The sequence below is a fragment of the Dama dama genome, chromosome 32 (assembly GCF_033118175.1).
Source record: "Dama dama isolate Ldn47 chromosome 32, ASM3311817v1, whole genome shotgun sequence".
NCBI classification, from domain to species: domain Eukaryota; kingdom Metazoa; phylum Chordata; class Mammalia; order Artiodactyla; family Cervidae; genus Dama; species Dama dama.
Genome location: NC_083712.1, coordinates 35671584 through 35743672, shown reverse-complemented (window position 1 = coordinate 35743672; position 72089 = coordinate 35671584).

Below are 72089 nucleotides of genomic sequence, written 5' to 3'. Positions count from 1 at the left end.
GAAAGAGCTGAGAATAGAATGGAGAATGCTTCTGACTGATCCCAAAAGATGCTGAAGGATTTGAACAGGTAGAAGCGTTGGGAGTTAGGAGCAGATCAGTGAAGATAAACACATGCCAAGGGAGCAAAATCATTTGTATTATGGTATAGGGTACTGAAACCTGGATTTCTATGGACATCCAAGAATCTCGGTACCATGGATTAATTCTGGAAATCAGAAAAAAAAGATTGAAGATTTAAAGCAGCTGCTTCAGGGAAGGTCAACTCAGCAAAACATGCAACAGCTAGAGACTGAGAATTCAGCTTTCCCTTGAGTAAAGGAGCTGATCACCAATGCGCAGAGGTGATTGTGCTCAGTAGGATACAATTTCATTTGAGAAATACACAAAAGATATGAATGTTTTAACTAACTTGTTTAGTTGCTAAGTCATATCTGATTCTTTTGTGACCCCCATGGACTGTACCCCACCAGGCTCCTCTGTCCATGGGATTTTTCAGCAAGAATACTGGGGTAGTTTGCCATTTCCTTCTCCAGGGACTCTTCCCAACTCATGGGTTGAACCCACATCTCCTCCATTGGCAGGTAGGCGTTGGCAGGTGGATTCTTTACCACTGGGCTACCAGGGAAGCTTTAACTAACTACCATATCAATGAAAGCTAAAAACATGACTTTACTAAAGAGGAAAATACACTCTTTGCGTCAGTAAAAATTTACTGTCCAGAAAATTTCTAATACCCACTAGTAGTAGAATATATCTACCTGACTAATTCTGGGTCCATCCTTAAAGAGTAACGTTGGTGAGTGAAAGTCTATCTGTAGATCCCTAAGTTCTGGTGGAAAGTAGGAAGTGGTCATAAACATGATGAACGATAAAAAAATTGTCAAGGTATTGAACAAGCCATGTATCAATAAAAAGAAATGACAACTTCAGCAGATATGGGTATCTAGGACATAAGAGGACCCTTTAAGAGAGTAAGGGACAGATTGCTTGTGAAATTTAACCTCTCCTTTGAAAATTATCATTCTAAAATGCAATCTATGGGCCTGCCTGATGTTTCAGAATAGTTTAGGGAAGTTATTAAAACTGTATATTTCCAAGTCTCATGTGAGATCTGTTTAATCAAAATCTCTGAGAATGGGTCCAGAGATTTGTACATTTTAGTGTGTTATATATTATAATTTTTCCCATGATTTAATCACAGGAAGTTTCAATAAAATCATGAATGCCCTAGAAGGAGGGTGCTTGACAGGTGGTTAGGTTTGGTACACTATGCTATATTGCATAAAAGTGAGACTTACCCTGACTCACTGATAGATCCAGTGCCCAAACAGTGCCTATCACAGAGTGAGTACTCAGTAATTATTTTGTGAATTAATGACTGAAGGAATGAATGGTCTTTCCAATCCAGATTTAAGTCTTCTATCCTCTCAGCTCCAAATTAGGATATTATTATGGTTAAACACTTCTGTTTCTCAGTTTCTACCCACAGACTTCCCAGCCAGAATGACCCATTCTAGAAAGGAATATCTCTATGCCTGAGCTCTTACCCACTCAATCTTTCCTCAATCTACTTTAATCTTTGATTTCTGACCTTCTTATTCTAAGCTAATTGACTAAGAAAGGGTCAGACCTGTTATTGGATTGTCCCAACTTGACGCTAATACATGCCTCTCCAAATCTCCAGTCTGGATTTTAGCCATTCAGTCATAAATTGGTCAGGACAGTAATACCTGGCCTGAGAAACCTCGGGCTTCAATCAAATCTACCATGGTTAAACATGGCCAGGTCATGGCCACTTCCAGCAAAGTATAAACAAAATTTGCCAAAGCTTAATGTGGTCATTCATTTCAAATAGCTGAAGAACCAATCCATGAGGAAGAAAATATAGTTATTTTGAGTGTTTCTAAGGACATATTTAAGACTAGTGGGAATAACACTAGTTAGAAAAAGCATTTTAATTCAAAATAAAGGAGAACAATATAAAAATAACCAGGATTTAACTGTCTCAAAGTATTCAGCTCCTTTTAACTTGGGCTTCCCTGGTAGCTTAGATGGTAAAGAATCTGCCTGCTAAGAGAATTCTAAGAGAAGCAAAATAATAATTTATCTAGAACAGAATGAAAAAGCTTGAAGGAACTTTCAAGATAACTTTAATATACTATTCCAACCTCATCCTTTTATAAGTATGGAATCGAAGGTCTAGAAAAACAGATTTGTCTGAATCTTCATAGCCTAGTATAGTAAGTAGTAGAAACATAACCTAACCTTAAGGTTTTATCCATGTATCTCTTTGATTTATATGATTCCAAATGTCTTATCTAAATTCTAACAGCCCCCTATTTTGAACTCATTTTTCTCTTTTTTGTTTATATCCAAAATTTTATAGTTAATTAATTTTACATGGAAATGAAGTGAAACATTCATTCAATTTGCATATTTGCAAATTGAAAAAAAGATCTGCCTGAAAACAGCTCATGACAACCTGTTATTTACTGACAAAGAAGTAGCTCTCTCTTTTTGGCAGGTGAAACAAATTCAATGGCACCCACCTTCTTGTTGTGTAGAACAGGATCCTCCCCTGGGGCCTGAGAATAGGATTTTGCCAACAATAGAGAAAATAAATAACATTTATAGAACATGTGCTTGTAGGTGCTTTATATGTGTAATCACATCTAATTTCATTTAATCTACACTCTTATCTCTGTGAAATGGATATTACAGCTATTTTACAGATGAGGAAATGGTATCTCAAAATGGCTTAGTGTTATGTTCAAAGCCCTATAGCTGATGTGGTAGAAGGAAATTTGAAATTAGGTCTCAGTCGTCATTATTGTTGCTCAGTCGCTCAGTCGCTCAGTCATGTCCGATTCTGCGACTCCGTGGCCTACAGCATGCCAGGCTTCCTTTAGTTAGGGGGACCAACTGTTCCAATCTGCTCAGGACTGGGGCTTCCCTGCTAGGTCAGCTGGTAAAGAATCCACCTGAAATGCAGGAGAGTTCAGTTCCTGGGTCAGGAAGATCCGCTGGAGAAGGGATAGGCTCCCCACTCCAGTATTCTTGGGCTTCCCTGGTGGCTCAGGTGGTAAAAATCCGCCTGCAATGCAGGAGATCTGGGCTTGATCCCTGGGTTGGGAAGATCCCCTGGAGAAGAGATTGGCTACCCACACCAGTATTCTGGTCTGGAGAATTCCATGGACTGTATAGTCCCTGGGGTCACAAAGAGTTGGACACAACTGAGCGACTTTCATTTTTCAGGGAGTTTCCCAGAATATGGGACTTATCATGTTAAATCTGGACAAGTCCCAGGCAAACAGACCATTATTCACCCTAAATCCAGGGAAAAGAGAAGTAAGTTCTCTCCTAAGCTCATCAAATGCCAATCATTCAACTAATGGTGGTGGTAAGGATGGGAGTTGTGATACAGCATGTTAAGATACACAGATTTCTAGATCTAATCTCCGTGATTTTAATTGAATGTGTTTGGAAACCTAAATTATTCTGATACACATGATCCATAGATTACATTTTTGGAAACATCATTTTAGAAAGAAAGATCAGACTTCCCAAGAAAGCAGCCATTCATACTCTTAAAGTGTCCCACTATGCACAGAGGAGCCTAGACACCTATATTTTCTGGCATCATTGCTGTCATTTCATTTAAAGACCATCATCATCCTGAAAACCTCTGTTGTAGCTGTGTTTGACAGTAAGTGGATAAATACAGTCTTTTCCTTAGAAGAAAATCAAAAGTCACCCTATGGGTCTTTGCAGCCAAAGGCCAAGGTTGAGGGACACCAGATATTCACAAAAGTCATTCATGAGCCTTTAGGCCAGTGGTTCTCAAACATCATGTGTACAAAAAGCACATGTGTATGTGCTCAATTGTATCTGACTCTTTGGGACCCCATGAACTGTAGCCCACCAGGCTCCTCTGTCCATGGGATTCTCCAGGCAAGAATACTGGAGTTGGTTGCCATTTCCTCCTCCAGGGGATCTTCCCACCTCAGGGATCAAAACTGCCTCCTGTGTCTCCTTGCATTGTCTGGCAGATTCTTTACCACTGAGCCACCTGAGAAGCCCCTTAGGGATCAACTATATCATGCACATTCTCACATTCTGTGTTCTAAGAGTCTGATTTGGCTTGTCTGAGATAAGACCCAGTGTGATGGTTAATTTTATATGTCAGCTTGGCTGGGTCCCAGGGTTCCCAGAAATAAACATTCTTTCTGGTGTGTCCGTGGGACTATTTCTGGATGTGATTAGTATTTGAATCAGTAGCCTGAGTAGAACAGATTGTCCTCCCTGCTTGCGGGTGGGCATCATCCAGTCCACCGAGGACCTGAATAGAAGGAAAGGCAATGAAGGAGCATTCATTCTCCCTGCCTGAACGCAAGAGCTGAGAGATTGGTCTTCCGCCCCTGGACTAGGGTTTACACTGGCTCCCGGCTTTCAGACCTTGAGACTCAGATTGGACTTTAATCCATGGGCTTTCTTGGGTCTCCGTCCTGCATACAGTAAATCAGAGGGTGTCTCAGCCTCCAAAATAACATGAGCCAATTCCTTATAATAAATATCATTATGTATGGATTTCATATAACATATTATATATAATATATATACACAATATATATTCTTATTGATTCTATTCTTCTGGAGAACCTTGATTAGTACATTTAATACATCCCAGAACATTTGTTTTACATGCCTCTTTGTTTCCCATCTAGTTGATTCTGACGCTTTTTTTGATTTTGTGATCGAAACCATAACCCTCATTTTTTTGCTTATCCTGTACCTAACATAATACTAGACACTGGCTGAGGGAGGGGAATTTGGATAATATCAAATTTCATAATAGTAGACTGCAAACAAGTTAAAGACATTTTTAACCTGGATAACAATAGATTCAATCATCTGCCTGGTTTGTTGTTGATTTTCTTTTCTTTCATTTATTTTAATTATTTTTTTTTATTCTTTTGGTGGCAAAATCCAGTTTGAAACTGTCCCCAGAGAAAAACATCTGGAGGGGGAAAAATTAGATTTGGTGTTTTACTTATTTCTCCTCCTTGTCATTCATATTTCAGTGCTAATTTTCTCAAACCTTTTACACAAAACAGTTTTAAATTCCATAGAAGGCAAATTGGGCAAATTCTATTTCAGAATTGCAGTTGTGTTGACACACGGTAATCTTATTAGCAATAAAAGGATATTACCTATAATTGAATAGCTCTGCAATTAGCAAATTTCAGAGCCAGAGAACACCGTCATTCTTCAGTTTTACATTTGTTTTTATGCACAGCAGGAAATGTTTGAATTAGCAGGGAAACTATTAGCATGTTCTTACTCTACTAAATGAAAAAAATAGCAATAAAAAAACTGCTTCACCCAGAATAAATATTAACTACAGTTCATGCAGATAAGCTTAACTTGAGCAATTAGGACTGTTACACTCGTATTTTAATATATAACGTGTGAGTTTATTTCAAGCAACATAATATCTGTGTCACCCCAAAATCGGATTGGGTAAAATTCTGTGTTGATCAAAACAACAGGCTTCCATTTATTTAAACAAATATATCTGTGGGAAAAATAATTAAAGCATTCATCTGGGGAAGTTATATTTGGTGTCTTCATGACAGCTGTATAATTGGGTCATTCTAATATTATAACACAGACACACACAGAGACACACACAACTATTTCTTTTAAAATGGATTTAGTTATGTTCCAGGGGTTCAACATCACCCATGGAACAAATTACATTACAATTACAATTAACTTCCGCTCAACTGTCAGCAGAAATCGATGTTGCTGTGTACACACTGCCTTTTCCTCACTTTTATTAAGCCCCTTTCAATTATGAGGGAACATAAATTGGAAGGATGTCGCTATGTCATCTACAGTATTAAAATGTACAAGGAACATTGACCCTGGCCTCTAGAGATTATGTGAAAAGCCATTTATATGCACAGCTGTACAAATTGCCTGAATTTAATGCTAAATTCCGTGGAAAATCATCTTTGCTGCTGTGCATCCGAGGAAGGACAAGGTTTAAATATTTAATGTGTTCTCTCACCAGACAAGCCCAGTCAGCAGTGAATTAGCGAACCGACCAGTACAAGGAGCTCCTCTGGGGAGTGACAGGTTTTGCCTCTAAATGCAAGGAGTGACCCGAGTTCACACTTTGCTGGAAAGAGCAGCGCAGGGAAGAGCCAGCAGCGTTAGTCACCTTGCCCTCACAGATGTCGTCTTCCATAACCTACCCCCAGATTGATTCCTCAGATCTGGTTGCCAATCCGTTCTTTTTTTTTTTAAATGCTGTTGTTGTTCAGTCGCTCATTATGTCTGACTCTTTATGACCTCATGGACTGCAGCATGCCAGGCTTCCCTGTCCTTCACCATCTCCTGGAGTTTGCTCAGACTCATGTCCATTGAGTCGATGATGCCATCCAACCATCTCATCCTCTGTCGTCCCCTTCCCGCCTTCAATCTTTCCCAGCATCAGGGTCTTTTCCAATGGGTCAGTTCTTCGCATCAGGTGGCCAAAGGATTGGAGCTTCAGGCTCAGCCACAGTCCTTCCAATGAGTAGTCAGGGTTGATTTCCTTTAGGATGGACTGGTTTGACCTCCTTGCTGTTTTGCTTATTTGCTAATTTTGGGCTGTGCTGGGTCTTCCTTGCTGCGTGGAGTATTCTCCAGCTGTGGCAAGCAGTTGGGGTACTCTCTAGTTGGGGTGTTCTCATTGTGGTGGCTCCTCTTGTTGCAGAGCACAGACTGTAGGGTGCGGGCTTCAGTAATTGCGGAGGGTGAGCTCTAGAGCACAGGCTCGCTAGTTGTGGTACTGGGGCTTAGTTGCTTCACAGCATGTGGGATCTTCCCCCATCAGGGATTGACCCTGTGTCTCCTACATTTGCAGGCAAGTTATTTATTTATTTATTTTTTTTTAACCACTGAGCCACCAGGGAAGCCCACCAATCCATTTCTTGAATATTGGCTCTGGCTGCATCCCTTCATCCCCTTCAACCCTTTCTTCATAGACATGATCCATCTTGAAAATCTATTTTCCCTGTGTTACTCATATACACTATTTCATATTAAAAATGCTTGGATGGTATCACCAATAGACACGAGTTTGAGCAAACTCCGGAAGATAGTAGAGGATAGAGGATAGGGAAGCCCGGTGTGCTGCCGCCTATGGGGCCACAGGGAGTCAGACACAACTTAGCAGCTGAAGAAGAAGCAAAAAGAAAACTAAAAACAAATGAAACTGGCTATAGATGGAAGTCTTAAGTCAAAATGAAGCATGGGCGTGATAGCTACAGCTCAAATTCCACTTGACAATTGACTGGCTGACTCTGTCAACTTACTTATCTTGCATATATCTCAGCTTTCTTATCAAAATTTGTAAAATAGCCTTTTTCTTCAACAAGAAGAGATGATTAGAACATCTCTTGTTTTGGGGTAGAAGACTTAGTAAAAGAAAGGTAGTCAGTATTCAAAAAAAAAGTTAGTTAATTTCAAGAGACATTATAACTCATTAGGATTTGTTTTTAAATGACTACATCCTTGTGTTGAGCTGAAATATGTCTCCTTGTCATCTTTACATCTGACCTTCTTGAAGACTCTCCAAAGACAAAAAGAGATGCTAAGGAGTTAGTGAGTTTCCTGTCACAGAGGTGTTCAGGCAGAAGCAAGTATGAATGCTACAGAGCATATCTAATCCTTGAAGGCACATTTGCATCAGATCAGCTCCTAGCTGGAAGGCCAAAAGGATATAAAGGAAACAGATAGGGGCTTGGGGTTGTGAAAATATAAGATGGGTGTCAGAATTACTAGGGAACACTTTCGAAATGTACATTGAGGCATCACCTTAGGGCATAAGGAGAGAGATGGAGGAGTTAAAAGATAAACTAGCCCTCTTTTCAACCCTGTTTTGAAAATTACTAGACCAACGGGAATTTTGAATTACTCAGGCTGAGTGACATCTTGAGTCAGGACTGGAGACATTTATCCAGATTGGTGAGTCTCAACCCCGTACACTTTAAAGTCACCTGGGGAGCTTTTTAAAAGTACTAATGATCAGGTCTCACCCCAGATCAGTTCAATCAAAATCTCTGGGAGATGGGCCAAGGCATCGAAGCTTTTAAAAAGCTCCCTGGGTAATTTTAATGTGCAGCCAAAGTTGAGAATCAATGTTCTATAGAAACTTACCTAGATAACCTTAAATGTTCTTTTTCAATCTGCAAACCTACGACTTTGTAGCATTTCAAAACTAAACAAATGCCAATCTTCAAAATAATAACTACTACATAGATCAGCAAATGTATCAGGATACATCATCATCGTCACCACAAATATCAGTTTTCATTTGAACAGTGAATAAGTTCACTTAACATGAAACAGCACAGTACCTGTAGTTTAGGAAGTTTTATCGACTTGAGCAAGATTTCATACAATGACTAGAGGCCAAGCTGGGACTCATGACCAGTTCTTCACATTCTTGAAACAGTACTGCTTCCCATTCTGTCACCATCAGCTAATCTCCCAAATCTTTGACTGCCTAATTATGTTTGCATTAACACATCGTTCTCCTCCACAGAAGTTGAGCTATCAGTTATGACTCTAAGCCCACCTCTAACTTCCAGCAGATGCCTTCAGACCAAACACATTTCACATTTGCTTTTGTTGACAAACTGTGGTCCCCGAGGACTGGCAGCTAGTTAGAGTTCAGTGAATCAAGACTTTGATTATCCTTACAGTAGTTTCACATGCAATAATTCTTAATGCAATAAAACAATCAACTTACCTGTTTATTTTTTAAAAGCAAGAGGCAATGCTGCCTCTTACTTCAACACACACAAATCAGATATTTTTATTTTTTTATTTTTTCATTTATTTTTTATTAGTTTGAGGCTAATTACTTTACAATATTGCAGTGAGAGAAACAAGAATTTTAATAGCCAAGCCATGTTGCTGAAATTGAGTTTAATATTTCTTAGCTACTGGTATCAGCAATTTAAGTGATTACAGCCCTTGAAAACACATCTGACTCCTACTTTCAGGAAGATGGAGTTCAGTTCAGTTCAGTTCAGCCGCTCAGTCATGTCCAACTCTTTGCGACCCCATGGACTGCAGCACACCAAGCCTCCCTGTCCATTACAAACTCCTGGAGTTTACCCAAATTCATGTCCATTTAGTCAGTGATGCCATCTAACCATCTCATCCTCTGTCATCCCCTTCTCCTCCTGCCCCCAATCCCTCCCAGCATCAGGGTCTTTTCTAATGAGTCAGCTCTTCACATGAGGTGGCCAAAGTACTGGCATTTCAGCTTCAACATCAGTCCTTCCAATAAATATTTAGAACTGATCTCCTTTAGGATGGACTGGTTGGATCTTCTTGCAGTCCAAGGGACTCCCAAGAGTCTTCTCCAACACCACAGTTCAAAAGCACCAACTCTTTGGCGCTCAGCCTTCTCTACAGCCCAACTCTCACATCTATACATGACCACTGGAAAAACCATAGCCTTGACTAGATGCACCTTGGTTGGCAAGTAATTTCTCTGTTTTTTAATATGCTGTCTAGGTTGGTCATAACTTTCCTTCCAAGGAGTAGGTGTCTTATTAATTTCACGGCTACAGTCATCCTTTCAGAAAGACGGAGTAGAATTACACTAAAATTCTTGATTACATGTACAACAAACAGAAGATTCTGAAAGGTGAAAAGAAGAAATAAGATTGGGTAGGGGACTTGGGACCTAAAGAATAAGTAAAATAATGGTGAAAGTCAGGGTTTTCTCTTTGTCTCATATATTCCAGCTTGAAGATAAAGAAATCAATGGCTAGAAACATCTGGAGATACAGACCAAAAAAAAACAAACAAAGACTAATCTCCCTATCCAGATGACCAAGATATGCTGTTGAGCAGGACAAGAAATGTGTCAAAGAGAATACCTCGAGGGAAATTTTAAAATATGTTGAACTAAATGCAAATAAAAATAGAAGGTACAATAATCCCTCATTATCTTTGGAGTATTGGTTCCAGGGTCCTTGTGGATACCAAATCCTTCAAAGATTCTTACATTCCTTATATAACATGGCATAGTATTTGCATATAATTTATTACTAGGTACATCCTCCTGTATACTTTAAATCATTCCTACTTATAATACCAACAATGTAAATACTATATAAATAGTCATAAATACATGCAAATTGTTGCTGGAGTGCTTTTGGGGATTTTCTGGATTTTAAAAAAAAATTTTTTTTTTTTATTTTTTTATTTTTTAGTATTTTCTATCCATTCAGTTCAGTTCAGTCGCTCAGTCGTGTCCAGCTCTTTGTGACCCCATGCACTGCAGCACTCCAGGCCTCCCTGTCCATAACCAACGCCCAGAGCTTATTCAAGCTCATGTCCATTGAGCCAGTGATGCCATCCAACCATCTCATCCTCTGTCATCCCCTTCTCCTCCTGCCCTCAATCTTTCCCAGCATCAGGGTCTTTTCCAGTGAGTCAGCTCTTCGCATCAGGTGGCCAAAGTATTGGAGTTTCAGCTTCAGCATCAGTCCTTCCAATGAACACCCAGGTCTGATCTCCTTTAGGATGGACTGGTTGGATCTCCTTGCAGTCCAAGGGACTCTCAAGAGTCTTCTCCAACACCACAGTTCAAAAGAGCACTCAACTTTCTTTGTAGTCCAACTCTCACAACCATACATGACTACGGGAAAAACCATAGCTTTGACTAGATGGACCTTTGTTGGCAAAGTAATGTCTCTGCTTTTTAATGTGCTGTCTAGCTTGGTCATAGCTTTATATCTGTGGTGGGTTGAATTCATAGTTGGTTGAATCTGTGGATGTGGTAGCTATGAATGTGGAGGGCCAACTGCTTCAAAAATTGGTGGAACACAGTCAAAGCAGTACTGAAAGGGAAATTTATAGCACTTAATGTGCACATTAAGATAGAGAAAGACTCAAAATACCTAAATTCTTACCTCAAATCTTGGAAAAAATAAAACCAAAATAAACCAAAACAATTAAGGAAATTTAATTTATAAATTCAAAAATGTAACCTCCAGACCAAGATGATTCCACTGAGAAGTTTGTCAAATTTTTAAGGAAGAATTACATCAGTTCTAAACAATCTCTTCCAGGAACTAGGAAGGAACACTTTGTAATTCATTTTACTGTTAATAACACCATGATATAAAAACAAAGACAGCACACAAAAAATAAAAATAAAAACTCTGCTGATCAATATCTTTCATGACTATAAACAAAAGTTCTTGACAAAATGTTAGGAAATAGAATTCAACCAAACTAAGAGAATTGTATGTCATAAACATATAATATTTATTTCAGGGATGCAAGCAAAAACCAATTGGTATACGCCACCATATTAACAGACGAAAGATCACCTGATCATATCAACTGATGCAGAAAAATCACTATACAAAATTTAATACCCATCAGTGATTAAAATTCTCAGAAAAATGGGCTTGGAGGGAAGGTCCATAACTTGACAAAAAAGCATCTACAAAAAAAAGAAAAAAAAAAACAAAGCGCAAGAAATTCTAGCAGGATAGCCAGAGAAAGGAATAAAAGTCATGCAGATTAAAAAACCAAAAATAGAATCGTACCTATTTACAGATAAGATGTAGAAATCCCAAAGAATTTACCATAACACAAGCAACAGCAATACAACAAGCAAAAACAAACAAACGAACTGGAGTCAATGACAAGATTGAACGTACAAGATAAACTTGCAACATTAAATTGTACTTTTTTATACTAGCAGCGTACTTGGACACTGAAATTAAAAATATGACATCTATTACTCAAAAAATAGGTATAAAATATAGCAAAACATGTATCACTTGAATGCTAGATCTGGAAACGATGATGAAAGAAATCAAATAATATTTGAATAAATGGAGGGATGTATTTGTGAGTATAAAGATTTAACTTGTCAATTTTCCCCATTTGATATACAACTTAACAAAATTCCATCCAAATCCCAGAAAGATACCTTGTAAATATAGAGAAGACTATTCTAAAATTCATATGAAAAGGTGAAGGAAATAGAAGAGCTAAAACAACCTTGAAAAAGAATAAAGTTAAGGAATGACTATCCAATTTCAAGGCTTATTATGTACCTACAGTAATTAAGATTATGTGTTATGTGTTACTGGTCAAGACATAAACATATAGATTAATGAAACAGAATAGAAAACATAGAAATAGACCTTCACAAATATTTCCCACTGATTTTCAACAAGGATACAGGAAATTTAATGGACAAAAGATAACCTGTTCAAAAAACAGTGTTGGAGCAATTTGACATCCATAGGCAAAATTATTAACCGTGACCTAAGCCTCATATCTTATACTCAAGGTTAACTCAAAATTGGTCATGAACCCAAATGCAAAATGCTATATAAATCTTTCAGGAAAAAAAAAGAGAACATCGGAAGAAATACTTGGAATCTGTGACAAGGTAAAGAATTCTTAGACTTGAAACCAAAATCATGATTCATAAAAGGAAAAAGTTTGACTTTTTACAAATTAAAAACTTTTGCTCTGCAGAAGACCTTGTTAAAAGAATGAAAAGACAAGGTACCATCTGTAGGAAAATATTTGCAAGTTATATATCCAACATAGACCAGCTTCTAAAATATGTAAAGAGCTGTCAAAACTCAGCAGTAACAAATAAACAACCCCCCCCAAAAAAAACATTTAGACTATAATGGAAAGATAAACACTTCACTAAAGAGGATATACAGATATTCATGTCAAATAAATACATGAAAAGATGCTCATTATTAGCCATCAGGGAAATGCAAGTTAAAATGATAGCAAGACATCCATGACACACATATCAAAATAGCTAAAATTAAAAATGGTAATAATTTGGAGGTAGGATCATGCATACATTGCTAATGGGAATATAACATGGTAGAGTCAGTGTGGAAAATGTTTCAGAGGTCTCTCAAAAAATGAAATAAGCAACTATAATATGATCCAGCAATGGCCCTCCAGGGTATTATCCCAGATAAACAATAATGTTCACACAAAGGCCTGTATATGAATGTTCGTAGTAGCTCTAATCCCCCCAAATTGGAAACAACCCAGATATCCTTTAAAGGAGGAACAGTTAAACCGACTGTATCACGCTTATGTCATAGAATACTACTCAGCAATAAAATGAACAAATTATTGATACACACAACCCGGATGGAACTCCAGAGACGTATGCCAAGTGAACAACAACACAGTCTCAAAGGTTCACACCCTGTGCTGTATTGGCTTAGTCACTCAGTCATGTCAGAACTCCCTGTGACCCCATGGACTATAGCCCACCAGACCCCTCTGTTCATGGAGATTCTCCAGGCAAGAATACTGGAGTGGGTTGCCATGCCCTCCTCCAGGGGATCTTCCCAACTCAGGGATCAATCCCAGGTCTCCCAAATTGCAGGTGAATTCTTTCCTGTCTGAGCTACCAGAGAAACCCATACTGTCTGACTCCTTTATATGACATTCCCCAAAGTACATAATCATAGAAAGAGAGGACATAGGTGGAAATGGTTGCCATGGATTAAGAAGATGGTTGTGGAGGTGTGGGGTGAGGGGGTGGGAGTGTGTCTGGCTTTCCAAAACAGCAGGCGGGATACCTGTGGTGATGGAAATATTCTGAATCTTGACTGTATCAATATCAATATCCTGGTTACGTTAACATACCATAGCTTTGTAAGATGTTAACAATGGAGAAACTTTTTTTCTTTTTTTAATGTGTGTGTGTGTGTTTCCTTCTGGAGAGCTATCTACTTTTTAAAAAATTTACTGATTTATTTATGGCTGCGCTGGGTGCATGTGGGCTTTCTCCAGTTGTGGCAAGTGGGCACTACTCTTCATCACGGGGTGCAGGCTTCTCGTTGCCATGACTTGTTGCAGAGCACATGCTCTAGATCCCAGGCTCAGCAGCCCTGGTGCACAGGCTTAGCTGTCCCACAGCACATGGAATCTTCCCAGACCAGGGATTGAACCCCACACTTGCAAGCAGATTCTTAACCACTAGACCACCAGCGAATTCCAGGGAAGCTTCTCAAAGATTTCATGATGACTCTCTGTATTACTTCTTAGAGCTGCATATGAATGTATGGCAATCTAAAAATAGCTCAATCGAATAATATATCCCTCTCCTCAATTTGAGCTTTGTATTGAATTAACCAACTTTGGTTTTATAATTCATTTGTATAATGGGTTGCAAAGAGTCGGACACGACTGAGCGACTGAACTGAACTGAACTGAACTGATAATGTAGCAGAACTGATAAAAAATATGAAAACTTATATAGTGTTTACTGTATCCATCTCCGTATTTGCAATCTGGGATGAAAAGTTTTCATGTTCAGTGGGTCTTGGGGATTATAAGAAATACTTAATGCTACTCAAACTAAAAGAATAAAACCCCAAATTTTAAAAAACTACTCATGGCACAGCAATTTTTTTAGTAGCAATTCTCACTCTTTTCCTTCAAGTACTGAGTCTTATAATCATACCAATAGGTTGCAAAAGGCACAAATATTTACACTGATATTTACTGAGTTCATATTATAATTAAGAGACTGAACTTGGTTCTGTGGCCTTGGAAAGAAGGCTCACATAAGGATCCATTCAGAACCTGCAGGGAATCAATGAAAGTTTCTATGCTTAGCATGTTGTTCAGAATTCTATTTTCATACTTTCTCTTTTTGTAAAAATATAAGGATATTGAGTTAATTTTTATTGAGTTATTTCTGTATGTCAAGTATTCCTTTAATTGCTTTACAAGTATTCATCATTCAACCCCACAGCAAGTCTGAAGATGATACTATTTTTACAAATATTTTATGGTTAATGAAAGTGAGACATAGAAGCATTATTAACTTGCCTAAAATCATATAGCTAATAAGTTTAAAAGGTTAATTATCATTCAAGGCTGTCTGGCCCCAAAGACTACACTATTAAGCATTAGTAATATATAATATTTATCAAAGCACACCATAATTTAGGCTTTTTTTCTATATCTGTAGGAATCAAAATACAACCTTAAAAGATCATTATAAGCTGTTGTAATGATATTAATCAGTCTGTTTTATACATGTTAACTATCTTAAATCTCAGTCTAGTGAGGGATACAAAAGCCTTAGAACAAAATAGGTAAAATGAACCTAGTTTTTTCACTGGTAATAGGAGTTAATGTGGATTCCCAAGCGGCACTAATGGTAAAGAACCTGCCTACTAATGCAGGAGATGCAAGAGACACAGGTCCATCCCCAGGTCAGGAAGACCCCCTGGAGGAGGGCATGGCAACCCACTCCAGCATTCTTGCCTGGAGAATCTCATGGACAGAGGAGCCTGGTGGGCTACAGTCCATGGGGTCGCACAGAGTTGGACACGCCTGAGCACTGAGTCACACAACTGAGTCGGACACACTCACACACGTGAGTTAATGGAAATGTATAATCCAAGCTCCAAGTGACTATTGGCTAGGGAAACTGGTGGCCAATCTAGAACTCAGCATGGGTCTTTTCTGTTCCTGATCTGTTTCTGATAAGCCAATATTCTTCCCTTAGCAAAGGAAATGTGGTCCCATGAAATCACTGCACTTAAGCCTGATCTCGAGTTGCCTCAGCCCACAGTAGCTTGAAGTACGGCTTTGGTTCCTGGCCAAAGTTTGAGGTCAGCTCGCAGCGGTGAGGGCAAGGAAACCTAACCACTGAACCAGTGGTCAGTGACAAAGCCTTTTGTTGTGCAGAAAAAGAATTCCATAAAGATGGAAACTAGTGAAACAAATACAGTATTTATTAGGAGGAAAAAAGTGTACAGTACATGTGGATAAGACACCTGGGAGGCCTCAGAGAGAGAGTTGAACCCTGAGGCAGCTCAAATCACTTAAATGGGCATTTCTTCTGGTTTTCCTTTGACTGATCATTTTGATTTATCTGTTTCAGAGTCCGTACTTGGCCTATCTCAGGATTCCCCCATGCGTGCATATGCATCTCTTAGCCAAGATGCATTCTACTGCAAAGGTCTATGGGCAGCGCTTCCCTTAGCATTACTCCCCTTTTGACCTCCAAGGAGCCTTCCTTCCCAACAGAAGTAGTTGGGAAGGTCTCATTACTTTGAGGATGAGAAATATGTGGTATTTTATCTTCTGTCTGGGTAGGGCATAGTCTCCACTCTCAATTGTCCTGCTCTTGGTATTCTGGAGTCTCGGTCCAGGGGGAATGAATCTCTAATCTACCCTGGAGGGGGTGGGGGTACGTCTACCTCCTGCCTCAGGACAGCTGCCACTGGCACACAGCTTGTCCCTTAAAACCAAAAACTATCAAACCTGGTGGAGAAGGCAATGGCACCCACTCCAGTACTCTTGCCTGGAAAATCCCACGGATGGAGGAGGCTGGTGGGCTGCAGTCCATGGGATTGCTAAGAGTCGGACACGACTGAGCAACTTCCCTTTCACTTTTCACTTTCATGCATTGGAGAAGGAAATGGCAACCCACTCCAGTGTTCTTGCCTGAAGAATCCCAGGGACGGAGGAGCCTGATGGGCTTCTGTCTGTGGGATTCATGGTTACCTTGGGGAAGAGGAGTGTTCCTTTTTATGATACTAGGTTAGAAGTTCTCAAACGGTATGCTTTTGCCCTAACGTAATACAAAAATTAAGAAAAGATAATTTATTCCTCTTTTAAACTGTCAGTCCTTATTTCATGACACATCTAGGGGACAAGGCAAGCATTGAATGGCTTCTTCCATCCCCACAGATGAGCTTGTCCAAAAGGCTTATAGAGCTTCATCAAATGAATTTCTGCCATTTTCCCCCCTCCTTTAATGTACCTGACATGCCAAGATTTTGCTGATTATCAGACTCAGGCTGCAGAACTATTGCCACATTGCAAGCCTGTAAGAAAGACATGAACACTGCTCCATGCAGAGGCTGTTTGTCTATATGTTTTGCTGTATATCTACAAAACTAGTAGTTCTAACATTTTGACTTCCAGCCTTCTGAATTATGATGAATTAAAAAAAAATCTACAGAAAAAACACAAAGCCAGAACTATTATATTCAATTAAATGTATATGGATATAAAACTATATGACATAGATTTCATTTTCTCTCAAACACATTTCATTGATTGTCTAAAATATTAATATGTTGAACTTAATATTTTTTTGTCAAAAAAAGCAACAAAAAAAGGGCAAGAACTCAGTGATCCAAGCAGAACTCATAATGAGATTTTTACATAATGAAATCTCTGACTCTAGGAGACAATGATTTGCAAAGAATGGGATGTAGTACATCTTATTCTGTGGGTGTTTTTCTTTCATATAGTGGGCTGTGTACAGGCAGATACAAATTCATTGTTTTGCATATCAGATATAAGCTTCTTGAAGAATGCATTCTGATTAAAAATGAAGTGTTGAACTGACAATCATTGAGCTGTCCAAATAATCTTCTCCAGCTTCTCCTAGAACATGGAGGTTCTGTTTAGTCAGGGCTGAAACTTATTGACCTCATAATTGAGCTTCATTTCAACTTTTCAAAACCTTTCCGAAAAGGAGTCCTACTCACCGCATTTATCTCTGTAATGACATGTTGCTCAGGGCTCCTAGAGAACCAGGGAAGAGTGGATCCTGGTTAAGATCCGTCTTGGATCAGCATGACTCTGCTGGTCATTATCAAGCCTTAATGATAGGTGCAAAAATCAGATTGGCCATGCAACATGCCTGCCAGTTACTAGTCAAACATAAGCAAAGTACCACAGCTCAATCTGAACCATAAAACTGTTAAAATGGTGCCACGTTTGACTCTTGCTTACTGCAAAGGTTGGAAGAGTGTGAAACCTTATGACCATCAAATTTTGAGCCTCCAATGTCCAGGGCAAGTTTAGACTGTTTCAACATGAGCGTTACTAGGCAGTTTCCCTTGACCCTGAGAATGAATGCCTTATTTCAAAATTCTAGTTATTTAATTAAAGGCAATTATAACCAAGAACCAGGGAACCCATGGAGGGAAACACTTCTCAAAGTTATACTGTCAGCATATACCCCCTTCAGTGGTGATTTAATCACCTTCTGAAACATTTCTTTTTAATCTGTATGCCTAGAGATACGATATATGAAACAAATAACTCGAGGCTGAGTACAATATTCCAAGACCGAATGTAATTTATACAGAAAGCTGGGTATTTATTACTGATGCTAGAGGTTATTAAGTTATCTGAAAGGTAGAGACTTTATTTCTGTTTTCAAGAAATAGAGATTTATATTGCTTATTTATTCCCAGCTGTTGAATATCTGAATTGTGCTCAGAAAAGAGATTAAAAATATTTGATGATACCAGTGGCCGACACAGCAGCAACATGGGGAACTTCACCCAATTTTTATCCAGAATGCGTTTCTGAGTAAATGTGTGTATGCATGTGTCTGTACTTATAAGTCTGATTGTGAGTGTCAGACCCAATAAAAGACACAGATTTTGACAGCCAATCATGATATATTCCATTGTTTCATTTTCTTTTTGAAATGTGGAAAACTGTTTTTCAAGGTATTTTCCTGACTTTAGGTTTTCCCCTCCCCTGGAATGGTACAAATCCTCACTGGAGCCTTGACCACTGGAATAAGTCCCTGAGCCTAGATTTCATTCCTAGCCTTGCTACAAACTATTGGTGTGGTCTCAAGTAAGCCAATGACCCTTTTGGTATGTATATTTTTTCATTTGTGGAGAAGAGAAGTAGGCCTTTTAGAAACTCATTCTATGATTATTGATTTGGGAATCATTCCTGGGTAGCTTTCCTTTTAGATATGGAGAAGGTAAATCTGAATTGTTGGTACTCACTTACTTACTAACCAAGTTTCTTACTAATACATACAATTACTTACTCTGCAGAATTTTGAACACAAGAACTACTGAGGGCACTTGTCAATATGCACATGCATTCTCAGGAATCACAGGCTTGACAATGACTAAAACCAAGAGACAGTCTTGCAATATGTATTTATTCTTGAAATGGAAAGAGCTTCAGGTATACATCAATCTTTTCAATCTCTTGGGTAGTAACAATGCCAGCACAGGATTCCGGAAAATGATGATATATACCATGAGGATAGATCACTGTCTGTGGATTGAGACATGCATCTATATTTCTGTCCAAAACTTGACTAGAGCATGCTTAAAGAGGTTTGGAAACACCTGAGAGTCTGAGCATATGTTCAGAAATCTTGGCAGAGATTGAATCTTGCCTCTTAGTTTTAGGGCTGTGACTGTAGGTAGGTTATGTCCTCACTGAAAGTGCCAATAACCAGAAAAATAAGAGTCCTGGAGGATGGAAATAATCGAGAGCCAAAGACCAGAGGCCTTGAGTTCTTGTCCCAGATCCAATACTCACAAGTTCAAGTTCAGTGTTGAAGAACAAATCATTATATAATTCGTTGGCCATAGAATTAGGTGAAAATGCGGTATGTGTGCTTATTCAGTCATGTCTGATTCTTTGTGACCACATGGACTGTAGCCTGCCAGGTTCCTCTGTCCATGGATTTCCCAGGCAAGAACACTGGGGTGGGTCACCATTTCTTTCTCCAGGGGAATCTTTCCATCCCAGAGATTGAACCCAGGTCTCCTGCATTACAGAAAGTTTCTTTACCATCTGAACCAGCAGGGAAGCCCCCAAAATGCAGTATATTAATCTTCAAGTGAAAATTAGATTATCTCCCAGACTCTCTGATATATCCTCTTTTGTACAACCATTACCTCTTTTTTTATTTCTTTTTAAAACTTTTTTATTTTTATATAATTTTTCCATCTATAGATAACATTTATTATTGGCAACAGATGTTTTAAAACTTTCCATATTTCCATTTTGTCATTAAGTTCATTTGCATCATTTCTTTTTAGATTCCTCATATAAGGAATGTCATATGATATGATATTTTTCCCTCTCTGACCTACCTCCCTCAGTTTGACAATCTCTGCTGCAAATGACATTATTTCATTATTTTTATGGCTGAGTAATATTCCATTGTATATTTGTACCACATCTTCTTTATCCATTCCTCTGTTGATGGATATTTAGGTTGCTTCCATGGCTCGGCTACTGTAAACAGAGATGCAGTGAACACTGGGGTGCATGTATCCTTCTGGACCATGGACCATGTTTTTTATACAATTTTTAGAAGTTACTTTCCACTTACAGTTACTTAAAAATATGCTGTATATTCTCCATGTTGGTACAATGCACCCTTGAGTCTACCTCACACCCAGGAGTTTTTACCTCCCCACCCCGATGTAAGATGTTGCAAAGATTAATTGGTTGAGTTCTGTAAAAGTCTTCTATAAAGTGGCGTCTAAGCCAAAGTGCAGAGAACAACTGTTTCTTCTAGATCCTCCCCTTCTCCTTTCAGGGCCCCATTGTATTTGATGCTTTTCTTTACTTCTCAGGCTGCTTCACTCTTCTAACCCTGCTCAGCCCAGTGGCCCACCATGCTCCAGAACTACCCCACCCCTTCTTCTAAAAAAGTTAACTTTCTACTTTCCATAACCTCGGCTCAATATTAAATGACCAAAGCCAGCTACATAAACTGATTCTTCGTATACCGTATTTTGGGCAGGACCCTCTGAAGCCAGTATCTTTAACAAAGGGAGAGAGTCCAATAAATACTCCAGGTGATATTAAGAATTAGCAAAGGAGAAATTTCAATTTAGATCTGCCCATTTTTTTTTATTGGATTGAGCTATTTGTATATTTTGTGGATTAATCCCTTGTCAGTTGCTTTGTTTGCAAATACTTTCTCTCATTCTGAGAGTTGTCTTTTTGTTTTATTTATGATTTCCTTTGCTGGGCAAAAGCTTTTAAATTTTGTTAGGTCCCATATATTTTTTCCATTTTTATTTTCATTACTCTAGAGGGTGGGTCCAAAAAAAAAAATCACTCCTTGAAAAGTGGAGTCTTTGAAGAGCTTTGTCTCTGAAAAGAAATATCAAGCACAGTGAAGACATTTTTTTGAAATAACTAAAGTTGCCACTCATTTAGCAATAACAGACATTAAAATAGCATGTGCCTTAAAAAGAAAAACTAGCAAAAAATTATGTTGATGCTTTTTGATGTCCCTTAAATCATACCACGTAAGCACCCAATTTAACTGCAACTTTGCTTGTCACCAAGAAGTTGCTGGGAACATTCAGGTCATAGTTATACAAAAATTTTTTGAAAACCTCACTCCATTCATTCTTAAGAGTTAATTGAACTTAAAAGGTAAAGTTAAGTGATCATATCCCTGCATTAAACTAACATTTTGGAGGACTAGTATAAATCACATGAAAATCTGAAATTTAAACAAAGCTGGGGTGAATTGTGCCCAAAAGTAGAAAGCTTCTTACTCTCTCTTCTTCTTTCTCTGTGCCTTAACCAGCAATCTGTGATTCTTCCTCAAAAATGCTGAGTATCATTGAATGTCTCTATGCTTACATATTGGTCTTTCTCTGTTCCTTGAAAAGTTTTTTTTTTTATATGTATACATACATATCAGCTCAGTTCAGTTGCTCAGTTGTGTCCGACTCTTTGAGACCCCATGAATCACAGCACGCCAGGCCTCCCTGACCATCACCAAATCCCGGAGTTTGCCCAAACTCATGTCCATCGAGTCGGTGATGCCATCCAGCCATCTCATCCTCTGTTGTCCCCTTCTCCTTCTGCCCCCAATCCCTCTCAGCATCAGGGTCTTTTCCAATGAGTAAACTCTTCGCATGAGGTGGCCAAAGTACTGGAGTTTCAGCTTCAGCATCAGTCCTTCCAATGAACACCCAGGACTGATCTCCTTTAGGATGGACTGGGTGGATCTCCTTGCAGTCCAAGGGACTCTCAAGAGTCTTCTCCAACACCACAGTTCAAAGGCATCAATTCTTCGGTGCTCAGCTTTCTCACAGTCCAACTCTCACATCCATACATGACCACTGGAAAAACCATAGCCTTGACCAGACGGACCTTTGTTGGCAAAGTAATGTCTCTGCTTTTTTAAATTAGGATATGGTTGCTTTATGATCTGTGTTAGTTTCTGTTGTGAGTGAATCAGCTATATGGATATATATATCCCCTCCTTCTTGGCCCTCCCTCTGACCCCACCCACCCCATCCTCCCCATCTAGGTCACCACGGATCTCCAATCTGAGCCCCTTGTTCATAACACTAGCTATCTATTTTACATGTGGTAGTGTGTATATGTCAATATGACATAGAATAAACTGCATTATTTCCAATAGTCACTCACTCAAAATATATTTAGTATTCCAGATTCCCCACTCTTTGTATTATTAAATCTCTATAATCTCACATATTTGCAGGGCATTGGGAAGAAAGACATGCATTTAGGGTAATATGTTGGAAAATGGTAATTCTGGAATATTTTGAAACTGACAAAATTAGTAGAATGACTAAATAAATGTCAAATAAGTGACTGTCAGCTCAAGTTATTAGGTAATAACAGATATTGTACTTCCTATTTCATCTTAAGATACTGTAAAGCTGGACAAAATATATGAAACCATTCTTTTCATACAATATAGGAATGTAATCCTGGAGATAAGGGAATGTAAGCTCCAAATTCATCAGATTTTCTGCCTGTAGCCAAGTTCAAACTATAGCACAAGGAAGTGTGATACAATGAAGAGCAGTAGGTAAACTCTGCCCAGGACAAGCTGAGGTTGACAACCAGACTCTCAAAAATAAAACATTCTCAACATACAGCCGTAAGTAAATATTAGACATACATGAAGAAACAAGAAAATATGACTCTTAATTGGAGGGGAAAAAACCGTCAGTACAGACAATTACACAGAAATTACACAAATGATGAAATTTAGTTTCTAACCATCTCTTTGGAGGCATTGTAAGAGGGTAGTGAGAAGTTTGTGCTCTACGAAAAAAAGCAACTGGGTTTCAAGTCTCTTTTCTGATACTGACAAATTCCACAATCATGGACATGTTACATGTTATCTTTGTATCCCAATATTTTTACCTGTAAGATACAGACAGTAACTTCTATTTACCTTAACACAGGTGTTTTGCACCTCTAAACAGTTTGTTTATTAGGAAATGTTTACCATCTTACAAAGAATACACAAAACATCAAGTTTTGATATACCTGTGGCACAAATATTATCATGATGACAGTAACACCCCATGACTGGGTCACTTGCCATTTGACAAATACCAGATTTTCAACTCTGCTTACTATTTAGAATGCATCTAAACCTGCTCCAATTAGCCAGCATATCTGCTGTGATGGGGCATTTCATGCTATATATTGCCCTGAAACATGCAGCTATGGGAGGGATTCTTTTCCCCCTAAATTTCCTTTTTTCCTTTCTTCCAAATTGTTTCTCACTCACACTAAGACCTAATTTCCTTTTCAGTGCTGCTGACTTAAGTATGTATATTGATTTGGACTCTCCTCTGGTATCTACTGAGATACAAGTCAAACAGATCAAGAGAAATGCAAAAATGATTCCTCAAAGTGAAATCAGCCAGACAGTCACAGCAGTAAAAAGAAAGCTGGTGGGAGAGAGAAAGGGAAAACAAACAAGAGTTGAGCCTGGGAAACAACAAATTGTCCCCTTCAGTCCTGCCTTCATAAATTCTGTTCAATGGGATGGATAAATGCATAGAAATATCAATATGTAGATAGAAGGTGCTCAATAAAAACACATTAAACTCCTATACAAATAAACTTGAAACCTACATTATGCAAAATGGCTGTTTTTATAGCTAATATTCTGAGCCTGGGATTTGGAGGAGTAAAGGAGTTCTTTTTTTCAGCATGAGTTCAAACATAAAGACATTATGTTTGCTCTGAGGTTTGAAGAAAGTCTATTTGTGTGATTATGCATACTGTGGTTGGTTTCTACCATACTATTGTTTATGATTATTTTATTTTAGTTATCTATTCAGCTTCCCAGATACTTTGCAAAGTTTTCATAAATAAGTGAATATATTTTTCATCTGAGCCTTTGATACTGTCCCTGGAACAGTGACAGATTTGATTCACAAGGTCACCTAACAGTCTCCTACCATTCTTTGTATTTTAAGATATCCCAGAAGTTTAATGTCTTTTATTCCATCTCATCCAAGGTATAAATGATATTTTTCCTGAGTCACAGAGATGACGTTCCTATTATATTCTTTCATCAGATCACTGACACCATAAACCACGATGGCTTCTTCAGAACTATTAATGTATCTGGCTTCAGCCTATACTGGGTAAGTCCTTAACCCTGTAAATGGTTGTTAATAGCTTACGCTTACATAGAGCATTTCATCCCAATTTTAAAGTGATATATATCACTTTAAAGTACGAATCCATCCACCGCTACAATGACAGCCATTTCTAAAATGGAATGCAATAGCTGGATAGCTACTGCCCCATCTAAAGAATGGAGATGAACATGATGTTTAATATGAGCTGAATTAGGCATCTGAACTGGAGAAGGAAACGGCAACCCACTCCAGTATTCTTGCCTAGAGAATCCTGTGGACAGGGGAGCCTGGTGGGCTGCCGTCTATGGGGTCACACACAGTCAGACACGACTGAAACAACTTAGCAGCAGCAGCAGGCGTCTGAAATCTGCTCTCACTTTTAAATGAGGATTAAAACAGGTCACCGTGACCAATATTTCTATACTTGTATAAAGCAGGAGCTACTGAGTTTGGTATTTCCCATTTTTCTGGTGCTTTTCTTGGATCTGGAGGGACACTTGGAAAAAATGCTAAATCGGACAGCAAGAACTTTTACCCAGAGCATTTAGAAGCAATAGAGTGAAAGTTGAGAAGCAGTCAGTATTCTAAACTATGGAACAGTACCAACCAGAAGATAGACAGAGCAGACAAGAGTAACTCCAGGAGAAGAAACAGTTCCGAAAGTCTTAATTTGCAGTAGGTCAAGGTGACGAGTTTAGGATGCCAGTCGTGCACTAGAGAACAAGACAAAGGCCTTTATGGGTTGCTTGTACCATGGCGCTTGAATACAACAGTGCTCATTCTGTAACCCGCAGTCATAAATAATGGAGGCATTCAGCTGAAAGGATGAATCAGGTGGGTCACTGATTATTTTTCTAATTTTAGCATGGAATCTCTTCTGTTTGATGTGATGAAAATACATTGATTTCAACATATCCTAGTAATTAATTCAAATGAACCATGAAGAGTTAAAAGTTGCCCTTTTAAATTAGTATGTGGTGGTTATTCTAAACTCCTCTATGAGTAAAGAGAAAAGTCAGACCTCTGGTTAATGTTGAACATAAATATACCTTGAGTTTTCTAAACGTACATTATGACTAACCCAGAACTATGCTTTACTACAAAGAATGTGGACTTGAAAAGTAGACAGGTCTTGCCCAGAGTAGGTACTCCAGAAACGCATGATGTAAGAATGTACAAAACTAGTTCAGTTCTCTCACTAAGGAGACAAAGAAGCAGATTCAGACAAATAGAATCTTGCCACACAGATAGCTGGTGGCAAAGATGGAAACTGGAGAGTGGTCATTTTGTATCATTTTGTAAATGGAAACACCCCATCATACTTCAGTTCAGTTCAGTTCAGTCGCTCAGTCCTGTCCTACTCTTTGCGGTGGACTTCAAATAAGTGAAAACAAACAAACAAAAAACCCTTTTATTTTCAAACCAGAAGATTTGTAAATTACTGGCCAACATTCTGCTTCTATATTTTTAAAAGAATCTTTTCTTTAATACAAAATGTAAAACACAGTCACTAAAAAATATGAAATCATCCAAAGATCAGAAAGAAGGGAAGAAAATCAGCTCTCAATTTAGGGTCTCAAAGAAATTCATTGTCAAACCTTGCTGTATAAAATCCAGTCTTTATTATGTCTTTTCTTTATAAAAATACTTCTTAAAACCACAATATTGTTTTTAAATGAATAAATAATGTGATTTTTGTATTAAAGAAAAAAGCCAAAGACTGGATTTTGAGTCTCAGCAATGTAATTTGTCCAATTGCTACGTAACTTGAACTGATTTTATGCTGGAATATTCTCATATAAAAAGTGAAGACAGTGATACGTAACTCAGCTTATTAAACCAACAATCAAATAGATTAATGTGCAATAATGATCTTTGGAAAAATTAAGACCCCATAGAAATATTAGAGATTACCAATGGCTTGACTAGGGACACACTGCTTTACCTAACGTCAGATCACTAAAGTTCATGACCTTAAACACTAAAAATAACCTGGAATAAAATTTCTAATATACCTAAATGAATTGTTTCTGAATTGCCATAAGAAAAAAATATTTTCTTGAATATACTTTTTAATGGCTGGATTTCATATTTATACCTCCATTCTTAAAGGATGAAATTACTGATATATACCACATAACATTTTAGAGTTGAAATACAGGTGAGACCTCTTGAACTTTAAAGGATTTACATGAACGCTAATGAGAATATTTCAAATATATAATGGCCTATTATAAAACTAGTTGGTCTTTCTTCATGTCTGATTCATTTAAGCACATGTTAATTGAAAAGGGTCAAGCACAAAGGATATATTCTGACTAACAACAAAAAAAAACACTTAAAGATTTATTATTTTAAAAGTTCTAGGACAAAATTGTATAAACAATGGAAATTTCCAATATTGAGAACTCTTATAATATAGTAAGCTTCCATCCACCTACTTAATTGCATTTCTTTTCATAATCCTTTTATGTGGAAGACTCTCCCTCCATCTAACATAACTTAATGGGGTTATATCCTGAGAAGCAAGTGCAGCTGAAGCCCTAACTTCATTATTTGCTTGACTCTACCTGTCAAGAATTCTGGCTCCAAACCAATTCAAGATAAATTTATACTGGAAAATAAGCTTGCAAATAGGGTTACAAATAAACGTATTTGGAGAAGAGACTGGTATCTAAAACTCTTTTCTATGAAAACATGGTAATACGTGATTGTTTTGAGGACTTAAGGACTCATAACATTCTTAATCAACTATATGCCCAAACTAGATTGGATATTGCTTTGGGAGATAGGATAAACAAACTTCCTTTTTTCTTATAAAAAATACAAAGGTAAGCAGACATAAAGAGCTACTTACCCACCCCACAGCATAATACCCCTCTGTCAACATTCATCTAGTTAATCAAATATGCTATAATATCCGGTTTGGAAACTCCACAAGAGCCAGTTTCAATGCTTTCTATATTTTTGTTGCAAAGAACCACACCTGTGTTGCACATTTAAATTTTATCTTGATAGAAAATTGACTGGAACAGAAACTCTATCTTTGTAGCCTGGTTCCATTCTCCATGGTCTTCCTTCCTGGCTCAGATGGTAGGGAATCTGTCTGCAATGCAGGAGACCCAGATTCAAACCTTGGGTTGGGAAGATGCCCTGGATAAGGGAATGGCAACCCACTCCAGCATTCTTGCCTGGAGAATCCCATGGACAGAGGTGCCTGGTGGACTATTGTCCCTGGATTCGCAAAAAGTCGGGCTAAATTGTGATCATTAAACCTTAAAATGAAAAAAACGGGATGTTCCGTATGTAGCAATCCTTTGTGTTATTCTGTCATGAATTCATGGAAAAGATAAACTTATATAAGGAAACTATCTGATCACCAAAAAACAAGCTCTTGACAGCTCCATATTTCTAGAAATACCCTGCCTATCATATCTGAATTTAGAATTTCAATTAGAATTCAAAATAATGTCTAGTTGAAATGTGAAATGTTATGTCCTAATTCCCTTGCTAAGAATTTTTTTTTTTAAAGAATTCTTTGCTAATGGCCATCTATGGATTTTCCTTAAAACAATTTCATTCTAATTATTTACTAAATTGCTGTCTGGTAATGTGTAAACACACCCTCCCTGAGGGCAGGGACTATCTTTCCTATGTCTTCTAATTATAAACATGGATACTAAAACTAAATCCTGAAACTAAACTTAAGTCTCTGCTGTCACAGAGCACTGTAATTCCAAAATTACAGTGTAATTCCAAAATTACAATATGGAGTGTCCCAGGCCAACCAGAATCCGAGAATGCTCCAAAAACCCAAAACAATGCCTTCAGGTCCATGTAAGGGAAGAGACAAAGGTCTAATTTATTCCAGAAAAGTTGACTGCACTGCAAGTTGAGCAAAGCACAAAACACAATCCTGAATTCCACAGATGGAATGTCTGTGAGTTTGGATCAACTGAGATTCTAAAGATGGGTTGTTCTCTTAGATTCTTAAAGAACAAGAGAGCTAAGCCAAGTGGCAAGTCTTTCTCTTGGGGGAGAATCTGAGATCTGTGTGCTTATTCCTGGAAGGATGTTCTTCCCAGTTCTGTGGAAAGAATAAAATTCACCAAAATGTTTCAAAACCGTTTTTCAAATAAAAAAAATTTTTTTTTAGTGGTCACTTTTAAATAAATCATTTTCTGTGATAGTTTAAGTAAATGTTTTTTTAAAGTTCTGTTTCTCTTCCTTTATATTAAAAAAATTGAAATAGAAACTTTATTATATAGCAGCTCACTATTCCAGTGCCAAAAACTTGACTTAAAATCTGGAAAACTGCCTAATAAATATGTTGGAGGAATACATGTTCTCACTCTCCTGAATTCAAACAGTTCCCAACATCACTGAAGAGCTGACAATATTCACTGTCCCTTTCTGCTATTTTCCCCCTATTTCTCTGGGGAACATCTCTATCCATCACTTGAAGAATGTTTGAGAATCTTCAAGCAGGAAAGAATAAATAATTAAATAAATTTGCAATATTATTTCAGAAAACAGGGGCCAGTAAAACTGGCATTGAAACATTCTGTATTTATTTCAACACAAATTTGCAAATCAAACATCCTTGACATTTTTTTTTAAACCCTAGTCTATTCTGATGCTGAAAGACTCACTTGGGATTCAGCACTCCTTCTGTGTTCTTCTAGCTTCCTTCATTGTCATTTGTAATGAAGGGTTTGCTGTAGTTTTTCAGGAAGACTGCTTTGTTCACTGATTTTTTAAATAGAATGGAATCCAGAACAGTTTATGCCTAGCTACCTGGGTCTTCAGAGGCTATAGCAAACATATGAAAATCTGCTTATGACAGTGAAAAGAAAATGATATGCAGGCAGAAGCTACTTCTGAGTGAAGTGGAATCATTTTGACAACTTTCTCCTCTTTGACAATGGAAGGGGGAAATTTTTCTTAGAATTAATATGCACAAATAAAAATGTTCACATTCATATCCAGGATTCTAAAATGTGTCTGTATGATACACAAACTGCCAAAAGAATGGATGACACTCTGTTTTGTTCTTGCCTGACTTAGTATGCCTTTCAGAATGAAAGACAGGTTTTCTTACAAAGAATGAAAAAGCGATCCAATCTTTAAACATGATTAAAAATAAGAGCTGAACTCAATACCTTCACAGGGGCCGGTCGAGCCCTTATAACTTTATTTCCCAGTAATGTTTTTGTAGGTTGACTACATCCTAGGGTTTACAGCAGAGATCTAAGCAAGAAAGCCTTTGAATTCAGAATAAGCACTCTCTATGGTGTTCAGAGGTGAGGCTGCTCACAGAGATTCAGTGACCCTGGAAACTAATTCCTCACTAGCAAACCTTTCTAGAGGAAACCTGTGATTAAATTGATGGAATGGCAATTGGTGGTTTGATTAAAGTGGGAGGGCGGGGGACGAAGGGGGAGAACTCTGCCTTTGGAAACAAAGAAAAATCCTCTAATGCTAATTGACCCAGGCTTTGCTCAAAAGCTGGGCACATGGGTACTTTATTTTCTGTGTGAAGAGACTCTCTCTTCAATGACAGGTAGCTCATCACCTGCCTTTCCTCTTCATACACAGAGAGCAAAAAACATGGAAAGGGTTTCTCTTCTGGTTTTCTTGGAAATTATCAAGTAAGATATCAGTATAAAGAGAAATGTGATGACCGTTCCCCTCATCTGTATCTACATATGCCTGTGTGTTCCGCCAAAGTTTTCTGTTATCCTAGTTCAGAGAATCTCAGCAGTAGCTACACATTTAAAATTCTATGACCCTTTCTGACTTACAAAAATGGCATGGATGAACTTGTTTCCAGGTCAGGAATACAGGCTCAGACGTACAGAATGGATGAGTGGACACAGGCGAGGGAAAGGAGGGTGGGATGAACTGGGAAAATAGGATTGACATCCATACCCTCAGTTCAGTTCAGTCGCTCAGTCGTGTCCAACTCTTTGCGACCCCATGAATCGCAGCACACCAGGCCTCCCTGTCCATCACCAACTCCCGGAGTTTGCTCAAACTCATGCCCATCGAGTTGGTGATGCCATCCAACCATCTCATCCTCTGTCATCCCCTTCTCCTCCTGCCCCCAATCCCTCCCAGAATCAGGGTCTTTTCCAGTGAGTCAACTCTTCGCATGAGGTGGCCAAAGTATTGGAGTTTCAGCTTTGGCATCAGTTCTTGCAATGAACACCCAGGTCTGATCTCCTTTAGGATGGACTGGTTGGATCTCCTTGCCGTCCAAGGGACTCTTAAGAGTCTTCTCCAACACCACAGTTCAAAAGCTACCATGTGTTAAATAGAGAGCTAGTGAGAAGCTGCTTTTAAACTAACACAACATTGTAAAGCAATTATACTCCAATTGAAAAAAAAAACACACAACTTGTCAACCGTCAATAAATAAATAAAATTCCACAACACAGGCACCATACTCAGGCTCTACTTTAACTGCTCTGGGGTGAGCTGAGGTATCAGTGTGTGTGCATATGTATACACACACACACATACACACACACACATGCATACTCATGTTTTTTGAAAAAAAACATGCAGCCAAATTTGATATCCAGCATGCCTCATTCCAATCCTCCTACAATTTTATCCATCTCTTCAGTAAAAATGAGACAACTCATATTTTGGCAAATAGTACCACCGGTAAGTTCTTTGAAGTCTGTTGTGTCTTTTTCAACCAAGTGTCTCCCATAATGTCTGAGCCAGAACCTCAAAAAAGCTTCAATAAATAGAAACGTATCATCATTTTTCCCAATAAGGCCAATGACTCTCTAAGAATGGATTCATAGTAAACAAAAAAATGCCTAACCCAGTTTGAATTTTTTAATGGGAACTCTTCCTCAAATGGACCATATTATTTATATTTTTTCTATACAAACTATTGATCTTTGGGTTTTCTACCTGAATTTTTTTTAAGTGGTTTTGGAGAACACAGAGGCTACCGGCAGATCTGTTGCTGATGTGAATTATCTGCAGGCAGAAATCCATCGACCTCATCTTCACTCCGTCAACTTCAAGGGAAGTCACTGACTTAGCAAGGTGGTCTCCGCTATTCAATGCAGAGAGAAGAGACTGACCCAACACAGATAATTCACACAGGTCCTCAGCCTGGCTTGTGCTGGCGGGGCACAATGCTCTCCCTCTCATTCTATTAGGCACAATGGGATTAAGCCTTCTTTCCATAAAAAGAACTCCAAGTCCCTCAGCAGATACCATGCCCTATAAGCTTTATTACAAAATAATGGCAGTGATCAGTATTATCATAAGAGTGACCTTTGGTTTTCATGGTAGAATGAAGACACATGTGACCCCTCTCTAAATGAGAACCACTCGCCCTCAAACACAATCATAATAAACACAGGAGCCAAAGCTTTCTATTCAGTGAATATATTCAATGAACTAGAGGATGGATATCTGTAACAGGAAGCACAATGAATGAAGAGCTGTTAGTAAAGGACAGTAAATGAGTCATCAGGGCAGATAATTAACAAACATCCAGATCTGGACATCAACAAGCAAGCTGACCTCATGGAATCCCACTAAGGCTGAGAATGCTGAAGCGGGCAGGCAAGGTTGGGTATTAAAGAGGTGGCTCTAGAGAATTCCCTGGCAGTCCAGGGGTTAAGACTTTGCTTCCCAATGCAGAAGGTGTGGGCTCCATCCCTGTTTGGGAAACTAAGATTCCACTTGCCTGGCAGTAAGCCAACTAAAACATAAAACCGAAACAATATTGTAACAAATTCAGCAAAGACTTTAAAAATGGTCCACATCAAAAAAAACAAAAACAAAACTTAAAAAAAAATAAAAGTGAGTCTAGAGAATTCCCAGGAGTCCAGCAGTTAAGAGTCTGCACTTTCACTGAAAGGCACCAGGTTCGATCCTTGGTCAGAGAACTAAGGTCTCACAAGCTGTGTGGGTGGCAAATATACATATTGATGGAAAGTTCAGGGTTTCAACACCACTTGGAGGAAACAGGCAACCACTCCTGCCTGATCTTCATGGGAGACAGAGGGAGTTACTTTCCAGAAAAAAATAGACCAGAGAGATGCCAGACTTGGAATCACTGGCAAAAGATGGTACAGATGAGAGGATGATCTGAAGATAGGACGGCTGTGTGAAAATCTGTCCCTTGATGGTGATACCTTCAGCTTTCTTTCCCTAACAAGTTCCAGGAGAGCCACATCCTGGTTTACATTCTCTCTCCTCCCACCCTGCCCCCAGGCAGGAGCTTAGACAATTCATCTAGAGAAACTGAATCACTAAGATTTTTTGTTGTTTGTTTTTTATTTTAGAGTATATTACTTTACTCTGCTGTATCAGTGTCTGATATAAAACAAAGTGAATCAGCTATGTGTATATTTCTGTCCCCTCTTTTTTAGAATTCTTTCCCAGTTAAGTCACCACGGAGCACTGAGTTCCATGCGCTAGACAGTAGGTTCTCATTAGTCATCACTAAGTTTTATCAGATCCGAGAAAGCTGAATCTAAGCCAATCATTGGGAAAGACTATGAGCATGTCATTTGATACTGATGAACCCCAACAAGGCTGAGAAATTGAGGCCCGGGTGTCTCAGGCAGCGAGGGTGCAGTACGAAACATTAAAAAGGTTAATTGAAGGTTTATATGAAGCATCTGGACATCCTCGATTCCCCTCCACAGCTATGACTGGCAGAATGCTAAAAAGGTCCCCCAGATCTTCATCCCCTGAGATCCACACCCTGTATCATCCCATCCTCTTGAGTCTGAGAAGGAATTGTGGGTATAATAGGATATCACTCCCTTGATGAGGTCAGTCTATATGGCAAAGGTGATGGGCTAGCTATTTCCGTGGTTACATTACAATATAAAATTGATGAACTGGAAAAATATATTTGTAACACAGGATTAATCTCTATAATAAAGGACACTTCTACACTGAAAATGAAAAGACAGCCAGTCCAGTAGAATCATGGGCAAAAAATTGTGAATAATTTACCAAAAAGCAAACTTGAATTACCAGTAAACACATAGAAAGTTAAGTAATACCCCTGATGAGTGAGGAAACAGGGTAAAACAGCAGTGAATGATATTATATTCTATATATGTAAGGCTGGAAGCGTTCTGGAGATGGAATCTGTTACCAGTCCTAATGGTGGGAAGATGCCTTAGTGGCTGGGGTATCGATGTGGACAGAAGAAAAAGGACAAGGAACATATGATTTGATTGTACTTATGCATTTATAGGAAATGTCTGTATGTTGATTTTAAAGAATTTCAATTATGTTTTTAAACTATAATATTAATTTGTACTCGGATAAACCCCTTCTAGAGATACATTTGAAAGGGTGCACAAAGATTCTCATTGTAACGTGTGTATAATAACAAAAGTGAAATAAAACAAAATTTGCTATGAAGGTAACAGATTCATAAACTATAGTATATTACCACTATAGAACACCACAGAATGAAGAATAAGGTAGAGATACACTTATTAAGGAGAATGACTATTTGAAATGTCCAGATTATAAAGCAGTATTCATGACATGATTTCATTTTAGGTGTAAATATATATATATATATATATATATATATGTAAAACTTTCCATTTATGTATGTATTTACCTATATATGTACATATATGAATGCCTATTTATATGTTTGAAAATGAATTATAAAACTCTGCTAGGATACATGCTAAACCCATAACAATAGTTACCTCTGGAAGGGAGTAAAATTTACGGCTATAGATAAACACACACAAAATAAATATCAGTGTGTATGTTTGAGTTGAATTTTTCAAAGGAGAATAGATTCATACATTGTATGATCTGCATAATAAAATAATAGTAATAATTTGCACCAAAAATTACATATTGAGTTTTTTTTAAAAGCATAAGACATTATGTTGTGTGTGTTAAGTCACTTCAGTCATGTCCAAGTCTTTGCAACCCTATAGACTGTAGCCCGCCAGGCTCCTCTGTCCATGAGATTCTCCAGGCATAAATACTGGGATGGGTTGCCATTTCCTCCTCCAGGGGATCTTCCCGACCCAGGGATTGAACCCACGATTCTTATGTCTCCTGCATTGACAGGTGAGTTCTTTACCACTAACACCACCTGAGAAGTCTGTGGGAAGACATTATATTGGGGGTCTGCAGATTAATGACCCCACCCTTGCACCCCAAAAGATGTTCACATTCTGATGACTGGACTCTGAGACTATATTAGGTTACATGGCAAAGGGGAATCAGGTTGCCCATTATCTGATTCTAAAATAGGGAGATATTTAGGGATTATCTGGATGAGCCCAATGTAATCAGAAGGGTCCTTAAAGTTGAAAGCAGGAGACAGAAGGATTAATGTTAGACCCACACACTGTGAAAAAGACTCAACTGGTTGTTTCCGTCTCTGAAGAGGGTGGAAGGGGCCATGAGCCAGGACCTGTGAATGTCCCCCAGAAAGTGGAAAAGGCAAGGAAGCAGATTCTCCAACAGCGGTCCTGGAAGACACGTAGCCCTCATGACATCTTGATTTTATACAGCAGGACCCACTGTAGCCTTCTCAACTTCAGAATTGTAAGACTATCAATTTGTGGGGACTTCCCTGACAGTCCAGTTGTTAAGACTCTGCATTTCCAACACAGAGGGAGTGGGTTTGATCCCTCCTTGGGGAACTAAGATCCCACAAGCTCTGTGGCATGGCAAAAAAAAAATTTTTGATTAAAAAAAAAAAAGATAATCAATCTATGTTGTTTTAAGCCACTAAGTTTGTGGTAATTTGTTACAGCAATAGGGAAGTTATGCAATATGCATGACCTCATTTAAAATTTACAAGAGCCTCAGAAGACAGGTACCACTGCAGGTCCCACTTTACACTGAAGGAAACCACAGCTCAGAAGACATGTGTAAGGTATCACAGCTGCTGAGTGGTGGATGGACTTGAATTAGTTCCACAGGATTCTAGAGTTCGTTCTTCTCTGCGTCTCTCTACCATTTTGTGTTCTCTCTTCTCTAATCTGTCTTTGTCTCTCTTACCCATCACTTCTCACCCTAGGGTACATGGCTGAGGGCGTGGTCTCCAGCAAATGCTTGGTTCGTCAGTAAGAATGCAGGTCTGATGTCAGGCACATCTTCATTTGAATCCAATTACTAGCTGTGTGGGCGAAAACAAATGATTCAATTTGAGCCTGTTTCCTTATCTATAAAAGAGGAGAAATAATTTCTACCTTGTAGGCTGAGAGAAAGCATTCAGTGAAATAATGTATGAAAAATGTCCAACAAAGAGCCTTGTATAGATTTTGTTTTTAATAAATATTATTTATTGTTGGTGAGGACCATTACTTTGTTGTAATGACTCTAGGAAGCCAGTTTTGTTTTGTTTCGTTTTCTTTTTTTTCCTCCAGATGAGGTTTGGTCTTTTGTTTATACCTTTTTCATATCTGTCATCTCCTGATTCAGAGATGCTAGTTCATGCCTCTGACACAGAATTACAACTACAAACTAGGGAACTATTAACCGCATACAAGTGGGGGGGAAGTGGCTTTTGGTGGTGTGGGCACTGGTGATCCATATTATGAATCCAGTCAGTAGCAAAGATGGACTGTTAGCAATATATATTTATCCCATGGGATCACATCACGGAAGAACAGAGAAAAAAACAAAAGCCGCTGAAAACTTCCTACTATTTAAATTTGGTCACTATGCTACGGGAACTTAGAAAAAGGGGTATCTTTATCAGAATCCAGATTGTGATGACCTTCTGTTTTCTTTTTTTCAATTTTTTGATTGAACTATAGTTCAATCTTGTGCCAATCTCTGCTATACATCAAAGTGACTCAGTTATACACACACAGGCATTCTTTTTTAATATTCTTTTCCATTATGGTTTATCACAGGATATCAAATACAGTTCCCTGTGCTATACAGTAGGACCTTGTTGTTTATCCATTCTAAATATAATAGACTTTCTGTTTCTGATTATGGGGCCCTAAACTGAGTTTTGTCTATTTCATTTATCTTTCATTCAATTAACATATTCTGTTGGTCTAGACCCTTCAAAAGCTTCTTCAAAAATGCTCTTGAAAAATCCCCTTCAGGTCTTGACCAGTAGGATTTTTTTTTCCAAAAAATTTTCAAAACATTTCTTACCTTTTCCTTTTTGAAGAACTATTTTCAAAGATAATTTTGGGTGGTTCTTCATAGAAGGTCATCTCCACTTCCTTTCAAGGGTCCATCCAGTTCTGGGTGTCCAGCCCCACATCTGATGCATAAAATGTACTTAATCTGGATTCACAGAATAAGGAAATTATCAAGTGAGGATGGGGCCACAGCTGCTGTTCATGAAAACAAATCCCTCCCCCAGTTCAAAGGGGAATAAGTCAGAGTAAATATGCATTCCCAAGAGACCTCAACCTAAGTGATCCAAAAGTCTTAGCTGGCCTCAGGTATTTGCATAGATGCCCCTTGTACCTTATAAGAGAAAACTGAGTGTGGGGGAAAAAAAAATCCTCCTTGGGAATTGTGTTCTGTTCTTAAAAACTCAGAGGTACTAAACCATTTGGCTTGCTAATGGCTTTTTCAAAGTGTGTTGACACCCGAGTGGGTTTGGGAGAACAGTTTTTCCATGCGAGAAACACCATTTATGACTTAGGAACTGTGATTCTGGGTTTTTCTATAAAAGTTTTGTACTTGTGGTGCCCTTTGTTCAAATCATCTTTGTCCTATTTCTTGTTTCAGAGTCTTTGAACCAGCTGCAGAGGCAATGAAAGCAGCAGGATAACTGAGCCAAATGGAATATTTCTGGCAATAATGATTTCTTAAGATCATCATTATTAACCATGACAGGGGACTTTCTTAATCACATCAGTGACTGCTATCCCATAATGATCCTGCTTCATTGTACTTCACTACTCTAGAGCACTTACTATATGTGACAAAGCTGTGAAGTCACACATCTGCAGTCATTGAGAAGATGTTACTAATCTGTTTATTGTTCAAGTTGTATTTACCCACATTTTAAAATCTGCTCTACAAAAGGTATAAGTGAACACAGAATCACACCTTTGAAGAAGATTTCCAAAAAGTAATTTTATCCAGTCCACTGCCTGAAATGGTTAAGTATTCAAACCATCAAAGATGTGTAGTTGCAATCCCATTTTTTATTGGCATGTAATTACTTTACAATGTCCTGTTAGTTCCTGCTGTACAGTGAAGTGAATCAACCATATGAATCATACATCTCCTCCCTCCTGGACCGCCCTCCCACCCCCGAGCATCACACCCTTCTAGGTCATCACAGAGCACTGACCTGAGCTCCGCGGAATATGGCAACCTCCCACTAGCTGTCTCTTTCACACATGGTGATGTACATATGCCAATCTCAACCTCCCAATTCATCGCATCCTCCCCTTCTCCCTCTGGGTCCACATGTCTGTTCTCTATGTCTGCATCTCTATTTCTGCCTTGGAAATAGGTTCATCAGTACCATTTTTCAAGATTCCACATATATGGGTTAATATATGACACTTGTTTCTCTCTTTCTGCCTTACTTCAGTTTGTATGACAGGTTCTAGATCCATCCACACCTCTACAGATGACCCTGTTTGGTTCCTTCTAGTGGCCACCAGGCCTGGTATCTTCACCATACTTTAAGTAGACTGTTTTGGTACTTTACCTTTTGGTCCTCGAGTTTTGATGTGTATGTATACATATATATATATATCTTCATTTCTTTGCAGGGATTGAAATAATATTTCATATCTACTTCATCCCACTGAAGACACAGAATAAAATTCACTCTTTAAGACTGAACACAAAACTTCCTCAACTGCCTTAACTCTTTCTCACAATTAATATAAACACTGACTTTAATCCCTTTGGACATTCTTTGGTCCCTAAATACAAATTTCATTATTGGTACTCTAGCACAACAAATCAAATACTGAGAGAGGAGAAATAGAAATGAGGAATTCTGCCCCCATCTAGAGTTTAGTTATATTGAGTCATCAATATTAAGCAAACATGTATACTGACTGCTTAAACTCAAAATCAGTTCATATGCCAAATCTTGAACAGGAAGGTAAACTTGTAATTAACCTGAAGGTTATTAACCTTTTTTTTTTTCTTCTTCAAGTGAAAGTTCATTGACAGAATAATGTTTCACAAGGAAACCCAAAAGAGCCTGAGGCATTTAGGTAGCCTCAGAAAACAGGGAAAAAAAAAAAAACTGAAAAGTGAATATGAGGCTCAAGAGGGAGGGAATATATGTATATATATGGCTGATCCACTTCATTATACAACAAACTAACACAATATTGTAAAGCAAATATCCTCCAATAATAAAATTAAAAGAAAAGAAAAAAGAAAAGTGAATGGTCAAGCTTCACGAAGAATTAAGACAGTCATTACTCTTCAGATGCAACAGCTGATGTCTGGCAGCTCTACTTAAGGATCTTGTCGTTAAAATGCTCCCTTATAAGAACACCTTCTTATTCCAGAAGCTTCTCATACTTGTGACTTGGCTCTGTTTCTCTTCTTCTCTCTTTATTCTAACTCTCTCTCACTTCCCCACTGTTTCTACGACTGCTTTCAACACTGTCAACTGCTTTTCTCTGATCCTTATAGTCAAAATTCCTCCAAAACAAAGACCCAATTGAATCACCATTCAGTAGCGAGGAACACTTGGTCAGTATTTTCTTGTGGCAACACGGCACAGATCCAGCCTTTCAACATGCCCCTTACTCTTTATCCAACAGAATCACATGGCCAATATGACACCCTAGGTGTAAGAACCTGACCACGACCACTTATCTCAAATGAGTTTGTGAGTGTGGCAAGTGTTTCACGCCACCCAGTGCCGGGTAAGGAAGAAAAAGCTGCTTACCGACTTAAATACAAACTTACTAAGAATCGTGACTAAAAATTATTCCTTATGTAGTCCTGTGTGATTTGCCATAGAGAATACAACACATTAATAGGCTTGCAGTACATTAGTAATATTAATACATTCTACTGCATTTTGTATAGAGATATACCAGAGATAGTCGTTTTATTTAATAGTGTCAGGGGTGACCTACAAAGAACACTCTGCTGAGTCCTGCATGAAGGTGATGCGGTACTCACACTTTCAAGATGTGGACATTTTCAGGGGTTTCCATCTGCTTATGTATTTACTCATTCAGTCAATTTTTATGGCAGCTCTCATAGATGTTGGCTTATACAAAAGGTGAAACATACATCATTCTTGCCCTACACAATGTATAAAATGATAATTGTAGCACGTTTTATTATATTTTTGTGTCTAGCAATATAATGAAATTTTATTCAAAATGCTACAGACCCTCAGAAAAGGAAACTGCATGATGGGTAAGAATATCAAGTGCCATGAGGAAGTTAAACCTTCAAAGATGAATAAGAGTGGTTTAGAGCCAATGGAAGTTTACCGTATAAAGAGAAGAAGAGGAACAGACTGCAAAATGCACACTTGTTAAAAAACGATGGTCTGAAGATGACTGAGCTTGTGACTTCCCTGGTGGTCCAGGGGTTAAGACTGTGCACTTCCACTGCAAGAGGAGCAAGTTCAATCCTTTGTTGGGGAACTAAGACCCCCACATGCTGTTCAACAAGGCCAAGACAGGGAAAAAAGACATTTGAGCTTTTCCGTGAGACAAGGTCAGGTTTGGGTGATGTCAGAGAAGACAGAGTTGGACAAATGATGTAAATCAGTAATCACCACATAGTGCTCTAAATGAAATGCCTATAGACGAATTCACTGATTGTATTTATCTCATGTGTATCTTGATCATTGGCTTTGAATATGAATTTATCTTTCCAGAAAAAAGTATTTTTATTACAGTCAAGCTCACACTGTGCGTGGAAGTACTTGATAGTAACATTTTTGAAGGAAGTTAGATCTTATTGAAATTTCAGCTTTGCCATTTACCAGCTGGGTGATACTAACGAATTATGTAACCTTTCTAAGGCTGTTTCGTGTAAGAAGAGAGGATAATAAGGCTACATAAGCCTATTTTAAAGATTAAATTGATAATACCCGTGAATGTGGGTTACATGGTGAATAATGAGTGTGGCTATAATAAAGTTTCTAGGGTAGTTGTTTTCAAATACAGTTTAGCCATGAAAGTTTCTTCAGATGTTAGAAGTCTGGTATGTAAAATGGATTAACTCTGAGCTGCTCTTGTGGAAGCTGAGTTGAGGCACCCAAGGCATGCATGGTCCTGCTCTCTCCCAGGCTCACTTCCACCCAGGTAACCCCTAAAGGAATCTGCAGATCACAACTTGCAAAGCACCTTCCTATTGTTCAGCTGCCTTCCTTCACAATGAATTGAATAAACAGATGAATTGATCTTTATCCATAGTTCTCTTTTCTAAGATTTGTTTTCCTTTATCAGTGCTTTTGAGCGTTAGTATTCAGAGCATTCTTCTCTCTTAGATCGGCACAGCAGTGTCATTTAAAACCCATGGTGCATTTCAGGCTTTTTTATTTTGTTGGTGGTGTTCAGTCGCTAAGTTGTATCTGACTCTTTGGGATCCCATGGACTGTAGCACTCCAGGCTTCCTTGTCCTTCACTATCTCTCAGAGTTTGCTCAAATTCATGTTCATTGAGTCAGTAATATTATCTAACCATCGCATCCTCTGCCACTCCTTCACATTTTGCCTTGTCTTTCCCAGCATCAGTGTCTTTTCCAATGAGTTGGCTCTTCACATCAGGTGGCTAAAGTAATGGAGCTTCAGCTTCAGCATCCATAGTTCCAGTAAATATTCAGGGTTGATTTCCTTTAGGGTTGACTGGTTTGATCTCCTTGCAGTCAAGGGACTCTCAAGAGTCTTCTCCAGCACCACAATTCTCTAGCACCACAATTTCCTACTTTATGTTCTTTAAATCAGTAAATACTGATTTAAAGTACTGATACTGTTATAAAGTATCATTCAAAAAAAATTTAACTATGTATACATGCACTATACCTTCAAGCAAATCAGGAAGTCTTTCCCTCTGTGAGAACTTCCTTTCAACGGAAGAGTTCCCACGACAATACGGCTTGGTAAGCCCATGGCACCTATAGGCAGATTAGAAAAAGTCAGCGCTTTCCTTGACAAACCCAGATCTGACCTACTCATGGCTGGGTGGGCTGAGCAAGCAGGTTCAGGTCTCACCTGGCCCCTTGACTGTGGTTTCAGTTTAGAGAACTCCACACATGATGATCCTTGAAAGCCCTATTTACACTTGATTATTTTTAGCTCCAACTCTAATTTATCAAAAGATATTTTGGAAACAAAAATGAATTCAAATTTATTCCAGGTCCTGGTTAAATTCTCACTTTTTAGAGAATTCCAAGCACAGACAATGTTTTAAAGCTACTCTGTGCCATTAATGATTATAATGGGGGCTTTCTTGTGTATCAGTTTCTCTAGAAGTATCCTTGGTAGTATCATTTCAAATTCCAAACAATGCCTTAGTCCAGAGGCAAAGCAATGAGGTGCCATCGCTAGGCAGAGGCTAGTTAACACACTTCCTGGTGTTAGCTCTGCTTTATGGGAATAAGCTTTACAATTGCTGAGCCTTGGCTATTTGCAGGCATTACTTGAGGCAAGATGTCCTATTACTGTCGGTACAAACATATGAGAAAATAGTCAGAAAATAGTTAATCTATGCATAACAAGTGAATATGAGACCTTTGATGGTGGAAAGCTTTAAAATTCTATCTTCCAGAGGGGTGTAAGCCTGAAGCATTGAAATAGGAAAGTCAGCTTAGAATATCTAAGACTGCTCACTAGACACAATCAATATCTAGGGTTTGAAAATGCAGGTTATGCCAAAGTTCGCCATCTGAATTCCAGCTGCCTACGTTTGTAAAAGAAAGATATTGCTTCCTTCCCACGAGTGTTACAGGGCATAAATAAGATAACCTATATGACAGTGCCTACAGCTGAAGAAATATAGCTTCTTTTTAAATAATTTATTATTTAGAATAATTTAATCTAAATTTTATCTTCATTCATTTTGTAGCCTGGAGCACCTGATCTGGAACAGTGCTGCTCAACACAATTTTCTGCAGTGATAGGAAATATTCCATATTTGTGATATCCAATATGGCAGGAGCTAGTGCCATGGGCTATTGAGCTTGCAAAATGTGGTCAGGACGACTGAGGAACTGAAGTTTTTAATTGCTTAATTTTAATGAATTGAAACTCACATTCCAGTAGACACATGTGGTTAGTAGTTACTGAGGGGGATAGAGCAGCTGTAGAAAAGAATTTGACCCCAGTAGGGTAGTCTTATTATAGCTGAGTATTTACTCTTGGCAATATATCCTTAAGAAAGACAATATTTGTTTTTGCAAACATTTTTAGGGCCAGAGGTTCTTAAACTGGAGCCAGTGGGCAATATGAACCTAAAATTACATGATAATCATGTTAAGATTGAGGTGTGTTTTTCTGAGTCGAGGGTTCCTATCTACCACTGTATTTAGACAGAGGATGTCTCACAAAATAACAATAAATAAAGAAAATAATGATATACCTAAGTTCCTTAGCCCTTCTCTAAGTTTAAAATGCCCAAAGTTTGGTTCAGAAGACAGAGGTATCCTAGCTATTGTATTAGTTCATACAGCTATAATTTTCCATTAACGCTAAAAAATAAGCAGGGTTTTTGGTGAAAATATGTAAAATATGGAAATCATAAAAGTGTTCCATTGCCCTATTTAGATCAAAGCTAGAAAACACATTTCAATATATTTAATTACACATTAATTACATATTTCACTTCATTGATTTCCTCTAAAATATGAAATAGTACAGAATAATATAGAAATGTACAAATTAAAAAGTGCAATTTTTCCCACCTCCTAACCTATTTCGACCCCCACCCCTAGGGATAACTATGTCAATAATTAGTTATATTTTCCTACAGCCTTTTAAAAAAATTATCCATGCATTATACATGTATGGATAAAAATTATCCATGCATATGTGTGTGTATATGTGTTTGTGTGTATTAATATTGACTTCTATGATATCAATACTATTTGCAGTGGGGTGAATAATGACCCCAAAGATGTCCACATTTCTAATCACTTGACCATATGAATCTATGACCTTACATGGAAAAAAGATCTTTGCAGGTGTGATTAAGTTAAGGGTCTTGAGGAGGGGATATTACCCTGGATTATCTAGGGGAGCCCATGTAATCACAAGGGTCCTTAGAAGAGGATAAGAGCTTGAAGTAAGAAATGTTATGACAAGCAAGAAGTTCTAGTGACTCAAGAAAGGGGACACAAACCTTCCAAATGGAAAGAAGGAAAAGAAATTGATTAAGTCTTCCCTGGTGAAGGAACACAGTTCTGCTGACACCTTGATTTTAGACTTCTGACCTTCGGTGCTGTAAGAGAATAAATTTATGTTGTTCTAGTCACTAAATTTGTGGCAATTTGTTACATCAAGTGATAGGAAATGAGTACATTATTTCAGCTTACAGTTTTTTTAACTTAGTATAACATATGCATCCCTTGAATATTAGCATTATGAAGCACTACTCCATTCTTTGCAGTAATTGCCTAGAAATTAGTTTGTCTCCCCTTTATACTGTGATGCATAAGGCTTCAAAGAGGGACGGTATATATGTATTGTTGTTATTGTGTAGTCGCTAAGTTGTGTCCTACTCTTTGCAACCCCATGGACTGCAGCATGCCAGGCTTCCTTGTCTTTCACTGTCTCCCAGAGTTTGCTCAAACTCATGTCCGTTGAGTCGGTGATGCTGTCTAACCATCTCATCCTCTGTCATTCCCTCCTCCTTTTGCCTTCAATCTTTCTCAACATTTGTGTCTTTTCTAATGAGTTGGTTCTTTGCAACAAGTAGCCAAAGTATGGACTGCAAGATCAAACCAGTCAATCCTAAAGGAAATCAGTCCTGAATATTCATTGGAAGGACTGATGCTGAAGCTGAAACTCCAATACTTTGGCCACCTGATACAAAGAACTGACTCATTAGAAAAGACCCTGATGCTGGGGAAGATTGAAGGCAGGAGGAGAAGGGGACAATAGGGTATGAGATAGCATCACCAACTCGATGGACATGAGTTTGAGCAAGCTGTGGGAGTTGGTGATGGACAGGGAAGCCTGGCATGCTGAGGTCCATGGGGTCGTAAAGAGTCAGACATGACTGAGTGACTGAACTGAACTGAGCCAAAGTATCCCAGCTTCAGCTTACAGCTGATTCACGTTGTATTATGGAAACCAACACATCACTGTAAAGAAATTATCCTCCAATTAAAAGTAAGTTTAAAAAATACACACCCTTGATTATCTATCTTTGAGCATTTGTCCAGATGGTTTTGTGGAAAAGCTCATTTCAGAGAGGAACTGCCTGGTGAGAGGATGAAGATACACATGATAAATGTATTGTTACTCAGAACACTTGTCCAGCCCCCCTACAGACTGTCTCGCTCACCAGAGATTATATGTTCCTGCTCCACAAGAAAATAGACCTGGTCTTGTGACTTGCTCTGGTCAATAAAATGTAGGCGGAAGGGATCTGGGTCCTACTTCAGAAACTAGCACATGTTTGTTTTCTTTCCCACTGCTGACCCATGTTGGATATGTAGGGAGACCAAAAAATTAATAGTAAGTCTTTGTGGTTGCAAATGACTGCAGTTATGGGGTTCTTGAACACAAGAGCATAAATTAGCTTACATTACTTGATGATGTATGTGCATTTAAAATGCTCATAATTACTATCAGGTTGCCTTCTCAAGAGCTGTTCATGTCCACCAACATTGTCTCAAGTGCCTTTTCCACACTCTTGCTCACAGTATATAGCAATCATTTCTAACTTTTGTATTTCTCTTGAGAAATGGTTCCTCACTGTTTTAACCTGCATTTTTCTGATTTCATACAAGATTCCTTCATATGTTTATGATTCGACTGTATTTGCTCTATGAAATATATCCATGGTTAATGTCTGTTTTTATCTACAGTTATTTGTCATTTTTACATAAATTTTCTTGAGTGCTTGTACATTGTATTACTGCTTGCTTCATTTGTCCACATTTTTAATGATTTATTTGGTTCTCTTTTTTGGCTGCACTATGTAGCATGAGGAATTGTAGTTCACCAACCAGGGATTGAATCCATGGCCCCTGTGGTGGAAACATAGAGTTTTAATCACTGGACCACCAAGACCCTCATTTGATTTTTTATGATGGCTTTCACTACACAGAAGTAGTTATTATAAATATGTGTGTGTGTGTGTGTGTGTGTGTGTATACTAGTTTCATTTGAATTAAAACATAACAAGCCAAGACCAAGTTGATCTCTTAGTCGCTACATAGGCTACTCAGAATGGCTCACTTTGAAATCCAGATGACAACTGCTGATTCAATATCTGATATTTTAAGCCAAAGCATGCACCGGGAATGTTAGTGCAGACATATGGTGGATCAGAAAAATGGAAAAAAAAGAAAGATCCAAGGCCAAAAAATATCCAAACGACAAAAATATTAAAGAATGAAGCAAGGATCCAAGTAAGTAAAAAATTTATAAATTTACATAATCATAATTAAGGTAAAAATAATAATAATTTAGCAACATATAGCAATACTCATGAAATATTTATAAATTGAAAGTAAATAGTGTAATACTGTAGGTTTTTTCTATGTATTTTTAACAATTTCTTTTAGCTGACTTCTTAGTAAGTAGGATTTTTGAATTAATGTTGACCATAGTAACACTACTACATAAGGGACTAAAAAATTGAAAGTAACTGAGATGGACATTATTATAGTTATAATTAAACAATTATATTAAGTAAAATCTGACATATAAATTGACTGAAATATAATGAAGCTGTTAAAAATTAATCTATGTAATTATGTGGAATCCTGAGCCAATCTGATGTCTTTTTTTTTTTTTTAATAAAACCTTTTCTGTCTTGTCCAGTTTTGTTTTTTTCTATGGTTTTATGGAACTTTGTCCCTCTATTCTAACATTTATCAAGATGCATCTTGTTTATTATTTTTGTCTCTAGACATCAAGGTCTCCAGAACCAGATTTATGTCTTTTCTTTTTTGACATACAATTCATGTTTTCTAACTTAAAATGTATTTATCCATTGCTTCAAGAAAAATAGAAAACAAAATTGCCTGGAGACCACAAATACAATTATACAAAATTATATAAATATGTTGATATAGGTTAGAAGGGAACAAAGCAATGAAAATAATACAGCACAATCATAGCCTTATAGGATACTATTTCAAATGATTTTCTTATAAGAAAGTATTTTTAGTGCAAAGTGGTATAAAGAAGATTTACATGATCCATATTTCTTCCACACAGAGATAGCCATTGTTAATGTGGCTTATTCTTTTCAAACCTTTCTATGCCTTTTCAAAAACATTATTGAAATGATTGCACCTATAAAAATTGTTTAGTCTATTTGCCCCATGTTTTCACTTTGAAGTTACTTTTTAACAGTTTATTGTGAAACCCACATAAACAGTCTCACCTGAGTGATATGCAGTGCTCAAAGAAGGACGGCACAGCACGTCAAAGCTCTCAGAAGAGATGAAGGACCAAAAGCCAGGATGCTGTCCATGGAAATGCGATGGCATCTCTCAAAAGGCTGAATCTGTTTCATTTTCAAGCAAATCGGCCAGTCCCCATGGCAGACACACACATGTAGGTAGAATTATAGGAAAAAAACCTTTGGGTAAGAAGTCAGAAGGTTTAGAAAGAATTCCTGAAAGATAATTCTTGGAAAAAGAAGAGGTAGAATAACCTGGAGTGTATACAGTGTTGTCTAAGCTAATCTGGGGCTTCCCTGGTGACTCTGAGGGTAAAGCATCTGCCTGCAATGTGGGAGACCTGGGTTTGAACCCTGGGTTGGGAAGATCCCTGGAGAAGGAAATGGTAACCCACTCCAGCACTCTTGCCTGGAAGATTCCATGGATGGAGAGGCCTGGTAGGCTACAATCTGACCTTATGAAGAAAGAAGATGAAGGTAAGAAATAAGATGGTATTTCATCTGTGAATCTCAAGTGAAAAATACATTATGGCAGAGGTGGGGCATTTCACTAAACTACAGAGTTAAGATGATTCTAATAAACAGAGAAAAGGGCATCAATGTATGCTAAGTTGCTTCAGTCATGTCCAACTCTTTGCAACTCCTTGGACAAGAATCCAGGCAAGAATCCTGGAGTGGGTTGCTATTTCCTTCTCCAGGGGATGTTCCCGACCCAGGGATCAAACCACCCCTCTTATGTCTCCTGCGTTGGCTTTACCACTACTGCCACCTGGGAAGCCTATGTTTTATAGCCTTCCCATGAGAAAAAATAAAGGTCCTGATAAGGAGATAGACTCTTGGCACTAGAAAATTCCTCTGTGACCTAGTCCTTCCATACTTAGGAACAAAGTTTCCCCACTCCCATCTCTGTCCACAAAGACTTCAGTTCAATATGGGTGCTCCTTCTGATAATAAAAAAGTAAATTCCTTTCTAGATGAAGTCAATTATTTCTTCTGATATGGCTGCTTCAGGGCCATAAAGACTAAAATGTTCTGTGTAGGGGCAGAGCTACCTTAAGTGAGCTGAATGTCCATAAAACAAAACAGTGGCAATTCTCTTGTGTTCTTCAATAGATTTTCTGTAATAAAGACATTATTCCATACCTGCCCTGACCAATAAGGTAGCCACTGACAATGTATGGCTACTGAGCACTTTAAATGAGGCTAGTGTGACTCAGGAACTAAATTTCTAATCCTATTTAAGTTTAATCAATTGAAAATTACATTTAAACAGCCGCACAAGGCTTGCAGCTACCATATTGGACAGCCCAACTGTAAGCCATAACTTTGGGCTTATCACTTAAGCTGTAACTTTCTCTGATCTTTGTCAGTGTAGATCCAGGTATCATTTCAGTTTAGTTCAGTTGCTCAGTTGTGCCCAACTCTTTTTGACCCCGTGGACCACAGCACGCCAGGCCTACCTGTCCATCACCAACTCCCAGAGCTTACTCAAACTCTTATCCATTGAGTTGGTGATGCCATCCAACCATCTCATCCTCTGCCATCCCCTTCTCCTCCCACCTTCAATCTTTCCCAGCATCAGGGTCTTTTCAAATGAGTCAGTTCTTTGCATCAGGTGACCAAAGTATTGGAGTTTTAGCTGTAACATCAGTCCTTCCAATGAATATTCAGGACTGATTTCCTTTAGGATGGACTGGTTGGATCTCCTTGCAGTCCAAGGGACTCTCAAGAGTCTTCTCCAACACCACAGTTCAAAAGCATCCATTCTTTGGTGCTCAGCTTTCTTTATAGTACAACTCTCACATCCATACATGACTACTGTAAAAACCATAGCCTTGACTAGACGGACCTTTGTTGGCAAAGTAATGTCTCTGCTTTTTAAAGATCCAGGTATACTGGTCCAATCAAATCAGATTCCATGATAATGGCGCTTATCTGGCCTTACCCACTGCTGAGGTTGGCATGTGTGAACAGTATACTGATTGTGCCTTATATAAACAGGCATCACGATGCCAAAATCCAGACATGCATCAGCTCTGTGCACGGAGCTTTTACTTTTGAAAATAGAAAATCTCAGAATTACAGTACCTTTCCCCAACTCCCTTTTCTTAGGTTGGGTGTATATTCACCAATCCTATAGATGCTGACAAGTTATTTGGTCTTTGACTCCTATTGTTCAATAGAGCTAATGAGGAAAAAGTATGTATTCATATGTATGTATGTATTCATATATATGTACACACACATATATATATGAATTTTATATCTAAAAAGGGAAACTGAAGTCTTAAATCAAGTCTGAGTTTTCAACTGCAAACATATAGTTTGGTAATCTAGGAATAGACATTCTAAATACCCCAAGTCACCTTTTTACCATCTCTGAGCTCTGGTTATCAGACCTGCTAAGCAGTCTCTCATGATAAGCCCCGGTGTTTGCTTTCTGCTAGTCTTCCTTCCTTGGCTTAACCATCAGAACAAATGGAATGAAAAATTTAGGGTGATGAGATCAGTGAGATGAAACTAAAATGTACCACTGAGCTACTAAGTAGAAGGGATGAACTCCAGGAAAACCTTTGAATGGATGAGAAATTAAGAAGGTCGAATTAAGCTTATTGAAAGATGTATCTGCAGAGTCATTACTCCCTCATTTCTTCATGACTGGTTCTCAGGGAAATTCAGCCCAGGGATGTTTTTCTTCCTTTGGCTTCTTGCTGTCTGCTTTTCAACAAGACTAACTACTCTATGAGTGCAGCGGGGGCTTCTATGGATGAAGGTGAGGTTTTGAAAGGCTATTTTTTTTTTTTTTTTAATGTGGTTTTTCTAGAACCTGAACCGATTAAGGAGGTAAATGAGAGACAAACTGCTGCAGGGCTCTGAATAGGAAATGATCTGTGAGTAAATTGAACAAGCCAGGAGACAGTAAATAGGCAATTAACATTCATTTTGGCAAATCTGCACCTGTTGGAGCTGAAAATACAAAGGGAAACGTGAAGGAGAATGACAGAGTGTCCCTGTCAAACATCAACATATCGGAAGATTTTAAATCCTGAGCTCCATGATATCATGAGTGTGAATTATATGAAACTGCACATTTGGCCAGACATCAAGAAAGGTAGAATCCACAGTGAAAGCATGTCTTAGCCACCCTTTCTCTGCCTCCGTGAGCCTGAAGAATTTTAGTGGATTTGGTATGGCTGATGGTGTTGTCTTAGATGACTGTCGTCCTTGGGGATTCAGGAAGTCTTGATAGATATTGTTAGGGGCAGGATTGTTTACAGAGAAAGTTGTTTAAGGACTCCATTCTCTTCTCCATCTACTGTTTCTTTTCCATTTCGGAAGGGCTCTACCATCAGCCCACAAAGAAGATCCACTGTTTGAAAGGAGCCTGTATGGTCAGGCCATTCCAGATGGCTATTCCCTTGCTGTCTGTATAATCCCCTACTTGACCAGCCCCTGCTTCACTCACATGACTATTCAGTTCTCTTAATCATAGGGCTTAATCAGTAACTACCCACATGCTTGCTCCCTGCTCCAGCCTTTGGTTTCCCTGGTAACTGATGAGCCACCCTGACATCAATCCCTTATAAATGGTAACCCCCTTCTCCTCCGAGTAGTAAAGATTGTTGCCGTATTCTGCCTGCCACTTCTTGCACACGGTGGGGTTTCACTCTGGGACCTTTTCCTTCAGATATGTAAGATCCCCTGGCCCAGGAAGCCACTGATGACTCTGCTGCTGTCCCTGGGCACTGTCTTCAGTCTTGAGCCTGGGGAACTATAAAACTTGCGGGACTGTGGGGGTGTAGCCCAACAGAATGCTTTGGAAAAGTTAGAATCATGTTTTGCAACCCACGTCACTAACTCTGCTTTTCTGGGAAGTGTGCCGTGTCCCGCATTTCCACGTCCTTTTTCTTAATGATTCCTTTTTTACCGTCTAAATTCTGAATGTCTCTGATAAACCTGCTCCCTGGAATTGGTGGCTGATGTTTGTAAGTCTTGGCTCTATTTTAATGAAGCTTTCTAGAAATGACCCCCTAAGATAAACATAAAATGAATGTTTGGAAGTCTAGGCCTCAAGGCTGGCCTTTGGAAAAGATATTCTTAAGCAGATGTGCACGTGGCTTTTGTTAATTACATGGATTAGGAAAGCAACTGCCCTTGCATGAAGGAGTCCATGTGACAGAGGCATCCTCACTGTAAAGTACCTAAGATAATAAGATGGTTTTAAAGGAACTGTTTCATCCAGAGACAATTTAGATCATTGAACATTTCTCTAATTCTGAATTTGTCTATACTTATTCAAGAGGCAGAGGATGAGCTGGAATTGCCTTTTATGAATTAACATCTTATAACCCAAGCTATAGTCAATACAACATTGGTATCTTGGGAAAAGTGAAGTGAAAGCCTCTCAGTTGTGTCTGACTCTTTGTGATCCCCTGGACTGTTGTCTTCCAGGTTCCCCTGCCCATGAACTTCTCCAGGCAAGAATACTGGACTGGGTAGCCTTTCCCTTCCCCAGGGAATCTTCCTGACCCAGGAATCAAACCTAGGTCTCCCGCATTGTGGGTGCATTCTTTACCATCTGAGCCACCAAGGAAGCCCAAGAATACTGGAATGGCTAGTCCATCTCTTCTCCAGGGGATCTTCCTGACCCAGAAATCAAACCAGGGTCTCCTGAATTACAGGCAGATTCTTTAGCAGCTGAGCTACCAGGGAAGCCCTATCCTGGGAGATGCTTACAGATATTCTGCATTATCACTAACTTCTAGGAAGTTGTGTCTGTTTATGCTACCCCTGAAAATGAATAGTGTACAACCCAGTGAAATTTACAAGAAAAAAACACACCTCATCCCAACACCATTAACTTCACAAAGGATCCCATTGTTCCACAGAGCACAGTTGGGATAATTCTGGTTTAATTTATAGTTTGGGGTACAGTTTTATCCACTCTCTTGCTGGAGTATTATATTGATTGTCCAATGTATCAGTTGATTGTATCAGTTGATTGATTGAGCAAGCACTTAGCCCAAATTTTTGGCTACTCTAAATATGAGCTACGTGATCTCTTTTAACTACATAAGCAACTTCCTTCCCAGACTGAGCTTAGTGACTCAGGGCCCAGGAGTCAGGTTCCCTGTTTCAGCATCTTTTCAGATAGTGATACCACCTCCATGAGAAGTAAAGCATAAATCGGCGCTTACACATATACACCCAGGGACTTTTCACCTGTTTATCACACAGGTGCACAGGATCTGTATCAAACACTAAGAAAACTTGAGGGAACACAAGACTAGACTCCCACCACTGCTTGTCTCTGCAGTTCCTGGAAAACGGACCTGCAGAAAACAGTTCATTGTTATATTTGGTTAAAATTCACTTCAGTTATTTCCATAGGCTAGCCTGAGCTACCAGAGAAGGCAATGGCACCCCACTCCAGTACTCTTGCATGGAAAATCCCGTGGACGGAGGAGCCTGGTAGGCTGCAGTCCATGGGGTCGCTAAGAGTTGGGCACGACTGAGCGACTTCACTTTCACTTTTCACTTTCATGCATTGGAGAAGGAAATGGCAACCCACTCCAGTGTTCTTGCCTGGAGAATCCCAGGGACGGGGGAGCCTGGTGGGCTGCCGTCTATGGGGTCGCACAGAGTCGGACTCGACTGAAGCGACTTAGCAGCAGCAGCAGCAGCCTTAGCTACTTGCTGTCTAAATTCTAATAGGTCTAAAGCGTCAACTTTTTAAATATATGGTCTCCCAGTAACAGGGTTCAAATGTGTTATAGTTCCTACATGGAGGGAGTGCTGGGTTCCAGTTAAATCCAGCAGCATTTCGTTGCTCAAGATGGCAGTATGCCCTCTGAGGGTCGGCAAAGGCCATGGAGGAGCTTCCCAAGGATAGCTGTTCCTAATGCATGGATGGGACCCCCCAAGGGAAACAGGGAGCTGGAGCTGGGGTCTGTTATGAGAAACCCCCAGAAGCAAAGGCAGTGTCAGGACAATGAGGCTCTTGTTTGCTCCAACCAGGCTCCCTACATTCATGCTTCCTCCTTTCTACTCTTCTCTCCCACATGAAACCAAAGTTATATTTCTTTCTTTCTTTTTTTTTCTTGTAGTTTTTGTGTGTTAGTCGCTCAGTCATGCCTGACTTTTTGCTACCCCATGGACGGTAGCTCACCAGGTTCCTCTGTCCAAAGAATTTTCCAGGCAAGAATGGTGGAATGGGTTGCCATTCCAGGAGATGTTCCTGACCCAGGGACCAAACCCAAGTCTCCTTCATTATAGGCAAATTCTTTACCATCTGAGCCACTAGGGAGGCCCAATTATCTCCCACATGAAAAACCAAAGTTATATTTCCTTTTTTTTTTTGTATGATACTTTCTGTTTATCTATAAATTAAACATTCTTTCTCTGAAAAATTTCCTGATACATAAAAATTACTCCCTAATTACCTCAGTAATTTTTTTTATTTTTTATTTTTTTGCTTTTTTTTTCCCAAGCTAAAACAAGACCCCTCTTACCCTTGGGCTAGTTTTCTAGGGCTGCTGACACAAAGCACCACAACCTGAGTGGCTTAAGACAGTAGACGTGTTTTCTTTCTGCTTCTGCAGACTAGGTGTCTGAAATCAAGATGGCAGCAGGATAGTTATTCCTGAGGGCTCTGGGGAAGTTCAACATATCATTTCGTGGCAAGCACAGTTCAATCCTTCCTCCTGTCAAAACCTTTCAATGGTTCCTGTTGCATTCAGGATGAAATCCAAAGGCTTTTGTCCCTTTCTGTCTCTCCAGCCTCATCTCCCACCCAAACTCTGAATTTCAGTTATTCAGAATTGCTTGTTTTTCTGCATATGTTGCATCCTCTCTTGTTTTATCCCATGCTGTAATAGTGATCATTCACAATTTACACCATACTGCTATGCTTCAGGTCCATGTTAATACCATAGTTTTTACAATAACCCTATGAGATAGGTAATTTCCATTTGCTCCCACTTTTCAGAGGAGGAAATTAAGCCCAGAGGAATCAAGTAAATTGCTACAGGCCTAGGGATGAGAATGGCTTCCCGGGTGGCTCAGTAGTAAAGAACCCACCTGTCAATGCAGGAGAGACTAGAGACTTGGGTTCGATCCCTGGGTCAGGAAGATCCCCTGGAGGAGGAATTGGCAACCCACTCCAGTGTTCTTGCCTGGAGAATCCCACGGACAGAGGAGCCTGGCGGGCTACAGTCCATGGAGTTGCACAGAGTCGGACTCACTGAGTAACTAATGCTTTCACTTTCCCTGGTGCTCAGCAGTAAAGAATCTGCCTGCAATGCAGGAGACAATAGAGATTCTGGTTCCATCTGTGGGTCAGAAAGATCCACTGGAGAAGGGAATGGCTACCTATTCCAGACTCTTGCTGGGGCATTCCTTGGACAGAGGAGCCTGGAAGACTACAGTCTACAGGGTTACAAAGAGTCAGACATGAGTTAGCAACTGAACAACAACAACAACATAAGGATGAGAACCCAGGTGACCTGGGGCCAGAGGCCTTCTTCTTTTCTTATAAGTATTCACATGTGTTTTTAAAAATTATTTATTTTGGCCATGTGGTGTGGCATGCGAGATCTTTATTTTCCCACCAGGGATGGAACCCATATACCCTGCATTGGGAGTGCAGAGTCTTAACCGCTGGACCACCAGGGGAGTCCCCACAGGACTTCTTAATATTTCATTACAGGATCTTTCAGGTAGAAGATTCGGGGAGAGGCCATTCAAAGAACCACCCTGCTCCTTCTTCAGGTTTCAGTTCAACAGTTTCTTCTTTCAAATGCTTCCTCTCCCCCAGCTTCCCTCTCTGCCCTCCCCTGAATCCCAGTCTGATTTGCTACCTCCCATATCTGTTCCCCAATCATACAGACACACATACCTGTCTGACATGAACACTTACTTCCCAGGCCCCAAGTTATTTAGTCTCTGGGTGGAGTAGCATTTAAAAAGAAAAAAAAAAAAAAACCCAGCAACAAAAAATAATTAAAAACAGACTCCATTTTTTAACTGTGACTTGTGAAGACATGAAAGCAGACCCAGTGAATAACCCATCATTCTCCAAAACCACCATCCTGTACAACCTCAGTCTCTCATTCCCCAAAGCTATGGCAGGGCCACTTGTTCCATTCCCCAATTAAAAAATAAAAAACCTACAGCACCCAGATCACATGACATATTTTCTTTCTTTATCCACATTTTATCTTCACCCAGCAAAAATTTCATTCGGGTTTTTCTGTAACATCTTGTGGAAAAACCTGAATGAACTTTTAGGCCATCCCCCACTACCTGAGCATACATTACTCCCATACTTTCCCTCATGTGGGAAAACTTAAATGACCATCAACTCTCTTCATAATTAATTTTAAAACTTCAGTGCTTCAATCAATGCAAAGCTAAGCCCAAGCATCAAGCTGGTAATATGGATGATACACACTTATAATTACATATTTCAGTTGATTATAAAATCTATTATTACACTAATAAAATGTATAAAACTGCTTAACCAGCTAGGAACTTGAAGCAGCTTCTATACCAGGGTATGCCATTTCACAGTTATTCAGAGATTGTGTAGAGGGAGTGATACAAACTGCTGGGGAGCTATTTTTGCATCAAATCACAGTATGTTTTTAGGTTCAGTTCAATCATTCAGTCACGTCCAACTCTTTGCAACGCCATGGACTATAGCACGCCAGGCCTCCCTGCCCACTACCAACTCCCGGGGTTTGCTCAAACTCATGTCCATCGAGTCAGTGATGCCATCCAAACATCTCATCTTCTATCATCAACTTCTCCTCCCGCCTTCAATCTTTCCTAGCATCAGGGTCTTTTCAAATGAGTCAGCTATTCACATCAGTTGGCCAAAGTATTGGAGTTTCAACTTCAGCATCAGTCCTTCCAATGAATATTCAGGACTGATTTTCTTTAGGATAGACTGGTTGGATCTCCTTGCAGTTCAAGGGACTCTGAAGAGTCTTCTCCAACACCACAGTTCAAAAGCATCAATTCTTCAGCACTCAGCTTTCTTTATAGTCCAACTCTCCCATCCATATGTGATTAATGGAAAACTGTAGTTTTGACTAGATGAAGCTTTGTTGGCAAAGTAATGTCTCTGCTTTTTAATATGCAGTCTAGGTTGGTCATAGCTTTTCTTCCAAGGAACAAGTGTCTTTTAATTTCATGGCTGCAGTCACCATCTGCAGTGATTTTGGAGACCCCCCCCCAGATAAAGTCTGTCACTGTTTTCATTGTTTCCCCATCTATTTGCCATGAAGCAATGGGACCGGATACCATGATTTTTTAGGTCAAGCTTGATTTTTAGGTTATGCATGATTTTTAGATTAAGCGTGAGATTTGCATTCAAGAACTTGGGATACAAGAACACAGTGATGAAAGGTTGTTGCTGAACCACGAAAAGATGCCAGATTCTTGGCCTCTGGAGGAAAAGAATTCGATCCAGGGCCAGAGATGAGGCTTGATAGCTCAGAGTTTTTGTGTAATAAAGTTTTATTAAAGTATAAAGGAGATAGAGAAAGCTTCTGACATAGGCATCAGAAGGGGGCAGAAAGAGTGTCCCCTTGCTAATGTCAGCAATGGAGTTGTATACTCTCTAATTAGTTATTACTGTGAATCAAAAGAATGTCTGGAGGTTGTAAAGACCTCAATAGACCTACTCCCATAATTTACATTTTAAGATAACAGGATTGGCCAGAAGGTTTTTTCCAGAGACTGTCCTCAAGCAGGATACAGTATTGTTATATAATCCTAAGGAATGTAGAAGGGAAAAATGTTTGTCCTCTCTTCCTCCTTGAGAATTCCAGACCCCTTTCTCCTTGGGGACCCCTGGACTTCTTATCAATCTGCCTAGGAATTGACTGTCTCAGTGAGTAGAGATCTACATACGAATACCAACATTTACCACAAAAACATGGCCAGATGATTGAAATCATTGCCTAACAGTACCTGCTCATAAGGTCTTAATTAATAGGAGTTATTCCCCTCAAAATTATATTCACATTGCAAAACAATGTCCATTTTCTGTGTTATATAAAAACTGAAATGCAAAGCAATTTACTACTATTTTATAGAGCATATACTTCTTTAAAAAATACATGTGAATCATATAGCTGTATGGGGAGCTATCTCTAAATATATGGAAAAAATAAACACTATTATGAAAAGCATAAAGAGTTGGAGGTAAACTCTTTTTTTTTTTAAACTGAAATATGATTGATCTACAATATTGTGCTGGTTTCTGGTGTGCAGTCAAGTGATTCAGTTACACGCATATATATGTGTGTGTGTGTGTGTGTGTGTGTGTGTGTGTGTGTGTGTATTCTTTGTAGATTCTTTTCTATTATGGTTTGTAACAGAATATTTAGTATAATTCCCTGTTCTCTGCAATAGGACCCTGTTGTTCTACTATTTCATATATAATAGTTTGTATCTGCTAATCCCAAACTCCTAGTTTATCCGTCACCCAGCCCTTTCCCTTTTGGTGACCATAAGTTTCTTTTCTGTCTATGACTGTTTCTGTTTTGTGGGTAGTTTCATTTGTGTTATATTTTAGATTCTGAGAAAAAAGTGATATCATAAGGTATTTGTCTATATAACTATTTTCTTTACCTTACAAAAAGTCTTGATTTAGAAGTGAGCATTATTAGACATGCTTAATTCTTAAAAAAGTAGAAATAGCTATTTAATATGAAACTCTGTACTAAGATGTTATAACTTATTTTTCTATTTTTTCTGTATACCTTCTTCCCTGTAATTATAAACTAAGCTTATAATTTTTATCCTAATGAGAGACTAATCACATTGATAACAGAAACAGAAGATGTCTATAAAAAGCCTGAAATATCTAAGTAGAGTACTCCTTTGGAGGAGGAGATCAGTATCTTATATCGCTGGAAAAAGTCCCTGAGGAAGACCTGATGCAAAGTATCCACCGAGTGGTAGCTAGCATCACTCTTTTTGTGAAATGAATAAACCCACGTGTTTATCCAAGATGGAATGCCAGAGATCCCAGGAACAACAAAGGAGGAATTAGAATTCAAGACCAGAGCCAGGGAACACCCTCAGTTAATACAGGGGGAGACTCAAGCATAGACAGGAGCCAGTTGAATATCTTGGTCCCCAAGTCGTGCTGATGGATGCCAAGGGGGCTCCTGCTGATCTGAGGCTCTGAGCAGAGTCTCTGTTCTTGCCCTATCTAGTTTTTTCCTGGCTCCATTTGAGAGCTAAGGGGACCAAATGGGATGGCTTGAATGTATTGCCCCAAATCTTAGTCCTTCTTGGGCACCCCTGTGCTCCCAAGTCCTTCCCCGCTGTCAGCATTAGAAAAAGTGAAAGTTTAGTCACTCAGTCGTGTCCAACTCTTTGGGACCCCAGGGACTGTAGCCCGCCGGGCTCCTCTGCCCATGGACTTTCCCAGGCAAGAATACTGGAGTGGGTTGCCATTTCCTTTTCCAGGAGATCTTCCCAACCCAGGGATGGAACGCAGGTCTCCTGCATTGCAGACAAATTCTTTACCATCTGAGCCTCCAGGGAAGCCTGTTCTGCATCAATTATCTCTCTGTTGCTCACTCTGTTCTGCATGTCTTCATTCTGGCTTCTTTCATTCCCCGCTACCACCATCTATTCCTGGATTCTGACTTTTCTTCCATCGTTTTTTTTTCCTTATCCAGCCATATAAATGTCTTGTTTATTACAGATTACCAATTATGCACAAGTTCTGTGGAGCAATTTTTATCATTTTCATGCAAATCGGTTGCATTTTGTTTGAGGGATGGAATCCTGAAGGCCACATTTAACTTGAAATACGCATTTTGTAAAACTAATCCTGTCAAATGACACAGCCCTCTCTGCTCACCAGCTGAAGTGACACTGCTATGCGGCAGTCCCAGGGTCAACACAGCTCACACTGCCTGCCAACTTTGGAATTCTGTGGTTCTGGAAAAAGAATATTCAATTCAGGGCATTAGCATAATTTTGTGTTGTGTTCATAAGACTTTCATATTTTCATTGCACAGCTTTGGATTTGCATTTTTCACAACTACACTTATATGACCATAAATTGCATGGTGGTGGGGCGATCCACTTCAAAGGTAAATGTGAAAGGGGTAAAATAGAGTCTTAGAAAGAGCTCTGGAAAGCCTGCAGAAGGTAAGATCAATAGCTGTCTGTCCAGTTATCTGAGATGGGTGAGCCATTGTTCTATGTGGAAGAGACAAACTACATGATTCTGGGAGTGACTCAACAAAGAAGTGGAAAATTAGTACCTACCAACCTACAGGATGGGAGGCAGCAGTCAGTATAATTCCTGAGAGAAGCATTCCCTCTTTTTATGTAAGCCAATAGAAATTCTCTGCAGTTTCAAAATTTCCAGGATCTCATATTAAAAATATATATTTCTTTCAAACAAAACTAGGCTAAGATTTCAGCTCTTGCAATAAGTAAACCATTCCTATCCTGGCTTTAAAATAAAAGAAGTAAGGAGAGAAGCAAAGCAGTTGTTTGTGCTATCATCAGAATTATCATTCAGTGGATACATGTATATGTATGGCTGAAACCCTTAGCTCTTCACCTGAAACTATGACAACATTGTTTATTAATCAGTTATACCCCAATACAAAATAAAAAGTTAAAAAAAAAACACAAAAAATAAAACCAAAAAGGAATAATCACTCAGTTTTTCTATGAGGAGCAAAACACTGTTCTATGACTTTTTAAATTATTCCTTCATAATAAACAATCATCACTATTCAATTTATGACACTTATAACAGTAAAAGAGTTGTTCTCCCCCTTTTCTGTTATAGAAGAAACACTGTTGATTCTAAAGTCAGAGCTACGGTAGCAATAACCTTCTCCTCTTATCCCTCCAAACCTCATTAAATTTTGTTTGTTTGTTTTTTTGATGTGGACCTTTTTGAAGTCTTTATTGAATTTGTTACAATATTGCTTCTCTTTTGTGGGTTTTTTGGGGGGTTTTTTTTGGTTTTTTTTTTTTTTTTTTTTGCCATGAGGCATGTGGGATCTTAGTTCCCTGACCAGGAATTGAACCCACACCCCCTACATTGGAAGCACAGAGTTTTACCCACTGAAGTCCCTGTCAGGGAAGGAACTAAAGAAGAGTCAGGAAAGACAGGTCACAACCAAGTCACAGGTGTGCACTTAACATAATTTGGTGAGCAAGGGAGGGTATTCTATCCACAACTGTATATTAAAAAATCAATGTTTGTTGGACCACCTACTACATTTTATTAATTATTTCAGGCATTAATGACACATTAATGGAGAAAAAAGATCCTTGTTATCAAGATGTTAATAAAACAGTGGAAAGACATATGTAGAAATATGTACAATCCACTGGGGAAATTTCTATAATAAGCACAAGTAGAAAGTGCAAACATACCTAGGAAGATAATCTAAATTGGTATTGAAATTTTAATATAGATTTAAATTTTAATTTGGCACCTCCAAACAATAACAATAGCAACATCAAAGATCACTGATCACAGATTACCATAACAAATAGAATAATAGTGTAAAAGTTTGAAATATTCCAAGAATTACCAAAATGTGACTCAGAGACATGATGTGAGCAAATGTGTGCAGATTTCTTAAAAAACTGGAAATAGAACTGCCATATGACCCAGCAATCCCACTTCTGGGCATACACACTGAGGAAACCAGATCTGAAAGAGACACGTGCACCCCAATGTTCATCGCAGCACTGTTTATAATTCCCAGGACATGGAAGCAACCTAGATGCCCATCAGCAAACGAATGGATAAGGAAGTTGTGGTACATATACACCGTGGAATATTACTCGAGACACACACAAGAATTCATTTGAATCAGTTCTAATGAGATGGATGAAACTGGAGCCCATTATACAGAGTGAAGTAAGCCAGAAAGATAAAGAACATTACAGCATACTAACACATATATATGGAATTTAGAAAGATGGTAATGATAACCCTATATGCAAAACAGAAAATGAGACACAGATGTACAGAATAGACTTTTGGACTCTGTGGGACAAGGCGAGGGTGGGATGTTTCGAGAGAACAGCATCGAAACATGTATATTATCAAGTGTGAAACAGATCGCCAGCCCAGGCTGGATGCATGAAACTAGTGCTCGGGCCTGGGGCACTGGGAAGACCCAGAGGGATCGGGTGGAGAGGGAGGTGGGAGGGGGGATCGGGATGGGGAATACATGTAAATCCACAGCTGATTCATGTCACTGTATGGCAAAAACCACTACAGTATTGTAAAGTAATTAGCCTCCAACTAATAAAAATAAATGGAAAAAAAAAATAGTGGGAGCCGATAGAGCTGCTGGACACAAGGTGGCCACAATCATTCAATTTGTACAAAATACAGAATATGCAAGGCATAATGTCAAAACAATAAGACGAGGTCTGCCTCTATATGCATTTAATTTTTGAATAAAGAAATTTCATATCCATGATGAAGAAAGTGAGTGAAAAGTGCAGGTGAGGAAGGTGTTTGATTTTATTTCAAACATCTATATATTTCAGTTCAGTTCAGTTCAGTCACTCAGTCGTGTCTGACTCTTTGCAACCCCATGGAGGGCAGCACGCCAGGCCTCCCTGTTCATCACCAACTCCCGGAGTTTACTCAAACTCACGTCCATGGAGTCAGTGATGCCATCCAACCATCTCATCCTCTGTCGTCCCCTTCTCCTCCTGCCCTCAATCTTTCCCAGCATCAGGGTCTTTTCAAACGAGTCAACTCTTCGCATGAGGTGGCCAAAGTATTGCAGTTTCAGCTTCAGCATCAGTCCTTCCAATGAACACCCAGGACTGATCTGCTTTAGGATGGACTGGTTGGATTTCCTTGCAGTCCAAGGGACTCTCAAGAGTCTTCTCCAACACCACAGTTCAAAAGCATCAATTCTTCAGCGCTTAGCTTTCTTCACAGTCCAACTCTCACATCCACACATGACCACTGGAAAAACCATAGCCTGACTAAATGGATCTTTGTTGGCAAAGTAATGTCTCTGCTTTTTAATGTGCTGTCTAGGTTGGTCATAACTTTCCTTCCAAGGAGTAAGTGTCTTAATTTCACGGCCACGGTCACCATCTGCAGTGATTTTTGAGCCCAAGAAAATAAAGTCTGCCACTGTTTCCCCATCTATTTGCCATGAAGTGATGGGACCAGATGCCACGATCTTAGTTTTCTGAATGTTGAGCTGAATCTTGAATGTTCTATATATTTATAGGAGTTTAATCAGTAAGTTTCATTCTGGAACTGAATATTAGATCATAGGAGTAGTTTAAATTTAGGAAATTATAGTTTTACCATTTATGCCTATCTATTCTGTGTGTGTTTGTTTTTTTTTTTAATTGTATTTGGGCTTTTTTTTTTTTTTTTTTGGCTATTCCACAGCTTGTGGTTTCTTAGTTCACAACCAGTGATCAAACCCATGCCCCTCACATTGGAAGCATGGAGTCTTAACCACTGGACCTCCAGGGAAGTCCCATGTACCTATCTTTTCCTGATGAAGAATAAAGATTTGCTCTGTAAGCAGAAGAAATATAATGGTGGGTAATCATGCCAAGACGCAGAGTATAAAGTGTAAGACCTTATCACTTGTCTTACATAAAAGATAGCCATTGGATTCAGTTAGAAACCTGCATTTAGATGCTGGATGAAAATATCAACTAAAACATAGAAGTGAGTGGGAGACATACTGAAAGCCAGCAATTTTTTATCCATACTGATTTAATCCTTAAAACTTAACGTTTCATTATCTTTCTCAGATTTTACAAAGTGCTATCTATTTTTCTAAACAACAAGGATAGCTCTCTCTGCAGAACAAAACTATAAGATCACAATGTAATTTGTTCTCTCTCCTCAGTCCCCATCTCTTCTGTCTTCTCCCTAATATAACACAGTCAACAAAAATCTTAAGTAAATACTTTTGACCAAAGAGAAGAAAGGCTTTCATATGCATATGAATTTTATATAAATATATATAAATCAATTTAAAAAGACAAAGAACCATGAGAAAAAAAAAAACTAGGAGAAATGTAAAGAGAAAATTTGCAAAAAAATGAAATACAATTCAGGCAAGAAACATTAAAAAAGCTCAGTTTCATTAACATTGGGGGTATGTCATGAATGACAAGAGGCAACATTTCCCACTCTAATTTAGCAAATATATTTATAATATCCAGTACTGGCAAATAGTGGGGGAAATGGTATTCCTATAAATTGTAGAAGAACAGTTTCATAAGATTTAATATAATTTTAAGTGTTCAAGCCTAGTTGACATAGCTATTTTAAGTCTTGAAGTCTATCCTGATAGATTCACAAATAAATGCACAGATTCACACACGCACACACACACACACACACACACACACACACACATGCATGCATATGCTGTATCATAGCATTACTTTTTAAAATCTGGAAACTATTCAAGTGTTCTTCAGTATTAAAGGGTTGGGTAAATTATTGTACAACTGCAAATGGAATGAAATGTAGCATTTAAATAGAATAAGGTAGCCATATATATATGTGTATGTATATATATATATAATATATAGGTAATACATATTAATATGTATTTATATACATATATATCTTAATGTCAGAGAAGTTCTTGTCATTTTATTATGTGCATATATATATATTTATAATATGCATATACACATGTAGGAAATATATATATATAACATGCATATACATATATATTATATATATAATATTATAATATATATTATATATATAACATGCATACACATATAATATGCATATACACATGCATATACACATATAGGATATATATTAAAGAGATATATCTCACATATACATGTATATACATATAGATGTATACATGTGTATGTATATATGTGTATATATATATATCTTATAATGACGGAGAGACTTCCTAAAACATATTATTAGAAGTCACAAAACAATATCTATAATATGTATAGTGAAAGTGACGTCGCCCAGTCGTGTCCGACTCTTTGCGACCCCATGGACCGTAACCTCCTCCGTCCATGGGATTTTCCAGGCAAGAATTCTGGAGTGGGCTGCCCTTTGCTTCTCCAGGGGATCTTCCCGACTCAGGGATCGAACCCGGGTCGCCCACATTGTAGGCAGACGCTTTACCGTCTGAGCCACCAGGGAAGCCCAATAGTAAAATACTATTAATTTTTAAAAGCTAAACTATATATATGTGTGTTTGTCTATAATATAGACACATAAATATATCTAAATGTATATGAAAAGTATGGTGTGAGACAGTGTGTGCTTCTATGACTAATTATATTAATGAAATTAATTCTGAGACAGTTGAGGTGACTGGAGGCTAGCTAAAATTATAATGTAGTGTTCTCTACATATCAGAGAGCTGGAATTTTTAACAGGCAGATACCCATGTATTACATGCAATATCTGAGAAAATTTTATCTTAAAAAATAATGTGATAGCGACATGCAGGGAGAACTAAAATCAGAAGATTTTTCAGATGAGTAGCCAATTGTGTTCTGGCTAACTAGAGTAAATAAACCTCTCTCCTTACTGATCTGCTTAAGTAGCCAATTGTGTTCTGGCTAACTAGAGTAAATAAACCTCTCTCCTTACTGATCTGCTTAATTGGAACGGGAGGTGACAGCGTGAGGGGGGGAGGTTTGCTTTCTACTTGTATCACATAGTAGGAATTCTTGTTTGTAGGCTCCAACAAAGAGAATGGTTCTGAATCCTAAGAGGTCCACGAGGCTGGATCTGTATGATTTATTATTCAGTTAAATCCTCTAAAGAGGGAAATAAGACCTCGTTGTCAACTCTGATTTATATTCTCTCATTTTGCAATTCAATGAGCGAGTCAGGTGGGTATTGCCGAAAACTGGTTATGGATTTCACCCAAAGACGTGGGATTGTATTTGTATTCAGAGTTTCAGCTTCATGAGTTTTGTATGATTTTATTTTTAGCCCTTTTCTCATATTTAATTTTTATTTATGCATATTCTTCACCCACTCGGACCAGAATGACAGGACGTAGCTGCTTAATGTTTAAGCCATTTTTCATGCATCGCTCTTGTTTAGTTCTGGCCTCTCCTTCGCTGCTCTAGAAATAGGCGAGCTGTTTGCAATTCCCACGCCCTCCTTAACACCACATCTGTACTGAGCTACTCCACCACTGCCCGACTCTCTCAAGGAGGTACATTTTTACCTTCTACATCCAGAAACAAGGGAAATAAAGATCAGAAGATTTTTGGCTTTAGCTGTAATTTAGACTTTGCTCTTATTTAACGAGCAGGATGATTCAGACCTCTGTTGGAATCACACTTGCCTATAGGGGTTACTGAGATTTAGTCGACTTTTGCATAAGCACTGATATTCTACGTCTTCTAGAAGGAGCATTGGCGATGAGACCCGGGGACTGGAAAGTGGGAATTTAGAAGGATGCATTGGTAAAATCTACACATCTACATCTTCTCAAGAAATAGGCCCCCACAAAATATATTTAACCATGCAAATCTTCATATCCTTTTACTAGTAATTCTATTAGGTAAATCCCTTCCAAAGGTGGGAGGGGTGGTGGGAATGTGGGAAAGAAATTATGCAGTAAGAAGACCATCAAAACAGTATTTATGATAAAAAACCATTACTCTCTCCAGTAGTAGGATGATGATGGCATAAAATGTTTATATTCAGTCTTACAGTGCTTTCCGGAGATTAAAATGAGTGGTAATGAAAAAGACTTAGCAACATGAAAAATACTTATATCATTAGTGAGAAAGGAATATGCAAATTAATATTTACACTATGGTTAAAGCACTGCAAAAAAAAAAAGAAAAAATGCATGGGAAATAGACCAAGAGGAAATGAAATAATAATGTTAAGAGGGAAAAAAATCATAATCCTATTTTTCAGATTTTTATTGTATGCCTATACTTTTTGATTAAAATCACTTATAAACTAGTAAAACTATATATCTAAATGTTTAGCTCCTTTGAAGAAAATAGGAAACTGAAGTTAGGGCCATATATCCTTGTGTCAAATCTGTAAAGTTCTATATCTATAAAAATCTTTGTATCCCCATTCTCCCTAATCCTTTCCCCAACACACATGGGTGTGTACACACACACACACACACACACACACACTCCTTCTTCCAAACAAAAGATAAACGGTTTAGGCATGTGTGTGTCTTTCCCATCGGTGGGTGCATTTCTGGCAGGGGCACACTAGGCTAAGAGATCTCACTCTTTCTTACTTCTTTTTCCAGAAACAATCATCTCTCACTGCATTACTCTTCCTGGCAAAATCCAGCCTTATAACCAAGTGACGTGCTAATATCAATGTCTGTTTACACTCTGAATAAACAGCAAAATGGGGACCAGCTTAGGCATTTTCTTATCAGCAGATTTTGAATAAGCTATAAAAAAGCAGGAGATAGATTATACATTTATCGAGATGCAGCCTTTTTTTCTAGATTGCGCCCATGTCCCCCAAAGGCGATCATTTGCCCTTTTAAATCTTCAGTGAGAAAGATACTACGCCACCCTCACCCCCACCCAGACACACACGCACACTCACTCCGCATTCAAAGTTTCCTGAATAACTTGTAGCTGAAAGGCTTCAGAGGCTCTCCCAAATTCTTAATTAAAAATAAAAGCAGTAGCAAAAACTAAAATGTACTTCAGTGACCAGGAGTGTACTGAATATTCAACCCTTCTTATCTTTTTCCATCCTCACATGTGCGTAAGGAACTATTTTATAAACCTGATTTTAATGGTGGGGAAATGGAGATTTAGAGAAGATAATTTTAACACGATCTCATAGCTGTGAAATATCATATATGTGATTCATAGAAACCCACAGCTCAGACCCTATTCTGCCTCTCCTTCCCATTAAGTTATGCTCTTGTATCCTTGGCAGTTTGGACACTGCACAACTCTACGGAGTGTTATTTACTTTATAGACTATGTGAGTGATACTCCCAAGAGTTAGGCAGCCTGCACAATCTTATATGCTACCTACGTGATCCCTCCAAATGTTTCTGTCATCACTTACCAGCTCAGCCCATCACCTTCAAAGATTTCTCCAGCTACTCCAGTACATGGTATGCTTTTTTTTCTAAGAGGTCAATTGACACAGACACCATAAAATCCAGTGTGGTTGGGGTCAGAAAATCAGCACAAATGATTTTTGAGCTCTCGGTCAGCAGAGATGTTCTCATGTTTCTTTAGTAGCATCTTCAGTTACAAACCCAGTATGGACACAGACCAGAAATTTAATAAATACACATTAAAACTGATTGTATGATTTTCTAGGAAAACTACTATAAATCATATAAAAGGACCTTTAGGAGGACATTAGGAAATATTTTGCAGTAGGTGTTAAACATATTTCAGACTATAAATTGGAATGTGGTATAATAGGTGGCTCTTCCACAAATGAGCCAGGGCAGCTACTTAGTATCTGTGCTGATGAAAGTTTAAACTAAAGTTCATTTCCTCCAGGTTTATAGAGGAATAGTACTGAAATGATTTGCACTGATATGAATACTCACTTTTGCGATCTCCCGGCCCAACCACGATGCAACTTGCTGACAGTTTTAGAAATGATTTAAGAGGATGATTACCAAAATTCCTAGAATAAATCAAATACAGTATAAGAATAAAAAGATTACAAATTCTGCTCTCTGGTTGCTTTCTATTTGCAGACTTCTGCCCAATTGGATGCATGTGTAAATGTGATTCCCCCTATACAGGTGGAAAAACTAAGATTCAGAGAGAGGTGATTTATTCAAGGGAAGTGATGAAATAGGAGTGAAACGCTGTAATTCAGTCTTTTGTAAATCTTAAGCAGATGTTTTGAAAAGGGAGGCAGTGGAACATCTTGGTTCTCCTTTTTCTCTTAGTCTGGTGTCCTAGGCTGAGCTAGTTTAAAAAAAAGCAGAATATGCTAAGCAGATAATCACTACTGCAGAGAAGTTAAAAACACACAGACTCCTTCGTTACATGTATCACTATACATGCACACACACACTCACAAACACAAGCACAAAATCACATTCAAACTCATTAAGGACCCATACTATGGAGCACAGGTAACTTTACTCAATATTCTGTAATAACATATATGGGGAAATAATCTGAAAAAAAAATGGCTATATGTGTGTGTGTGTGTGTAACTGATCCACTTTGCTATACACCTGAAACTAACACAAACTTGAAAATCATGTATACTTCAATAAAACATTTAAAATAAATAAATAACATTGATAAAGGGGCTTCCCACATGGCTCTAGTGGTAAAGAGCCTGCCTGCCAATGCAGGAAGCATAAGAGGTTTGGGTTTTGGATTTGGCCTCTGGGTCAGGAAGATCCCCTGGAGAAGGAAATGGCAACGCACTCCAGTCTTCTTGCCCTGGAAATCCCGTGGACAGAGGAGCCTTGCGGGAGACAGTCCATAGGGTCACAAAGAGTCAGACACAGCTTAGCACACATGTATGTACTCCAATAAAAATTTTAAAATAAATAAGTAACATTGATAAAGAAAGCCAAAAAATAAATAAACAAATAAAAAGCAGAGGAGATCAACCAATGAATACAGCCTTCCAATAAGCTACTGACTTCATTAAAGAAAGTAAATGGATGTAAAGTTATGCATTTATCTCTAGGACTTGAGTTCACCAGCCAGACATTCCATATCATGCTAGATGCCAAGAAGTGAAGGAAGGGTGAAAAGACAACACCTGGCTACAGCGCTACAGAATTTAATTCCCTGTGGCAAACTAAAGCCCTGAAAGATCTGTGTAGAGCAGGTATGCCCTTCCTGGCAGCAGAAAATTTGTAAGACCTGCTGGCTTCTTCAGCTTCCATGACTTTCCTACTGCTCCGAACATTAAGGCTGTTAATAGAGGCAAGAAATACTTCCTCAAATCAGCATGAATCATTTCGTTGGAGATAGTATAACTGCTAGTAATTTTCAGATCAATTTACATGATGTTTCACTTATTTTAGGCAGTTCCTCATTGCTGTCCCTCTTGACTGCACTAACAACACGGGCTTTTACAATGAAAACTTCTCATCTTCTCGGAGCTCACATTTCCCCTGGATATATACTGAGACATCCTCAGAGTGGACATAACACATTGATGAAAACAGACCCAGTCTTTTCTTGCTTCCTTATTTTTACCTCCAGGGTCTCTGTATAATTATAGTAACATTTATTCTATAAACCTCTGTCACAGCTCAGTGATCCAGACAGAAAGTAGGATCCCTAATACTGTTGGATTCTAAATAAGGAAGACTTTTTCTTTTACTTATTTATTTAAATTGGAGTATAATTGCTTTACAATGTTGAGTTCATTTCTGCTGTACAACAACCATGAATCAGCTATATATATATACATATATGCCCTCTGTTTTGGACCTCTCCCCCACCCCACCCCATGCATCTAGGTCATCACAGAGGAACGGGCTGATCCCACGTGTTATGCATCAACTTCCTACTAGCTATTTACACATGGTCGTGTATACATGTCAATGCCACTCTCTCAATTTGTCCCACCCTCTTCTTCCACTTCCTGTGTCCACAAGTCTGTTCCCTACATCTACAGTTCTATTCCTGCCTTGCAGATTCGGTTTATCTGTACTATTCTTCTAGATTTCACATATATATGTATATATACACATGAATGTACATTAATATTTGTTTTTCTCTTTCTGACTTAATTCATTTTGTGTGACAGACTGTAGGTTCATCCACATCACTACAAATGATCCAATTTCATTCCTTTTTATGGCCGAGTAATATTCCATTGTATAGATGACCACATTTTCTTTATCCATTCATCTGTCGGTGGACACTTGGGTTGCCTCCACGTCCTGGCTTTTGTAAATAGCACTGCAATGAACATAGGGGTGGAAATGTGTCTTTTTGAATCATGGCTCTCTTGGGTGTATGCCCAGTAGTGGGATTGTTGGATCATACGGTAGTTTTATTTTTAGTCTTTAAACTATTTTTAGTTTTTTAACTTCATTCTGTTCTGCATAGTGGTTGTATCAATTTATATACCCACCAACAAGTACAAGAGGGTAAGGAAGCCTTTTTCTTTTTTTTTTTTTTTTTTTAAGGAAGCCTTTTTCAAACTTTGCTTTTCAAAACAGCAACGAAGCTGATACATAAGTGACCAATGTCTATTTTGCTGCTTATAGTTGGGATTTGGTTTATTCATTTAATAAACATTAAGAATATTTTACTGAGTTTTATGCTAACTCTTAGGGATGAGAAGATAAGAGACACTGTCTTCTCACTCATGAAGGGATCAAGTAAAGGAGACATGATCTATGGTCAAGAGTAAGACAAGAATAATTCAAGAATAGGCCATGCCTTGTGGCCATGGGGTGAAAAAAAGCCATTATGCATGGAATCCCCATTATTCCATTCCAGTTGTCTTTCCTATATGATTCTTCAAAAAATATGTGTATAAAGTATCATCTTGATATTATACTTAGGAACAAATGTAATTTTCTAACATTATATATCTAATAAATACCAGAAATGACATCCAAATATGGAAACATATTACTCTAACACCATTGCCATTTTCGTGAAATTTTTCCCAATTAAATGGCATATGATTGCTTTTCTCCATCCTTTCTTTCCTGATGTATCATCATATTCCTTCTGATTATTTGCCGAAGATTTTCTAGTTGAGTTTTACTGGGGTTAGGGGGCAAAGTCATAGTGAGGAGAGGTGGAGGAGAGCAAAGCTTGAGGATTGAGGTATAGATCTCAAATTAATCCTGAGTGTCCATGGTTTATTTATTTACTTTTTGAAAATGCTTATTTATTTATTTAATTTATCTGGCTGCATTGGGTCTTACCTGTGGCATGAGGGATCCTTCAACGTGGCACATGGATTCTCCAGTCGTAGCACTCAGGTTTAGTTGTTCCAATGGCATGTGGGTCCACTGGGCTTCCGTGTGTTTGGAATTTTCCTGAAGGTCAGCAAACTGGCCTAGGAGGACCTCATTTAGGATGTTGGATGACTTAGGCTGGCTCCCTGTGACTCATCCACCAACACACTGAACTGAACATCCATCACCCTGGCTAATGGAGGAGAGCAAGAGTGGAAAAGGAAATGTGCAAGTGCTTTTTCAAGCCCGTGTTGGCACTGCTGTTACTAACATTCCCTTGGTCAAAGAAAGTCATGTGGCCAAACTCAGAATCACAGGTAGGGAAAACTCTGCCTCCTGGTAGAAGGAAATGCAAAGTCACATTGTAAAGAGTGTGGATGCAAAGAGGAAAGAAGATTTGGGGCCACCCATCCCTGGGACTAAACAAGTGGTTTTCTGACAAGGAGGGTGTACATTTTTTCAGTTTCACATGCTGGTGTAACTGAGAAAATATTCTTTTTATGTCTTTGAAGAAAGTACAACAAAAAGACACTTAAGGAAGATACAGTGTACTCTCTTGCTCTGCTGATCAACTTTTCTTTGAAATTCCCTACTAAAGTTTTAATGTATTGTCATGAAATCATCATTCTCTGTTAAACCGAAGGTTCAATAACAAAACTTCTGAGATTCTTTAGCTACAATAAGAAATAAATAATAATAAATAAATAAATATAACTGATAAGATAAAATTATTAATATTATAATTATTTAACTCAATAATATTATTTAGTAAATATTTTATTTACAATTCATTAAATCCTTTACTATATGCCAATCTCAACATTAAGTTACAATTTTCTCATTTAGTGAAGTACACATTACTTTCCCAGTTTTATAGATGAAGACACTGGGACCCAAAGCTAAGTTTGAATAAAAGTCTCATCCCAAAACACCTTCTCTAATCAATGTACTTTCTTTTTACTCTTGATTCTACCACATTCCTTAAAGTTTGAGCAATATTATCCTATTTTTCTCCATTTTGTCTTTCCTTTTTCTAAATCAAGACTCACATAGCAATTCCCAGACCAATGTGAGATGAAGGATGTGCATGAATGCTCCAGTTGCCCTGTCATGTCCAATACTTTGCAACCGTGGGATTTTCCAGGCAAGAAAACTGGAGTGAGTTGCCATTCCCCAGGGGATCTTCCCAACCCAGGGATTGAACCTGCGTCTCCTGCGTCTCCTGCATTGGCAGGCAGATTCTTACTACTGACCCACCTGGGAAGCAAAATGATGATTATTTTTCTGTACTTGATCCAAGAATGGTTGCCTATCCTCTATGATTCAGTTC